A 72,089-nucleotide genomic window follows, 5' to 3' on the forward strand; every position below is an offset into this window, starting at 1 on the left:
AGACCCAGAAAATATTACATACAGGCTCCCAGGTAGATGCTATTTTTCTTGACTTCCGGAAGGCGTTCGATACAGTTCCGCACTGTCGCCTGATAAACAAAGTAAGAGCCTACGGAATATCAGACCAGCTGTGTGGCTGGATTGAAGAGTTTTTAGCAAACAGAACACAGCATGTTGTTATCAACGGAGAGACGTCTACAGACGTTAAAGTAACCTCTGGCGTGCCACAGGGGAGTGTTATGGGACCATTGCTTTTCACAATATATATAAATGACCTAGTAGATAGTGTCGGAAGTTCCATGCGGCTTTTCGCGGATGATACTGTAGTATACAGAGAAGTTGCAGCATTAGAAAATTGTAGCGAAATGCAGGAAGATCTGCAGTGGATAGGCACTTGGTGCAGGGAGTGGCGACTGACCCTTAACATAGACAAATGCAATGTATTGCGAATACATAGAAAGAAGGATCCTTTATTGTATGATTATATGATAGCGGAACAAACACTGGTAGCAGTTACTTCTGTAAAATATCTGGGAGTATGCGTGCGGAACGATTTGAAGTGGAATGATCATATAAAATTAATTGTTGGTAAGGCGGGTACCAGGTTGAGATTCATTGGGAGAGTCCTTAGAAAATGTAGTCCATCAACAAAGGAGGTGGCTTACAAAACACTCGTTCGACCTATACTTGAGTATTGCTCATCAGTGTGGGATCCGTACCAGATCGGGTTGACGGAGGAGATAGAGAAGATCCAAAGAAGAGCGGCGCGTTTCGTCACAGGGTTATTTGGTAACCGTGATATCGTTACGGAGATATTTAACAAACTCAAGTGGCAGACTCTGCAAGAGAGGCGCTCTGCATCGCGGTGTAGCTTGCTCGCCAGGTTTCGAGAGGGTGCGTTTCTGGATGAGGTATCGAATATATTGCTTCCCCCTACTTATACCTCCCGAGGAGATCACGAATGTAAAATTAGAGAGATTCGAGCGCGCACAGAGGCTTTCAGACAGTCGTTCTTCCCGCGAACCATACGCGACTGGAACAGCAAAGGGAGGTAATGACAGTGGCACGTAAAGTGCCCTCCGCCACACACCGTTGGGTGGCTTGCGGAGTATAAATGTAGATGTAGATGTAGAATTCGGGTGTTCATCTTGTTGGTCTTGTGCAATTTTTCCTAGACTGGAATTTTTTCTGGTATGGTCCACCTCCATAACTAAGCAGTCACCGCATTTGACTTCCATGTGGAGGACCGGTTTCAAATGGTTCCAATGGCTCTGAGCACTATGAGACTTAACATCTGAGGTCATCAGTCCCCTAGAACTTAGAACTACTTAAACCTAACTAACCTAAGGACATCACACACATCCATGCCCGAGGCAGGATTCGAACCTGCGACCGTAGCGGTCGCGCGGCTCCAGACTGAAGCGCCTAGAATCGCTCGGCCACCCCCGCCGCCTTGAACCGGTTTCAATTCCTGGTATAGTTATAGATTTTTCGTCGGCGGAAGCACTGAAACGGGAACAATGAGCCTCGTGAGTCCAGTTGAGGAGCTACTAGTTTTAGGAGAAGCGGCTCCAGTGTCTTGAAAGCTGACAATAGCTGCAAGAGCAGTGAGCCGTCCCTGTGTCATTTCTATACTGCATTCAAATGGCGCCATGTGGTAGAAAATGACGTGGTGGCCGATCAAAAAACAAACAAAAAAACCGTCCAATAGGCCTTGAAGGCCCAACGATACCGACTGGCCGCCGTGTCATCCTCAGCCCTTAGGTGTCACCGGATGCGGAGGGGCACGTGGTCAGCACACCGCATTCCCGGCTTTTGTCAGTTTTTGTGACCGGTGCCGCTACTTCTCAGTCAAGTAGTTCCTCAATAGGATTCACAAGGACTGAGTGCACGCCACTTGCCAAAAGCACTCGGCGGAGCCGGACGGTGAGACATACGGGTTCAAATGGTTCAAATGGCTCTGAGCACTATGGGTCTTAACTTCTGAGGTCATCACTCCCCTAGAACTTAGAACTACTTAAACCTAACTAACCTAAGGACATCACAAACATCCATGCCCGAGGCAGGATTCAAACCTGCGACGGTAGCGGTCTCGCGGTTCAAGACTGTAGCGCCTAGAACCGCTCGGCCAACCTGGCCGGCGACACATAAAGGTGTCAGCCAAACCTGACAGCAGTTAACTTCCGTGATCTGACGGGAACCGGAGTTACCATTGCGACAAGGCCGTTGGCATGGCAGCCAGTCAGCATCATGTTATTCTCTGAGCCAGATTGCAGATTTACTTTTTTCAACTATTAAAGAGCATATATATCGAATAGAGCTGTACAATATGCTCCCGCAGGTCAGCATGGTAATGTTCTAGTTGAAATGTCGCTTTCGTCCATTCTCATAACCTCAGTGTCGTCGCGCGGCTGCCGCCAGAATTCACCAACTCGTCATTGGTGAAGAGTCCTGAGTAACAGCTACGTTTTTCTTGCTGCAGTGCTAAAATCTGCTTCCTTTTTCAAAACACACCAGAGTTTAGTAAGATTCACCTTACCAGTACGCTAATGCAGTTGCAATTGCGACGGAATCCTAACCAGAGTATTATTGAGCAAGCTACTGAGTGCAAGACAGGTCCATAACTTCTGAAAAACCTCATTGTTAGTATATACTAAGATGGTATCTGTTCTTTCGGACATGTCCGAAAGAACAGATACCATCTGTGACCATGCAGCTCGTTAGAACGAAATTACAATGAAATGAACGCCCTTAGCTGCTTACAGGCGTTGTCATACGTCGACGGGGACAGATGAAAATGTGTGCCCCGACCGGGACTCGAACCCGGGATCACCGAGGTGGCTCAGATGTATAGAGCGTCTGCCATGTAAGCAGGAGATACCATCTTAGTATATATATAGTTAAGGCTCACCGGCCACTTGACCATCTTCTTCTTCTGTGCGAATGCACAAACAGTGACCGAACTCTTACGGGAATCGGCAACGAGCCGCGAGTAATGAGTGTAATGGGTTAGGGGCACTACAAATGTAGTGCGGGACAATACGTTGAGAATGTGGGTTTCGCGGGAGGCGTGCCAGAGATAAATCCCTGCAGTCGCGCTATCCTCTGTGTCCTCGGTGGCTCAGATGGATAGCCGGCACGGTAGCTCAGCGTGTTCGGTCAGAGAGCCTGTTTGCCTCTGTAATAAAAAACTCAGTGGAAGGATCAACCAGCGAACTTGAACAGGATGTCTTGCGACGTTCGCAACGACCAAACACAACGATAAAAAAAAAAAAAAATAGAGCTTCTGCCATGTAAGCAGGAGATCCCGGGTTCGAGTCCCGGCCGGGGCACACGTTTTTATCTGTCCCAGTTGACGTATGTCAACGCCTGTAAGCAGCTAAGGGTGTTCATTTCATTGTACTCTCATTATTAGTATAAAAATATACATGTACTATCTTCACTTTTGTTGTCCTAAACGCTCGCCAACTCTCATTTCCCAAGTTGCCGATGGCCTTAAAAATTTGCACTATTCTATTGAAAGAATTTTTAGTTACTTGTGTATTGCAATAGATGCAAACAATTTGGTAAAATGCTCCTTTGCATGCTGTAATTTGCCAACAACTCGTATCAATATCTTGAACTATTCATAGGACCGGATGGATATTATGAATAGTTAACTGTCGGTGTACTGTTTGCAAGTGCAGTTGAAGTGAATGTGCTACATACAACACATTTTTGCAACATCGGAGATAGACATTAAACTCCTCCTAAGTTTACAGAAATATATGTTACGTTAAATGCATTTCATACGCGCCATGGTATGACGCAATATGCACTAAATGTAAACTTTTACTTTTCATTGCAGTAATTTTGAAATATTACAGTAACTATGACCATTAACGAAAATATAGGCATTTACCGTAAAGCTGAACAATGAGGCTATTAGATGCGAAAGAATATTTTTTTTCCTGAGAAGTTTCTTCAGAATAGTTTGAGAAAGATCGGAAAACAGCCTGAGTACGCACGATGCATGGCCTGCAAAATCGTGTGATCTGAATCCATGTGACTTTTGGCTCAGGGGATATCCACAGCAACTCATTTATCAGGGAAACGTTAGGTGTCTGCCTGATCCGAAGGCCAGTATACAGGAACACGTTGTACAGATTGTATTGGAACTGTTGCGAGCAACTGTTGATCACAGCATTTTACGGACGCATCATCTCGTCAACGTCTCCAGTGCTCATGCTGACCTAACTGTGTAAGCTGCAGTTAATAATAAAATAAAAATTATGTCCGTCTCTTTTCTTTCACCTTTTCTACCCACGCCCCAGATTTGCATCTGGAACTAGTTTTTTTACACCGTAAACCTGCTCTGCATTAACGCGTTAGAGCGTCTGCATTATTTCGCTGCCATACGATAATTACAGACCACACTGAACCTCTGTGAGTAGCTGCACTTTAATTATAACCACCCTGTAATTTCATCCGTCTAGGCCATTCTCAAGTGATTTTACGATAATGTACGAAATAAAATGTGTTATATCACATCCACGACGGAAATGTAATGATGAGAAAGTAAGCTTACCGGAAATACATTTACCTGCAATAGAAAACTATGCAATACGACTGGAATGACAGTCTTTAAATTTGGGTCTTCTGTTTGGGTTGTTTCAAAAATTCTGTCTTTTTGTTTCGATGGCTTAACATTTACAAAGGTGTTAAACTAATCAAAGGGTAAAGCTAAGTATGCAGTAAATGGAACAATAATTTGAAATACTATGACTGTATATTTATATGTGTATTTGAGGAGAATGAAAAAATAATAACAAATAAAACAGTGTGGAAAATAAAATAAAAGACAAAAGCTATTGAAATACATGGTCAAGCGAGATAAGATTTTGAATTTATTTTGTTTTATAGACGATTTTTGATTGGTCATTAGCAGAATGTGACTGAAGTTATCGAGAAATTATTGTTCTATAAATCTAGTTCACTTTTTAAATGACTGTAAATTTCCATCATCATCATCATCATTTAAGACTGATTATGCCTTTCAGCATTCAGTCTGGAGCATAGTCCCCCTTATAAAATTCATCCATGATCCCCTATTCAGTGCTAACATTGGTGCCTCTTCTGACGTTAAGCCTATTACTTCAAAATCATTCTTAACCGAATCCACGTACCTTCTACCCCGACTCCTCCTACCCTCTACTGCTGAGCCCATGAGTCTCTTGGGTAACCTTGCTTCTCCCATGCGTGTAACATGACCCCACCATCTAAGCCTGTTCGCCCTGACTGCTACATCTATAGAGTTCATTCCCAGTTTTTCTTTGATTTCCTCATTGTAGACACCCTCCTGCCATTGTTCCCATCTACTAGTACCTGCAATCATCCTAGCTACTTTCATATCCGTAACCTCAACCTTGGTGATAAGGTAACCTGAATCTACCCAGCTTTCGCTCCCATACAACAAAGTTGGTCGAAAGATTGAACGGTGCACAGATAACTTAGTCTTGGTACTGACTTCCTTCTTGCAGAAAAGAGTAGATCCTAGCTGAGCGCTCACTGCATTAGCTTTGCTACACCTCGCTTCCAGTTCTTTCACTATGTTGCCACCCTGTGAGAATATGCATCCTAAGTACTTGAAACCGTCCACCTGTTCTAACTTTGTTCCTCCTATTTGGCACTCAATCCGTTTATATCTCTTTCCCACTGACATTACTTTCGTTTTGGAGATGCTAATCTTCATACCATAGTCCTTACATTTCTGATCTAGCTCTGAAATATTACTTTGCAAACTTTCAGTCGAATCTGCCATCACAACTAAGTCATCCGCATATGCAAGACTGCTTAGTTTGTGTTCACACATCTTAATCTCACCCAGCCAGTCTATTGTTTTTAACATATGATCCATAAATAATATGAACAACAGTGGAGACAGGTTGCAGCCTTGTCTTACCCCTGAAACTACTCTGAACCATGAACTCAATTTACCGTCAACTCTAACTGCTGCCTGACTATCCATGTAAAGACCTTTAATTGCTTGCAAAAGTTTGCCTCCTATTCCATAATCTCGTAGAACAGACAATAACTTCCTCCTAGGAACCCGGTAATATGCCTTTTCTAGATCTATAAAGCATAGATATAATTCCCTGTTCCACTCATAACACTTCTCCATTATTTGCCGTAAGCTAAAGATCTGGTCCTGACAACCTCTAAGAGGCCTAAACCCACACTGATTTTCATCTAATTGGTCCTCAACTAATACTCGCACTTTCCTTTCAACAATACCTGAGAAGATTCTACCCGCAACGCTGATTAAAGAGATACCTCTGTAGTTGTTACAATCTTTTCTGTTTCCATGTTTAAAGATTGGTGTGATTACTGCTTTTGTCCAGTCTGATGGAACCTGTCCTGACTCCCAGGCCATTTCAGTTATCCTGTGTAGCCATTTAAGACCTGACATTCCACTGTATGTGATGAGTTCCGACTTATTTTCATCCACCCCAGCTGCTTTATTGCACTGCAATTTTTGACCATTTTCTCCACTTCCTCAAATGTGATCCTATTTCCATCGTCATTCCTATCCCATTGTACCTCGAAATCTGAAACATTACCGATCGTATTTTTATCTACATTGAGCAACTCTTCAAAATATTCCCTCCATCTGCCCAAGGAATCCACAGGATTCACCAGCAGTTTTCCTGACCTGTCCAAAATACTTGTCATTTCCTTTCGAAGACTGCTAATTACAGTCCAGAATGGTTTTCCAGCAGCTTGATCCAAAGTCTCCAACCTGTTTCCAAAGTCTTCCCAAGATTTCTTCTTGGATGCTGCAATTATCTGTTTGGCTTTGTTTCTTTCTTCAATATAACTTTCTCTGTCTACCTGAGTTCTAGTATGTAGCCATTTTTGATACGCCTTCTTTTTCCTTTTAGAGGCTGCCTTGACTGTGTCATTCCACCAAGCTGTTTGCTTCATCCTACCTTTACACACTACTGTTCCAAGATATCCTTTAGCCACTTATAGTACTGTGTCCCTGTACCTTGTCCATTCCTTTTACAATGACTGTAACTGACTACATTCAACTAACTGGTACCTTTCTGAGATCACTGTTATGTACTTGTGCCTGATTTTCTTATCCTGAAGTTTCTCCACTCTTATCCTCCTACATATGGACCTGACCTCCTGCACTTTCGGCCTCACAATCCCAATTTCACTGCAGATTAAATAATGATCAGTGTCATCAAAGAATCCCCTGAATACACATGTGTCCCTCACAGCCTTCCTGAAATCCTGATCTGTTATTATATAGTCAATGACAGATCTGGTTCCCCTGCCTTCCCAAGTATACCGGTGAATGTTCTTATGTTTAAAAAAGGAGTTTGTGATTACTAAGCCCATACTGGCATAGAAATCCAAGAGTTGTTTCCCGTTCCTGTTGGCCTCCATATCCTCTCCAAATTTACCCATAACCTTTTTATACCTTTCTGTTCGATTTCCAATCCTGGCATTAAAATCACCCATGAGCAGAACACTGTCCTTGTCCTTTACTCTAACAACTACATCACTGAGTGCATCATAAAAACTATCCATCTTATCTTGATCTGTCCCTTCGCAATGCGAATATACTGACACAATCCTAATTTTCTTGCTAGACACTGCCAAATCTATCCACATCAGTCGTTCGTTTACATACCTTATTGCAACTACGCTGGGTTCCATTTCTTTCCTGATGTAAAGCCCTACACCCCATTGTGCTATTCCTGCTTTGACTCCTGACAGGTAGACCTTGTATTCTCGCACTTCCTCTTCTTTCTCACCCCTTACCCGAATGTCACTAACAGCTAACACGTCCAGCCCCATCTTACTTGCAGCCTCTGCCAGCTCTACCATCTTCCCAGAGTAGCCCCCATTGATATTAATAGCTCCCCATCTCATTACCATTTGTTTGCCAAGTCGTATCTTAGGAGTCCCTGGTTTGTCAGTTAGAGGTGGGACTCCGTCACCTCCAAAGGTCCGAGGCATTTTGCTCTGATTGTTGCCAGCATCATATTTAAAGTACCAGGGAAGCAGGTTGCTAGCCTTGCTTGCCCCGAGTCCCATTGAGTTTTACCCCTAACAGTTGGGGGACTAACCGGTGGATTTGATAGTCTTTGCCGTATGAGCCATTTCTTCTAAAATATAGAAATTTACATTCATTTAAGAAGTCAACCAGACCACTTTTTAATGAGAAAATAGATCTACAGAACAAGGAATTTCTCGATAACTTCAGAATTCTTACAATTTTTTATCTATTTTCAAATACTTGTGCACATAAATATACAGTCAGTGCTTAGCTTTATTCTCGGATCAATGTAATATCTTTGTAAATATCAAGCTGTCGGAACAAGACAACATTTGTGAACCAACACGAATAGAAGTCACAAATTTGAAGATGCCGCAATTTCAATGTATATGACATAATTTGTATCGCAGGTAAATGTATTTCCAATAAGTTTAGATTTACACCATTCCAATTCCATTTGTGGAGGTAATATTTTCGGTTCTGCACAGAATCACAGAGTGAGCTGATAATGTCCTAGAAGGCTGAAACTTCTCGTGAACCAATATACTTATTGCAGGAAAACCCGCCCGGCTAGCCTGTCACATTAATTCGATTACTTCCGTTACCGAGAGGTACGCCGGCTCTGAATCGATTCAGTGCCGCGGATTAAGAACGAGGGTTCGCTGTGCTGCCCAGCCTCACTTTGGTTTTTAAATGGTTTCCCACATCCTACTAGGTGAATGCCAGGCTGGTTTCCATGTTCAGCCTCAAATACACGCTACATGAACATTTAGAGCACTTTCTCTCACTTGTACACAGAATTTACTGTATATGCAGACAGACTGAATATAGTGCTTCTGTCCTGACTGATCACCTTAGCTGTTTGGTCTCCTTAAAGACTTACTCAACATTACAGCAAAAGTAAAAAATGCTACCTTTCTTTAGTGAAAAGCCTTTCTTATAGATTAAACATTAGAACTAACGCGAACAACAATACTTGGACGCTGTTGTCCACATTGTGTATCTACCTGCTGCATTCATTTTAAACATATGTCAACGTAATCAAAATTTTTATTAAAATTGATATTATACCAAAATTAAAATAATAAAGAAAAAGACAAAATAATTATTATCAGGACATGTGCCACTAAACATGTTACCTTACTGAGTCAGTTCGACTTTGCGTCGAATGCCAGTACATCTACAGGATGGAAGACATATTTGTGACCATTGGGTTATTAGTATTGTCACCTGTGTCACAGAAAAATGTACCAATCGGGATACTTACAAACCAAGGGTTATTAGCACACAACCGAGGACCAAACAGATCTAAAACATACGAAATTGTAATATTTATGATAGCTATATACACTGTCGGAAAAAAACATCACGACACCAAAAAATAATTAATGTAGAGTAATGAAATTTCTGTAATACATTTGTCTAGGTAACACATTTAAGTGATTAAATGCAAGAACATAGGTTAATGTAAGCGCGAGGTAAGCCACTGGAAATGTGAAACGCTGGTACATTAATAACCGATCTAACCGCTGTAATGTTGAATGCAAGCATGCGCCGTGCATCCATTGTATTATACCCCCAGAGGTGACATATGCCAGTTTGTGGGATTGAGTTCCATGCCTATTGCACTTGGTCGGTCAGTACAGGGATGGTTAATGCTGTCTGTGGATGACGCTTATGTTATCGTCCGATGATGGCCAGCATGTCCTTGATTGGAAACTGATTTGGTGATTTGGGGCATACAATATCGTCGTCGTAGCGTTGTGTTGCAAAGGTGCGGCGGATGGTAATCAGAGGAGTCCTGTTATGAAAAAAAGCGGCGCCCCACACCATCAATTCTGGATGTCGGGCCTGATAACCATATGGCCCTGATGACATGCGAAAACGTTTCTGTAGACGTCCAGGACAGCAGTTGGATACCAACCTGACTGTCACCATACGGCCCTACATACTTGGTATTCGACACTCTAATGTGCCAATTGGACAGGACTTGACGTGACATGCAGCATTGTCAACCAATGCCAAGCCATGTAGTTGGTTGCATAAGGACTAGAGATGGATCAACGCGTTATTGATTTGCTCAGTTTGTAAAGCTGTTTCTCTTGAATAAATCACCCGATTTTTCTGAATTATAGTCAGTTGTTCGTCTGCATATTGGCATCACATATTCCGATTTCCGTTACGTTGGGATAATTTCTTCGAGCTGCATAGTTTTTTTTTGTATTAGAGCGTAAATACTACGTCTATTCAGAAACCATTGTCAGAGACAGTTCTGAATTCGTGGAGCCACACAGATCGCACCCAGATTTCTCGGAAGTCTCAGTTAGTTGCACTGGCTTAGGCCCCCATTTCAGAACCAGACTGGGGCGGTCTCACATATCCAGAGGTGAAATGTTTCTCATCCTTAGGTCCTGACGACTTCGAAACATATGAGACTTTCCATTCTAAAGCCTGACCTCCATATCTTCCTGAAACAAATTGTTGGAAATCTTCGGTTACCAGTTGAATTACATCGTTAGTTTGCTAACTGTTCGATGCAGGAACTATCTTCGCTGTTGCTGTTGTCGATATCGTCACCGACGAACCATCTCAACATTCACTGTTGCCGCCCGCAGTGGCTGTGCGGTTCTAGGTGCTACAGTCTGGAGCCGAGCGACCGCTACGGTCGCAGGTTCGAATCCTGCCTCGGGCATGGATGTGTGTGATGTTCTTAGGTTAGTTACGTTTAATTAGTTCTAAGTTCTAGGCGACTGATGACCTCAGAAGTTAAGTCGCATAGTGCTCAGAGCCATTATGAACATTCACTGACACGAGATGAACTACATTTATTAATTACATCGGGACTTAACACGTCTTGCCTCAAGGCAGTCTCTCCTCCTCTCTCAGAATCACAGGCCCTGTGCTGTGGTGCAAGCTTTTGGTTTCTCGTAATATATTTTAGTAGTCGATGGTTGATGTAGATGTGTTACTAACAGTGTATGTTTACATTGACGAGAATGTCGTGTGGTTCACAATCGTATATGGCCTACATTCATAAAAGATGTTAAATTCGAATTTCCTCTTGAATACCATTAAATAATGGGGTTTCAAAAAAAGGTTCAAATGGCTCTGAGCACTATGGGACTCAACATCTTAGGTCATAAGTCCCCTAGAACTTAGAACTACTTAAACCTAACTAACCTAAGGACATCACACACACCCATGCCCGAGGCAGGATTCGAACCTGCGACCGTAGCAGTCCCGCGGTTCAATAATGGGGTTTATTGGGTTTCGAATGTTTAGAAGAGGAATATGGAATCTACATTTGTAACTGGAATCGATGAAACTGGAATTTAGGTAAGAGCTAGGTATTCTCCTGGGAATCTGCTGATACCATGTGAATTTTACTTTTTTCTTGGCTAGGATACATATTCTACTGAGACATCAGATTTTTAAGAACAAAATTGCCTTTAAGAGGTCAGAAACAAATCTGAGACGGAAGGAGGTACTAATTAACATCTCTTCATTCGCATCATAAAGGGATGCGTTTAATTTTCTGCTTGCCTCTTTCTAGAATGGTGTAACTCTGCTGTTGCAGTCATGTCGCGCGCGACTTCGATGCCTCCGCTGTCGCGCGATTACAGTCGCGCCATTGGAAACGTTAAAGCAGTGGTATTGGAGAGGCGCTCATCTACTGCAGCGCGGGTTGTGTTATCACGACCGCCGCATTGGAATCACACCTTGAAAGGTACCTTAATCGACCTGTTGGTAAGCACGGGTTACTTAGCCTTTCACGCACAGACACGCGTGTTTGCCGTTGTCGGATACAAGGTTGTATGGAACCGCCTGCGTGTCGGCAGTGTCTTAACAACCTCTGGTATGCGGGATCTCTCAGATAGCCTTTATTTCAATGACCGCAACCTCGACATGTATCGATGTGAAAGGTTACGCTAGCTGAGTAAGTCGATACGTTCGATCCGCTGCCGGTGAAAGGAACCGAACTCCAGATGTCGTAAGTACACAGTATTGCTGTAGAGAACATGTCGCAACCATTCTAAATCGGTATTTCACTCGAGATGAATATTTTTTTAATGATCTGCACCATATCGGGGCGGCTATAAGAGTGTGAAGGGTATTTTTTCAAGTATTATAATGAAGAAATTAAGGTGTTTAGTACATATTAAAATGCTGATAAACATTTGGTCACGAATACATTTACAGTTTCTTTCTTATCCGTCTTCGAAAAATGTGATTTATATTTACGTGACGGTTATTTCAAATATCCGTTATTTACTATCTATTGCAACGCGGACAATTTTTGCAGTTCAGTTAACAATATCTGGAAGAAATTAGAGTAATATACCTGATACATTAAAATGGACTCTTTTATTTTTGAGAAGGTTAATGTATTTGATGCACAGACAAAATTAAAACATATTTCATTGAAGGAGTCGTATTTCTGCTGCATAGAACCTACAATACGCTGTCGGCAGTGAAATTCAGTTTCGAACTCAGTCTGAAACAAAGACAGTTCAACATAGTGAGTGGCTGTTGTTTATTTAAATCTCGTTTTACAACACAGATTATGGCTGCATTCATGTCAGTTTATGTCACGCTGATTTAGCATCCAACTGAGTCATCTATACGGCAAATTGTACCTACCACAGCGTGTTTCGCATACCGACGGGAGCGAGAAAATACAAGCAGAATAGGTGAAATACTTCCAGAAACAAGTAACAGTAAAACGATCGGTAGGGACAACATCCGGAACACAGCCGCGTGGAAACAAAAATGTCGTCCAAAGCCAGCAGATACGACTATACAAGATCAATAACTGAAGTTATATTGAGATGTCGAATGGATGCAGGAAGAAAGTTTGCCAAGGTTAGCGAAAACCTTGAAGGAGAAAGGAAAGAAGAAACGGTGTGAAGAAATGGAATTGAGGAACTCTGGCAAAAGTGGAACGTGTACGTGACGAAGAGAGTGAACTTGATGACAGTTTAGAAGAGATGGAGGTATCTGCGATTCTCGACACCGTGGTAAACAGCGAGAAAGTATTTAAGTCTCTAGTCTAAGACATTAAGTTATGATACCCATTTCTCTCACGATTATTAGTTTTCTTTCACTCCGAAATAATAATTCGTAGCTTTTTTTTTTTTTTTTACTGTAGTCTGTCTTTAAAAAGGAAGAATGTAAATGCCTGTTGTTATCTGAAATCTCATTAGAAAATGATTCCACTTTTGTTGTTGTTGTTGTGGTCTTCAGTCCTGAGACTGGTTTGATGCAGCTCTCCATGCTACTCTATCCTGTGCAAGCTTCTTCATCTCCCAGTACCTACTGCAACCTACATCCTTCTGAATCTGCTTAGTGTATTCATCTCTTGGTCTCCCCCTACGATTTTTACCCTCCACGCTGCCCTCCAATACTAAATATGAGGTAAAATCTTTATATTGTGGTATCTGTGAATTACGTTCACTACATGACAGCTACATATTCCGATGACAACTGTTTTTTTCTAAAGGGCGTGGCCTGAAACGTCGTGTTTCCCAAGCGTGGACACATCCAAAGCTGCCAGTTGGCGGTCTGACGGCTGACCTTTTATAGCAGCCTGCGCTGTCGGCCGCTCCCTAGCCGGCCGAAGGCGCGAACTGGGTTCAGCGACCGGCCCCTGCGTCCTTGTGCGTTCTTGAACACTACGCTTATTTCCAGACCAGCAAGCCACCCTGCTATTCTCTGAAAGTCCCTTGCTTTAGTGACCACTGCTCCAGTTTTACGATTCCACACCGATAGAATTCAATTGTTTTTGTCGACATTTCATCAACAGAAATAGTGAGAATGAAACTCTTTTTCTTCGTTGAGGACAAGTGCTTTGTTCTTATGGAGCCAGTGAAAAGATCGCCTTAAATTTTTTTTTTTAAGTCATCAGTCTTTCGAATTGTACAGTGATGTACTTGTTCGGGAGCAGGCCTTTCCCTCATAATTTTTGTTGTCCGATACTTCGTTTCCATGTTTGGATGACGTCTTCACAGGTTACGGAGATAAACGTCCAAATTCTCCGAAATTAACTGCCTCACAGCACAAATACTTCGAACAGTTTCCTGTTATCAGAAGCACGAACAACTAAGATGTTGATTCATCTTTTATGTAGTGTGATACCGACTTTTGCCTCTTCTTCTCTTGTGCTAATATTTCTTATCGCTGCGTTTCTTCTGCACCCTACGTCGTCAATTCCCTGTTTTATATTTTCTAATCTCTGTTCGCCTCCACACATTTTACTCCTGTTCTGCTCCTCATGCTAACTGTTCCGGGTTCCATTCGTGCACCCTCCATCAATCGGTTCGTTGTGGTGACAAGAGCTTTACGTAGACTTCTTCTCTCAGTTTGCCTTATAGTGTATATTCATTTCATATTTCATCCGTTGTTGATGATTCATCTGTTGATGATGTTAATAGGCTTATGTACCGTCACATCACAAACCTTCCCAGTTTTACCTCTGGTTTTCCAGCGATCCATGTTTCCTCTTTGGTACAATGATGTCTTCTAGTTTTAGCAATATTTTCCTCACTACCATATCAATCTTTAAAAGCATTAGATGTCTTCTCTTGAATACAGCTTTCTTCCCGTTCGCCAGAATGTGTTTTATTCATAGCAATCCGCTCATCTCATTTCTATCCTTTTACGTAATACTTTAGGTATATGCTTTGAATAACTTACAAAAAAATTCAGAGCGTTCAGACACTTTCGACACGGTCAAATATACTTTAAGTTACACCCTTTACATAATTTTTGGATAAATGTTTTGGGCATGGTGGAAGAATTTCATACCATTCGCATACTTTTGAGCACCAGGGCGATTGCATTGTGACTGGCTGTTCCATTTAAATAGTCTATAAAATACTAGGCTTCATTGGAGGAGAGGAAAGGGAGGGCAGATGCAAGTGCCAAAAGGCATCACGAATTTGAAAAAAAATTATGTCTTTAATTTCTCAATTTCCCTCCATTTGCCATCTTTAATCTTTAAGTATATCGCCACCTGCCATCTTTAATTTTTAGATCTGCTATCATCCACCGTCTTTGATTTTTAAATTCTTGTCATTCCTCATTTTGATGACGTCATGCGTACAATGTCAGTGACTTCATGTGGCGTCTCCAGGGATCAAGGTCAAGTTCAAAGTTGTTGATGACTAAATAGAAAAAATGGCCTCACTGGGTCCTGATCGCTAAAACACAACCCTGGGCTAAAAGGTGCACTGGAATCCTCGCAGTACGCCTACTAACGTGCATGATGGTGATACCACGCTCTTGAAACCACTATGGCACGATCCTGGCCTTGTGACAAGGACAGTTATCCTGTAGTAAGATACCATCACTGATGGGGAAGACGTCATTGTTGAAGGGTTGCAGGTGGTTTGCAACAATGTTTACATAGTGCAGAGCTATCATGAGGGCTTTTCTTCCAACGGCTCGTCACATGAAAATCCAGGTGAATATCATACATGTTTATTATTATTCCGACCTCAATGGGCTGCATCCATGGCGTAGTGCATGTTTCGAGCAGCCGTTTGCCTAGATGACAGCATATCGAGATATGACCCTCGATCTGGTGTAACAAAAAGCGTAATCCATCCGACTAGGCGACACGTTTCCACTGATCCACGGCTCAAAGTTGATGATCCCATACCCACTGCAGTGTTAACTGACGATCTCGTTTTATCGACAAGAGAACACGTACGATTCGTCTGATGCGGAATGCCGGCCGTTGTGACCGAGCTGTTCTAGACGCTTTAGTTCGGAACCGGGATGCTGCTGTAATCGCAGGTTCGAATCCTGCCTCGGGCATGGATGTGTGTGGTGTCCTTAGGTTAGTTAGGTTTAAGTAGTTACAAGTCTAGCGAACTGATGACCTCAGATGTTAAATCCCTTAGTGCTTAGAGCAATTTGAACCATTTTTTGGTGCGGCATCCGATGGTCAACAGTGTGCGCTGAATGGTGTGCTCCGAAACAGTTGTGTCTGCACCAGCGTTGTACTCTGTCGTCAGATCTGCCTCAGATCGTCGTCTGTCCTACTTTAAGGAGTGGGAAAGCCTCCGATCTCCGTGATATTTGATGATATGTGGATGTCCTTCAGTCTCTTTTCTAAGGTTCTAGTGAGAGTAGTACGCGAACAGCCGACTACCTTTGCCGTTTTCGAATTGCTCGTTCCCAGACACTGGTCCATAAGAATCTGCCCTTTGTCAGAGTCATTTCTGGGAGAGGATTATCTCCTTTGCCCCACCAGGCGGCTTCACACTCGCGGCGAGCAGTAGTCATAATGGTTTCCCTCATCGTTGTATATACGCCAACGGAAAAAAATAGTTAATGTAGAGTAATGAAATTTCGGGAATACATTTATCTAGGTAACACATGTGAGTGAGCCGCCCGGGATTAGACGAGTGGTCTAAGGCGCTGCAGTCATGGACTGTGCGGCTGGTCCCGGCAGAGGTTCGAGTCCTCCCTCGGGCATGGGTGTGTGTGTTTGTCCTTAGTATAATTTAGGTTAAGTAGTGTGTAAGCTTAGGGACTGATGACCTTAGCAGTTAAGCCCCTTACGATTTCACACACATTTGAACTTTTTTTTTAACATCTTAAGATCACGTTAATATAAGTGCGAGATAAGCCACTGCAAATGTGAAATGCTGGTACATAACAACCGGTGTAACAGCCATAATGTTAAGTGCAAGCATGCAAAAGTGCATGCGTTGTGTTGTATACGTGCCGGATGTCACAGTTTGTGCGGTAGAGTTTCTTGCCTGATTGCACTTGGTCGGTCAATACCGGAACGGTTAATGCTGTTTATGGATGATTTTGGCTGGCTCTGAGCACTATGCGACTTAACTTCTGAGGTCATCAGTCGCCTATAACTTAGAACTAATTAAACCTAACTAACCTAAGTACATCACACACATCCACGCCCGAGGCAGGATTCGAACCTGCGACCGTAGCGGTCGCTTGGCTCCAGACTGTAGCGCCTAGAACCACACGGCCACTCTGGCCGGCGAGTGATTTTGAATAGACATCATGTGTACGATGTAGAAACATGCCTACCAACTTTCGTTTATGTTGCATAATTCCTTCTTGCAGTTATTTCCATAAGCGTATGTTTGAGTTTGCTGTCAACTCTTATTTAAGTAGAGTTCTGGTGTCTCCTCCTGTCCTCAATTTTAATCATACTTGGCCAACATTGCTGTGATCAAGTGTGAGGTCAAGTCGAATTAAGCTTGCATTAGAGAAAAGAGTCTGACGCCTTAGGCAACGATCAGGACTTCGAGAGACGATGACTCTTTTCAAGCCACAAAAGTTACGACGGCGTTACTATCACAGTCAGTTATATATTCTAATTCTACTCGTTTGTATTACTTCTCTTTTCATGTAACCTATGCTACTGATTTCCCATATCATATTTTGCAACTCACTACGTCATTTATTATTTGTGAACAAGTTATCGTTGAACTTCGATCGATTTGAGCGTATCATCATGCAGATGCCTTTCCTTAATCGCCTACCTGATAAGAAGCCGTTCGAAACAAGACCGCAAGATCCTGTGACTCTGGGCGTGAACAGAATTTCACTTTTTATCCAGACATGAAGCGGATTATCCCTTTCGAATCAAGAAGCCCAGAGCTGTTTTTGATCTCCTGGAATATAATTGGGAGAGTACCAAATCACATAGTAAAGATTACATCTTATAATGCCCTATGTATACATCACAATTATGAGACGATATATTCTGATAGGTATAAAAAGGTGATTGGCTGTTATGTGAATTACCTTGTTTCTGTCTTAAAAAACCTACTATCAGATGAATACTATCAAATGAGCCTATGACACTACGGTGCTTGTTTCTTCCGGTAGTGGACCATATGAAATGAGCTCGTCCTACGAAATTCCTCACCAGACCTTATTTTCAAGACATCTGTGGTATGTATTCCTTTATTCAGCTACACCCTCGCTAAGGAGGTGATACTCCGCTGGATACCAGGGCGTATGGGAATACAGGGCAATAAAGTGACAGATGCAAAAACGAAGGAATCCTACACAACTACAATGCCACAATATTTTAAGTAAATTAGAAATTTTGTGGTAAGGTCTTATGGGACCAAACTGCTGAGGTCATCGGTCCCTAAGCTTACGCACTACTTAATCTAACTTAAACTAACTTACGCTAAGGACAACACACACCCATGCCCGAGGGAGGAAGCCGCTCGGGGGAAGCCGCTCGGACCGGGACAAGACGCCTGAGACCGCGCGGCTACCCCGCGTAGCCCAATATTTTAAGTGGCGGACAAAAATGTTGCACTCGGTGAAGTGAACTGTCTGGACGTACTTTGCTCCTTCTAGCCACAAAGGCGAAATGAAACGCCTCTAACTTGCCACCGATCTGGACACTGTCTTTTGGCGCATGAATTTCTTGTCCGGTGTGAGGGAACGGTAGGTGTTTGAGGCGTATGACTATATCACTTCGTTTCGGAAGAATAAACGTCTTATTCAAAGCGTTGCGAAACAACTTTTAGTTCTTGTTATTTCGTATACAAATACTAGCAGCCGAAAATTTATAATCGGAATTTTTTATCTCTGTGTCTACTTTTGGTTATTTCCTTATGAAGTTTACTGTTTTTGCGGGAAAACAGATAGTTGTCTAAAGAGTGCTGTTTCCAGTTGTGAACTTTGGGAAAGGAGGAAGGCATATCGATGTTATCGGGGTCCGTCTGCTTTTGGCTGGCGCAGTAATTCCATTTTCTAGACGTGTACCTGTCCTGTGGTGTCAAGTGTTCACGCCTGGGTCATGGAGAACCTGTAGATTACGAGGTGGATTTTCAGCTCAGAATGGCGCTCGATGTCGTCTCAAACGCGTTAGACAGGGTTCATAAGTGGCGCGGTCGTGAACTAGGTCACCAAAAGGAGTACATTATCATACTCCTCTGACAACTGTGGTATAATTTTTAGGTCGGCGCCATGGTCATATACGCTACTAGAAGATGTAATGCTGGTGAGAAAGGCACTTACCGTGGTATGATAGTCTATAAGTATTGTAGGGCACAAAATATATTTTCGTTTCGCGGAAACCTAACAAAAAGTGCTCCACAGCGTGGTGCTGTCACCACCGTCCTTTGTAGCTGAACATATGTTTTTCTGGAAGGTGTGATATCATGATACGATCATAGAAGTGACGTAATAGGCAGTGTTATTCGTCTGATAACGGCGAGGTCAATTTTTCTCAGTCTACACTCATTTCCCTATGACGGCTGAAAAACTATTATTATTGTTATTGTTTTTTTCCTTAATTTATTTGTCTATTGTCTCTGTGCCTATGTTGGTAACTTTTTTGATAGCTCTGATACATCTTCGTGTGATACTCATTTACAACTGTGAATGCCAATCATTACTTAGGTTTAATTTTTAGTTTCACTTTTTATTAAATTTCTTCTCCTGCATAATTGACCCTACAAAGACTTCGCACTGGCCCTGATTACTTATGATATCGATCTTTTCTAGTGTGCAGGGCAGAGGGAATCTGTTTATCCAGCCAATAATGAAAGTCATTGACTGCACCTTGCAACTTCGAAGACTACATAACGGCTTCCATATTCTTTTGATATATTTACGGTAAATAGTATTCATATAGTTTTCTTTAAAACAACTCTAGTTAACCACCTTGTCTCGGCTACTTCTTGACGTCGTGGTTGTCGACACGCGGATTTCTCCCAGTTCCACAGCACCTCAAACTAATAACGTAAGAAAAAAAAATATAGCTGAGAAATAATCGGTGTACCCGCAGACGTAATCTACTCTGGTTTCCGAGAGCCCTGCCACATCTGGAAAACGTTAAACACACTGCATAGACAAAGCCGTGAATTTGCCAGGAATAAATGTGTGATGTGGGTTGTCTTACCGGGGCTTGATTGGGCCATTCTTCTTTGACGACACAGTTACCGGTGGGGTGTACCTTCAGAAACTTCAGACATCCATTTTACCTGCCATCCGAGACTTGGAGACGGAAGAGTTTACTTTCAACAAGATGGTGCCCCAGCCCACTACCAAAATCGTGTTAGGGCTTATCTCGACGAAAATCTACCAGGAAGATGGATAGGCCGTAGGTGCTGTGGAGTATCCACCACGTTCCCCAGATCTAACTCCTCTGGCCTTTTACCTGTGGGGAACACTAAAGGATGTCGTTTATCGACAAAAGCCACGCACATTGGATGAACTTCGAGAATCCATCGCACATTCATGTGCAAATATCAAACTGAACACGTTGCCGCCAGTAGTTCGTGCTGCAGTTCGGCGGCATCGTTTGTGTGTGGATATTAATGGTGACCATTTCGAACACCTACAGTGATATCTTTAAGTTAGACTTTAAGCTACACTTTCACCAAAAATGAGACAACTCCGTCAATTAGTTTGCAAGTTATGGACTTTTAAACAGCGGATACATTTTTTTGACCCCTCTGTATATAGGCGCAACGTCGCAAGCAATGTAAAATGGAACGAGCACGTAATAACGGTAGCAGGGAAGGCGAATGATCGACTTCGGTTTATTGAGAGACTTTTAGGGAAATGTGGAGATAGCGTATATACTAGTACGATCAGTTCTTGATTGCCGCTCGAGTGTTTGGGGTCCTCAACAGATCGGGTTAAAGGAAGACATCGAAGCAATCTAGAGGCGGGCTGCAAATTTGTTACTGATAGGTTCGATCAGCACTTGAGTATTACTGAGATGCTTCCTGAACTCAAAAGGGAATCCCTAGAGCGATGCCGACATTCTTTACGCGGAACACTACTGAGAGAATTCAGAGAACCTGCATTTAAGGTTGACTGTAGAACGATTCTGTTGTCGCCGAAGCACATCTCGCGTAAGGACCACGAAGATAAGATGAGAAATACGGGTCGTACGGAAGCATATAGATAATCGTTTCCCCCTTTCCTTGTTAACGACTGGGACAGGAAAGGAAGTGAGTGGTAGTTGCGTAAGATATCCTGCTTCACGCTGCATACGGTGGCTTGCGGAGTATGTATGTAGATCAGTGTTCTTGTGGCGCCGTTTTTAATGATGTCTTAACTTTATGGTCAGAAAGTACCTCTGCAACATGCAGCGAGGCTCTCCACATTATATTCTCTGATGGTTGAAGAACCACGTCAGAAAGTAAGGCTGGATTGCTTTCTTGTGTCCGAGCACGGGTGCTACGCACAGTATAAAATTTAATCGTCTCTTTCACCTCTTCTTATAGAGCAGAAGTAGTGGCAGTCATTAATGCAATCAAGTGCTCTTTTGTTAACAACGACGAAAATTGGTTACTTATTTCTGATTCAGAAAGCATCATCAGTACCAAAGAGTGTAGGAGCCAGGGAAGAGAAAATAGTAAACATTTTCGTGACATAGCCCACCGAGTAACGGAGTGCTTTCTGAGAAATAAACGTAATAATTTGGATAAAACTTACACAGGAATTTTGTACATGAAATGACAGAGCAGTCGCCCAAAGAATCAGGTATACCCGGAGCTTACCTTGCTATCCAGTTACCATTCACAGACTTCTTACATCAAGCAAAAATGGAACTCAGCTCCCAGTGGAAGAGGAATGGAAAATGTGAGACATATGTAAAGGAAAGTGTTATGGTTGGGTTAAACCCCTCATACAGCGCTTTTCTTGGTTTCGTAACATGTCAGTACACAGCAGATCTATCGCTTGCAATCACTCGGATGATATTCAAGCACAGCAGGTTTCTTGCTCTCTTGTGTCGCATATACTATGACATTCAGATGTTGGAGGTACTAATCATTTACTCTTTGCTTGTTTCAAGTTCAAGCAAAACGGAGAAGAATTTCACTCATAAGTGAGAAAAGTTGAGCTACCAATACCTACAGGTATTGTTAGTCTTCCAATAAAGAATGATGAGCCAGTTTTTAGGTGTCTGATGAAAATTGTTGTAGCTGACAATTTTAAAATCCGACCACAGACCTATAGAGAAAGTGCAAATCACCATTTTTAGTTATTTTTGTAGAGAAAAATTTAATTATCACTTCTGTGCTTATAAATCAAGACTCTTTGTACTAATAATGAAGGAATATTGCTTAACTGTTTTAAAGTAACATGTTCACTTGTATGACACAAATAAAAATATCCAATATTTTATAATTGCCGATGGCTCAATAGAGTAAATGATGAAGGCTTTAGAGGGGAACGTTTAATGGCTGCCGGCCGGAGTGGCCGAGCGGTTCTAGGCGCTTCAGTCTGGAACCGCGCGACCGCTACGGTCGCAGGTTCGAATCCTGCCTCGGGCATGGGTGTGTGTGATGTCCTTAGGTTAGTTAGGTTTAAGTAGTTCTAAGTTATAAGGGACTGATGACCAGCGCTGTTAAGTCCCACAGTGCTCAGAGCTATTTGAACCATTTGTTAATGGCTAAACGGTGCATTCCTGCTGAAGATCAAATAAAAAAAAGGTAATGTCCTACTAGGTGCACTGCTCTGTGTTTCTCGATACACCGCAGAGGAAAACCCCTTTTTGGGTCATCCAAACGCAACACAGCTAGACAAACACTTCAGATATACTGCGTGACTTCTATGATGCATACGGAAACGTATAGACAATTTGCAGACGAAAATGCCTCTTTTTTTTGATCTTACATTCCGTGATTAATGTCCATGTTTTTTGTTTTTGGGAACTACCTTCGGAAGACCCTTGATTCCGGAATAGGCAGCTACACTAGCATGCCAGAAAAGCGGCCACGAAGGAGACTTCCTGGTTCGCAGCTACTGACGATGCTTGGCGGATACGCACGAGGAAAGGTCTGCCGCATACACTCAGAGACGCTTGCCAGGTAGCTCTGCCAGAGAGGCCTGGACGAGGTACGGTGTTGGGACCCTTTCTCATTTTATTCACTGCAGAAATGCTTGTGTGATTTGTGACCAATGGGCTAAGAAACTCCGTGAAATCTTTACAATGTGGCCATTTTGTGTGTGAATAAGTTTGTATTATGTTTTCCATCTTGTCGTTTGTGAGCCATATAAAAGCAGTGACAGCTTCGTAAATGCTCGTTGGCGTGAAAAACAGTACATAACTTTTTGGTTCCTTTTCCATGCACTTCGAAACGTCACCCTGTATAAATTAATTATTTAATTAGTTTAATTAATCAATTATTTGCATGTTCAATCAATCATAACGGCTACCTCGCTATGATGTAGAACGTGTCTGTTTGTTTACAATTATAATATGTCCTGAAACTTCCTGGCAGATTAAAACTGTGTGCCGGACCGAGACTCGAACTCGGGACCTTTGCCTTCCGTTTGGAAGGTAGGAGGCGAGGTACTGACAGAAGTGGGGCTGTGAGGACGGGGCATGAGTCGTGCTTGGGTAGCTCAGTTGGTGCCGCCACGGTAGCTAAGCGTGTTCGGTCAGAGGGTTAGCTGCCCTCTGTAATAAAAAAAAAAAACTGAGTTCACCGATCAACAACAGTACATAACTTTTTGGTTCCTTTTCCGTGGACTTCGAAAAGTCACCCTGTATAAATTAGTTATTTCATTAGTTTAATTAATCAATTATTTGCATGTTCAATCAATCATAACGGGTACCTCGCTATGATGTGTCTTACGGCGTCCGCCCCGATCAGATACAGCGAACGAAAGCGAACAAAATGAGAGTAAAAAAAAGAAAAGGTTGGTAGAGCACTTGCCCGCGAAAGGCAAAGGTCCCGAGTTCGTCGAGTCTCCGTCCGGCACACAGTTTTAATCTGCCAGGGAGTTTCATATCAGCGCACACTCCGGTGCACAGTGAAAATCTCATCCTGGATAATATGTCCTCTCAGATGAAAAATGTGGCAACATAGTGATAGTATCATGACCGTTTTTATATTGATTTCATGTTGTATTCAACTGTTTTGTCAAATAGATATATTTTCATCTCCTGTTTGAAGTTAATTTTATTATCTATTAGATTCTTCACATCACTGGGGAAGAGTTCAGAGATTTTTCTGTGCCACATTGAGTTTGAGTAGTGGATAATGTAATTATTTCCTCATCATGGTACTATATTTATGAATTTACTGTTGTTTCAACTACGGTTGATGTGTTGTTATCACAGATTCAGAAACAGCAGAACCCCTTCTCAAGTCGGAGACTTGGTTGTGTATCTTCAAACAAGAGCACTTCCAGAAATTACCACCCAGAAGGTCATTCGATGTTGCCTCTGGCACGCTACACAGAAATATACTTTCAAGCTTTTAGTTGTACGTGCCAGCGTCAAGTTCTCAACCATTTCCTAAGCCGAGTTTCGCTTTCTCTTCCATCAGCCACTCTTACATGCGATTCGTCTCCGAGAGACATTGTTAAAGTTGCGTATTCTTTTCCATTCTGTTCAGCTCTCAGAATATACTTTCCATTAAGTTGATGCAGGAACGGTGTAATCTGTCCTAAACAAAAGTCAGGCATCCTGTAGGAAGAAAGGTGGCGCAACGGTATAAGCAGAAAACTCCGCCTTCAGAAGTAGTGGGGTTCATATCCAAATTTGGCCATCACGACTTGGGTTTGTAACGGATTCTATAGATCGTTTCACGCAAATGGCAAACTAATTCTCCAACAAGGTTCGTAAAATTTCATGCCAATCCTCGTCCAGCAGAGTGACTGCAGCGTCTCAGACGTGTTTCATATCTATGGGAGTTTACAGGCTAACCTTTCTTTACGTTACATCGGAAACTAACAGTTTATGCAAAGCGAAATAAATCTAAACAACCCAAACTTTTTTCACTGGAATGATGTATAAAACGGTTAAAATCGAGATACTTTTCAGTGATCCATTTACTAAGTAGTTGAGAGCAACTATAATAAGTAGATATGTTTAATTAATTATTATAATCATAATCTTGCTCATATTCACGGGTTTCCTCAGGTCTTATGGGACTAATGCAACAAGACGTCTCTCTCTTCCTCAGTCTAAAATGTAAGTTGTGCAGAATGTCGTGTAAATGTATCTTGTGCCATGTAATGTGATGTTTCGTGTCGTTGTTGGTGGCGTCTCAGTAACTAGAAGGAGTACTACACGCAATTAAAACAAAGTATCAAGAAGTGAAAAAATCATTTTTGTTAGGGAAAATTAGTAGTGATAGACATTCTGATCGAAAAATAGCTTCAACCTGAACAGGTATAGAAGAGCTGTGGTCGAAATTTAAATTAATCTTATCCTGCTCTTGGACAAATGTGTCGCAAAATAAATGATAAGAAATGGAAAATACCTGACCTAATTAAGAGTTTTCTTAATTATGTGATGGCTCCGTCATGTTCTAATATTAACAGCCACATACCCGACAGAAAAAAAGACTCAGAATGGACAGTGGTTGCGGAAGCTTACGTTCAAATATAAATCAGTAGTTGTTAAAAGGACAGCGATACATATGATACATACAAAGGTTAACTGCAGCCTGTGCGTGTATTAGAACAGCTACGTAGGTCGTCTATAAGACAACTTATAGTAACAAACAAACTTTCAGATAAACGTTTATTCTGACGTACGTAAAATGATTCAGCAGATCGGAAGTTCCGACACAAACAACTCGTGGCTGAGATTTCACTGCTGCGAGCGTCGGCTGCTCCTCTTCACAGACGATACACGGCAAATGAGGGATACTGAGCGAACGGTCATATTTTTCTGACTTAGATTCCCGAAAGCCACTCGAAAGCAAACCGACTGTCTATTATTTCAAACATAGGGTGTACATAATACCTCCAAAATTTTATGACTGGCTCGTTCACAACCGAAACAAAGGTCATCTTGAAAGTTACCGAAGGAATCAGTGTTGGACCGCTCTTAGTACGAGAATTACTATGATATAAACCGGACAATTGTACCACATGATTAATTTTTATTACTGAATGAGGTGAAGTGCTTATTCCTGTCATGAAAAGGTTTGACGTTAGGTTAAGTCAAATGCCGAAAATATGTGCGAAACTATGGAAAAAATGAACAGAGTAAACTTACCACATAATACAAGAAAAGCGTTTTAAAATTTTTAACATCATGATACTTTGGTTTCTCCATCCTGTTCACGCATATCACTTCACTCAAGAGGCACATTGGCACATATATTTTTGTAAAAACTTCACAGATGTTGTACATGGTGTGATCAAAGATGAATTTATTCGTTGTGCCACAGATCTAATTATTAAACAATTGACATAAGGGAATAACTTAAGAAGAGGTCTTTAAAATAAATAAAATAACTGCGGCTACCGAAATCTGTCTGTACATTTAACATAGATTACGGTGTTTTGGATTTCATGGAGGTATGTCCCCAACTGTTCTAACAGATTTAGAATCTTACCATTGTCTTCATTATGCAGTACTATCAAATTTTTTTCTAGACTGTTGATGATATGTTTCGTTCCCAACATACGTTGTGCAATAGCTGATATTTCGATGTGATTGAGCCTGAAAGCATGTATGTTTTCTTGAAAACGATTTTTGAAGTTTCTGCCTGTTTTCCCTTGGTAGTTATTTAATAAAACACGAAACATTTGAACCTGAAGACATTTTTTAATTCATACTTCCAGTGTATTGAATACAGCCACACTTGCAGCTGCAAAATATGGATACAACAGCATTATTTGTGATATATATACCAACACCAATGAATTGCTTTATTCTTCTACACAGTTTTCATCAACAAAAATACATTTTCTCTAACGAATAGGAAGCTTTCTGATCCCTTCATGGAAGAAAGAATTTGGCTGTCCCAGTAGCCAATTGCTCACGGACTGTTCGACTGCTGTGTCGTCTCTGAAGCGTCATCCTCATGATGTCTTCTTGATTGGAACAAACATGTGGAAGTCGCATGGCGATAAGTCGAGACTGTAAGGTGGATGTTCAAAGGTTACCAGTGTTGCTTGGTGAGCTTTTCTCGAGTCAGAGCTGCTGTATCTGCGGTGCGCTGTCGTGCAGAAAGACATCGCAAATCATCGCAAATCATTGTATGTTGCGAAAAGCATCTCAGCAGTTTGCAGGAGCAGACCGCATTCACTGTCCATCACAAATGCAGGCAGTCGATCAGTAATACACCTATCGAATACCAAACCATATTTTTTTCACAAAATATTTCAGGTTGACAGTCGAATCGCTGCCTTGATCCGTGCCCTCATTCCAGATTTCCTTCATTTCACACTCATCCTCTTATTGTCTGGGGTATAGCTCCAAGATACTACTCCAGTCGGGTGCAAAATGAATGTGCTCAACGGAAAATAATAAACGCTAAAATGATGATTTGGCCCTGTCTGACTACCCTCTGAAGGAGATCTTAGGATCTCTAAATTCTATAAATTACAATCTAAACATAAATGAATGATGAAGGCAACTAATCCTACTAGATGATAAACGTTGTTCCTGCTTATATTTTTATTGCAGACTGAAAAAACCTTTATATTGCAAAGTTTACATTTCCTAAGTAAAATTGCTAATCAATTGCCCAACTCTGCCCCTTATTATGACTGCGTGATCTAATATCAATAACGCGAAATGACTGACATTATCTACGTATCAAACACTAGAAGACACTACTTTCAAAGATGATCTATGGTGGTGTGGAATTTCAGTGGAAATAAACTAACGTGATCACAGCTGTTTAGTTTCTATAGCCCTAATAAGCCGAAGCAATTTGCGATATCACCGTATGTACTGCGTCCGGTGCATCAAAGTGATGGTTCTCGTACTCGTCTGCGACGATGGAAGAACTCCAGCCACAAATAAACTCTTTCAAACACTAGGAAGGCAGAAGGCGGTCCTCTGACTAATATACTCTAATACTGTCTTCTCCTCTTTGTGTTATACAGATGAGAAACGCGAACTCCCAGCCACAAGGACGGAGTTCAGTTAACGTCTCAACGTAAGCATAGGCAGAGGAGGTGCTCTCAGTTACTGAACGCTGCGTACTCAACGACGACTTCCAACCCGGATGTGAAGTGCAGAATCGTATAGGTTTGCAAAAGTACAGTGCCTAACTGTTCTAACTATAAACTCTCCTGAGAGCAAAGACAGCAAATCCGTCTGTATCAACAAAGCTGATACTGGGCGACCGCAACAAACGGGCGCTCACAATGGAAGACCTCGTCTCTCTACCGCTGGCCTCTCAGCAAGGCTCGGCTCCCCACCCTCGTAAGTCCGAAAACGAATCATATTCCCGAAACCACGGAATATTCTCCCTCTCTACAGATTCTTCCGAACGCCGACCAACCATATTTTAGTCTTTTGTCGTCCAATGCGGAAAATTTGCGAGGAAATACCTATACTCATACAATGGTACGCTTCTGAGTAATAATCCTTGAAATAACCCAGCCTGCTTGGTTTCCGAGGTGCCACCTCTTCGTTCCTCTCACCAGCGTCCAAGATTTGCAAAGATCGGAAGTATTATCCGGTTATCCTTCTGGCCCTACTACAATAGCGGCCGGCCGTCACCCTATTGTGGTCCAGAGCTCAGGTGCCACGAAGTCCGTCTAGCTACTTCCTATGTTTAAGCAGGACCAACACCTGTGCGGGCCTTCCACCCAGAGTATGAGTCGTGCCTGCCGTTTCATCTCCACTGGCTTTCCATCCTCTACTAGTACAGCCAATCATTCATTACGCCGTTCTGATAACAAACACAATCCGACACCTTTCATGCAATAAGTCTTAACAATTATTTACAAGGCGTACGTGACAATGTCAGTCTCTTTTATATATTCATAGATACGATGTACAATATATCACATGATACCTAATTGTGTTTGTAGATCACGGCAAAGTATGCGGATGAGTTCTTGTAAGGTGCGAAATTATAGCCACCTTACATAGCGATAACCTTTCATCGTAGATACGGCCCATCTTTTTTTTTTTTTTTGTGGCACAACTTGACTAGAAGAAGGGATCGGTTGGTAGGACATGTTTTGAGGCATCAAGGGATCACAAATTTAGCATTGGAGGGCAGTGTGGAGGGTAAAAATCGTAGAGGGAGACCAAGAGATGAATACACTAAGCAGATTCAGAAGGATGTAGGTTGCAGTAGATACTGGGAGATGAAGAAGCTTGCACAGGATAGAGTAGCATGGAGAGCTGCATCAAACCAGTCTCAGGACTGAAGACCACAACAACAACAACAACGGCCCATAAAAGCCTCTCTTACTTCTTCAAGGTCATTCAGAAGTCTTTGAGACATGTCTCTCTGCACATTTAGTCGTGCCTTGGTGAAATGATGTGGAACCACCTTGTCGACATTTTCCCATATACAAGTGTGTCTGATAAAATGGTATGGGCATCTACCATACTTACGCCCTTGTGTAGTGCGACCTCTGCAACAGTACTGTGGTAATTGCCTTCCACAAGCAGACGCAAAGTTTGAATGTTGTCTTCATTGACGCTGGACGCCGGACACAGTTTATTGCTATAGCTTTTCATTTTATCACGACCATATCCCTACTGAACACTTGGGTTTTAGTGTACCAACAACGAACCGTGCGTTGAGAAAAGGAATAACAACACGATGTTCAACAGTCAGCAACGAACACATGTTTTTCCTTCTCACTCCTAGCGATTCTGAGATGGTGATCCTGAGCATGTTAGCCGTGTACACACATGGCTATCGTCCCTCCATTTTCCCACAAGCGATTCCCTAGCGCATCATGCTACTGACGTCATTACGTGAGTCAGACGAACAATATTGTGTTATTGTGTTTTATATTTGACTGTTCTCACTCCCCCCCCCCCCCTGCCCTTGTCAATGCAACTAACAACCTGTAAGTGCGAAAAGATACTGACGACGCAGACGCTCATAGATGAACTTCATTATTAAGTAACTGCGAAGAAAAGATTTAGAATATTCACAAAGTGTAATGAATGGCAGTTCATTCCAAATGTGGATAAATGCGAGATAAAGTGTATGGCCAGGTTAATTAGCCTTTATTTTCTGGATGCTGTGATATGCCGCTGGACTCTTGACACACCGATAAAATATCTGTCGGTAACGTTACTTAGCGATATGAAATGAAACCCACATACAAAATCAGCGCTATAAAGGGAAAATAGGTTACTCAAATTTATGGAGAAAGAGAACAGAGCAGGTCCCAAAGAAATCACGCGAATATCTCTTGTGCAACCTTTTGCAGAGTATTTGTCGAGTTTTTGGAATTATTGTCAAATCGAGTTAGAGGAAGGTATGGGAGGAAATCAGACCGGTGCTGTGCATTTTTGTAACAAATCAGTTCAGCTCAAAAAAGATTGTTACAGAGGTGATCAAGCAAATTGCGCGAGAAACTTTGGAAGAATGACAACTTTTTGCGCGTATACCTATCGGAGAACTGTAGATGTGACACATTGTATAAAAATTCTCCGGTTCTTGTCATGCATGTCACGGGAAGACCGTGATATGAAGACTGCAGAGGCATATAAACACTTTTCTCGCGCTCCATTCGCAAGTCGAGTAGAACGAAATAAAGAGACACCTATATAAAGTCAACTACGCCATAAATTGTAAAATACCATGCAGAGCGTTTAGATAAATCTATAAAGCGTACCAGAGAGCCTGCTAAGCTGCGTCCATGTCCAATGACTGCTTCACAATTGCTACTGTCACGTCTTGTCTCTCCACAAGTCACTGTGACTACATTTGGAACTTAACGCAGAATCTGGCGTTTGGGATGTTTGCTAGAAGCTGTACGACTCTATCTTTCCTACCCTTACTGAAGGCGAAAACATTTTGTACCACCTGGGAGGGAACCTGCAAGTCTAATGTCATCGCAACAACGTCTGTACGATTTCTGCTGCGGAGACAGCGAAAATCCATCCTTGTTATCCAAGTTCCAACTTGTGCTCTTGTCAGTGACTGTAAATCACATGAAAGGCACCAACAAATGCTCACAAAGAAATATCCTTTGACAAACACAGTACGTTACTGTGAATGCAAGTAACAAGAGCGCCAACTCCGTTAGTCAAAGTATCAATTATAGGACTGTTGATCACTGACTACAAGTTATAAAGACCAAATAGCACAAAGAAACAGAAAGATGCGTAGCAAGATGAAGCAGGCAGTGCAAAGCTCAATGAAAGCCCTGCTGCTCAAGGCAGTGAAATGAGTTTCGGTGCTCGGGGTGTCGGTGAGACAAAGTCAGCAGCAGTATTTGAAGCCTACGCCGACAAACTCAATGTCTTTTATACAGCCCCAGACTGCCTTATCGCGAGAATAACTCATCACAGATCACAGTCTCTAGGTTGCGTTTCGAACGCTGATGTCTGCTGTATAAAGGCTATAACAGATAAAATATGAAGATGGAACGTGACAGTCTCTTCTGAAACGACCAGTTAAACCCGCCACCGCCCGATACATTAAAGAATCGATCTTTCCACGTACAAAACAGCTTCCAATGTTTGATTAGTTTACAAATGAGTCAAAGTGTTAAATACACTCCTGGAAATTGAAATAAGAACACCGTGAATTCATTGTCCCAGGAAGGGGAAACTTTATTGACACATTCCTGGGGTCAGATACATCACATGATCACACTGACAGAACCACAGGCACATAGACACAGGCAACAGAGCATGCACAATGTCGGCACTAGTACAGTGTATATCCACCTTTCGCAGCAATGCAGGCTGCTATTCTCCCATGGAGACGATCGTAGAGATGCTGGATGTAGTCCTGTGGAACGGCTTGCCATGCCATTTCCACCTGGCGCCTCAGTTGGACCAGCGTTCGTGCTGGACGTGCAGACCGCGTGAGACGACGCTTCATCCAGTCCCAAACATGCTCAATGGGTGACAGATCCGGAGATCTTGCTACAGATCCGGAGATCTTGCTGGCCAGGGTAGTTGACGTACACCTTCTAGAGCACGTTGGGTGGCACGGGATACATGCGGACGTGCATTGTCCTGTTGGAACAGCAAGTTCCCTTGCCGGTCTAGGAATGGTAGAACGATGGGTTCGATGACGGTTTGGATGTACCGTGCACTATTCAGTGTCCCCTCGACGATCACCAGTGGTGTACGGCCAGTGTAGGAGATCGCTCCCCACACCATGATGCCGGGTGTTGGCCCTGTGTGCCTCGGTCGTATGCAGCCCTGATTGTGGTGCTCACCTGCACGGCGCCAAACACGCATACGACCATCATTGGCACCAAGGCAGAAGCGACTCTCATCGCTGAAGACGACACATCTCCATTCGTCCCTCCATTCACGGCTGTCGCGACACCACTGGAGGCGGGCTGCACGATGTTGGGGCGTGAGTGGAAGACGGCCTAACGGTGTGCGGGACCGTAGCCCAGCTTCATGGAGACGGTTGCGAATGGTCCTCGCCGATACCCCAGGAGCAACAGTGTCCCTAATTTGCTGGGAAGTGGCGGTGCTGTCCCCTACGGCACTGCTTAGGATCCTACGGTCTTGGCGTGCATCCGTGCGTCGCTGCGGTCCGGTCCCAGGTCGACGGGCACGTGCACCTTCCGCCGACCACTGGCGACAACATCGATGTACTGTGGAGACCTCACGCCCCACGTGTTGAGCAATTCGGCGGTACGTCCACCCGGCCTCCTGCATGCCCACTCCACTATACGCCCTCGCTCGAAGTCCGTCAACTGCACATACGGTTCACGTCCACGCTGTCGCGGCATGCTACCAGTGTTAAAGACTGCGATGGAGCTCCGTATGCCACGGCAAACTGGCTGACATTGACGGCGGCGGTGCACAAATGCTGCGCAGCTAGCGCCATTCGACGGCCAACACCGCGGTTCCTGGTGTGTCCGCTGTGCCGTGCGTGTGATCATTGCTTGTACAGCCCTCTCGCAGTGTCCGGAGCAAGTATGGTGGGTCTGACACTCCGGTGTCAATGTGTTCTTTTTTCCATTTCCAGGAGTGTATTTGGTGGTATACGTGTTCGCAAGAAAAAGTTTTGAAAAGCTTTGAAAATATGCTTACAGTTTGTTGGAAAACGGTAAGTGCTCTCATCAAACACAATTGGGTAACCTGCGCTCCGTTTTAAGCAAAAGCTAGTTTTTTATGCATCTAAAGGTTTATTACGTCATAGCTCCTGAACTATGCGTCGTACAGTGATATAATTTTGCAGGTACGTTCAGTGGTATATGTGGACACTATCTGCAAAATTTGTTGCGAATAGAGTTATTAGCAAAGAAGTAGTAAATTAATACCAGACGCATGATGTTGCACTTTTACTGCATGAACAGAAAAAACGTAGTAACGGATACACATTTTTCCTTTCATCATTTTGTGGGGAATGTCAGTGAGAAAAAGTATCGGAAAGGTTTGCAATTGTGTGTTAATTTTATTCGAAGTCACTAAGAGCTGTCATTGTCAAATACTGAATGAACACTGCCTGCGTAATTTGCGCCCTTGATTTGCGCTGCCTCAAGACTTATATAGAGGTTCTAACTGTAATACTTGTCTTACTGTGTTAAAGGCTTATCATAACATTATACATCTTAATGTGTAGATCTGACAGCATTTGAAATTTTTAATCTCGGTCAGATATTATATGAAGCATTGAAAACCAAGTTTTGTTGCATCTGGAAGCCATTAGATGGCCAATTTACAACTGGGGCTGTGCACCGTGAAAAGGTTGCCCATTTCGTAACACAGGTAGCAAATTCCGGACTCATTATATGAATAATCAATAATAACGCAAAAATCGGAATAACTATACACTGAATTTATCTGGTGTATACAAGTTACGTAGTGTGGCGATGTACAGTACTCGCCATTAAAATTGCTACGCCACGAAGATGACGTGCTACAGACACGAAATTTAACCGACAGGAAGAAGATGCTGTGATATGCAAATGATTAGCTTTTCAGAGCATTCACACAAGGTTGGCGCCGGTGGCGACACCAACAACGTGCTGACATGAGGAAAGTTTCCAACCGATTTCTCATACACAAACAGCAGTTGACCGGCGTTGCCTGGTGAAACGTTGCTGTGATGCCTCGTGTAAGAAGAGGAAATGCGTACCATCACGTTTCCGACTTTGATAAAGGTCGGATTATTAGCCCATCGCGATTGCGGTTTATCGTATCGCGACATTGATGCTCGCGTTGGTCGAGATCCAATGACTGTTAGCAGAATATGGAAACGGTGGGTTCAGGAGGGTAACACGGAACGCCGTGCTGGATCCCAACGGCCTCGTATCACTAGCAGTCGAGATGACAGGCATCTTATCCGCATGGCTGTAACGGATCGTGCAGCCACGTTTCGATCATTGAGTCAACAGATGGGGACCTTTGCAAGACAACAACCATCTGCACGAACAGTTCGACGACGTTTGCAGCAGCATGGACTATCAGCTCGGAGACCATGGCTGCGGTTACCCTTGACGTTGCATCATAGATAGGAGCGCCTGCGATGGTGTACTCGACGACGAACGTGGGTGTACGAATGGCAAAACGTCATTTTTTCGGATGAATCCAGGTTCTGTTTACAGCATCATGATGGTCGCATCCGTGTTTGGCGACATCGCGGTGAACGCACATTGGAAGCGTGTATTCGTCATCGCCATACTGGCGTATCACCCGGCGTGATGGTATGATGTGACATTGGTTACGCGTCTCGGTCAACTCTTGTTTGTATTGACGGCGCTTTGAACAGTGTACACTACATTTCAGATGTGTTACGACCTGTGGCTCTACCCTTCATTCGATCCCTGCGGAACCCTACATTTCAGCAGGATAATGCACGACCGCATGTTAGAGGTCCTGTACGGGCCTTTCTGGATACAGAAAATGTTCGACTGCTGCCCTGGCCAGCACATTCTCCAGATCTCTCACCAATTGAAAACGTCTGTTCAATGATGGCCGAACAACTGGCTCGTCAGAATACGCGTCACTACTTTTGATGAACTGTGGTATCATGTTGAAGCTTCATGGGCAGCTGTACCTGTACACGCCATTCAAGCTCTGTTTGACTCAATGCCCAGGCGTATCAAGGCCGTTATTACGGCCAGAGGTGGTTGTTATGGGTACTAATTTCTCAGGATCTATGCACCCAAATTGCATGAAAATGTAATCACATGTAAGTTCTAGTATAATATATTTGTCCAATGAATATCCGTTTATCATCTGCATTTCTTCTTGGTGTAGCAATTTTAAGACCAGTAGTGTAGAATTTGAACAAATGAGAGGTAGGTTGAACCACGAACTTGCAAAAGATTTCTCTCTCCTCACATATTAACGTCTTTCCTGTACGCACATAACTATGATGACTGTGTGCACTGCATAGTGTGATATTTTTATCATTGATAGCAATGAGACAGAAAGGACATAGAAGGTATGCAATTCGCCAACTCTTCTCGATTAGCAGCTAGTGGAGCGCCGAGCTTAAAGTCTCCATACGATCAACGCATGATCATCATGTGTATCCCATGTCCTCACCATATGATACGCTACAGAGAAGACTGGCGTTTAACACGAAATGTTATTTAACGATGAGAAACTATGGCAGCATGTCTCCTTCCCTTCCTTGCCAGACACGAAGAGTTACAATTTGCTCCCCTAGTAAGTTTCTAAGCTGCTTCTTCCAGGACGAGAGTTAGGACACTAGAATCTGTTGACTACTACCTCTGTGAAGTCATATATCCCAACGAATGGAAACAAAAACCAACTTATTCTGAAGAGCCATAAAACAAAAAGCATCATGTGTATAGTGCCTAAATCGCATTTTACCCACAGGAAGTAAAGTTTTCGAGTGCAGTAGTAAATGTGGGCTCAAAGCTGTACGTGACCAGAATGACAATACCCATACATATATAGAAAAATTGTTTTCAACAGCAGTTGACTGTGCCGTATACTCTCTTCTGACTAGAGTGTGTCTTCTAACAAGGAGGGAAGGGAGAGTAGGGTTCAATATCCCGTCGACAAAATCGATCATAGTAGGACGTCATGTCTATGTCCTAACAGCTAATACGCAAACATCTACTGCAGATGGATCGTCAAGTAACATCCCAAATAGTGACTGCAACTTGGGAAGTTATTTGACGGTCTATCTACGGTACATGTTAGCCTGTTAGTTGTTAGAGCACGGACATGTCGTCCTGCTACTGCTACATTTCAGATACACGTGATGATGGGGTCAAGACCCCGAAATCATGGTAGTGTATAGTGACTTCTGTTGAGTCAGACTTCGGTCAATAAAGTATTTCACAGCTGTGACGGATTTGTTTACTGTGAACAAATACAAGTAAGTTACTGGTACTGGGGTGGAGCAGTGTCTTATTGATTGGTCGGCTTCTTCGCTCGGTGGCGGAGTGACTCATTTCGACCGGGTGCACTACATTTAGGAGATAAAACAACAGAGTTTCCTACAGTAGTTGAGCAGCATCTCGGTGTCTCGTCATGCTCAATTATTCTCTGGAGAAGGAAGCTGTAGCACAAAACCTTCCGCTCAGGGCTAGGAGGGGAACTGGCACTGCCAACAAAAGCACGAAGCAGGCTACAGCCTTACTTCCACCAAAGCTGTCCAGCTTCCAGAGGCCTTCATCCTTCCTAATTAGATTCACCGACTGCCTCCTCCCAACGAAGAAGACCTAGGGAGTACAGCTGGAGAACACCTTCCGAGTGAGAAAACGCAAAGCTTGCCTCGTAGCAAATGTGAGCAATATTAACCACAAAATGATGGCAAAGAGGAATCAATACTATATAGCGATATGTGACAGTAATGTCACAACGTAATTTTTTTAAGTGAGTGATCAGTGGTTAATTGTACAGAGTGAACTGATATTAAAGTATTCTCATTTTATTTTTAGTACTTTTGCTTAGCTTACTGTTCTTAAACCAATGCGATTAGCTACGATAAATCGTTGAATTATTACAATTATGATTTTGTGTTCCACGTAGCGACGTAACATTTTTGTAATGCATCCAGATGGTAAATTTAGGGCTCCAGATGCGGCTTTAATACTGGTAACTCACTTTCCCAAAGGACATTTATTTAGGCGGCTTATTTCTGTGGTTCATCCGAGAAAAGTTATAACACCAAATAAACTTAGAAGGAGCGGTAGCGCCCGGGATTGGAGGCATCTTAAATACATTTAAGTAAGCTCATCATCATCTTCATCATCATCATCATCAAATCGGCGATCGAGGACCCTGTAGATCATGCGCCAGCCAAACAATGCTCTTCCATAGATGGCGATCTAGTGCACTTTGGATCCAGTTGTCACGCACTCGTAGCTGGTTCAAATGGCTCTGAGCACTATGGGACTTAACATGTGAGGTCATCAGTCCCCTAGAACTTAGAATTACTTAAATCTAACCAAACTAAAGACATCATACACATCCATGCCCGAGGCAGGATTCGAACCTGCTACCGTAGCGGTCGCGCGGTTCCAGACTGAAGCACCTAGAACCGCTCGGCCACAGCGGTCGGCCTTCACAGCTGGCAAAGGTCTTTCTGTAGCTCATCCTCCCATTGCTTTCTGGGTCTTTCAATTGGACGGGTACCGTCAGGTCTTACCATAAGTACTGTTTTTGCCCGAGAGGTGCCCAGTCTCCTAGAAATGTGGCCTGCCAAGCTTATTCTCCGTGCTTTCAGGTTTTGAACGAAGTTCGGTTGCCACATCAACTCATACAGTTCTTGGTTTTTTCTACGTGAAGAAGGTGGCCAAGCGAACAACCAAAGGAACCTAGATCAGTGACGACAGGTTCACATCAACTATGAATGCAAGGCTTACCTCACGCCTGATGCCCGACGTACAAGAATGTTCAGGTAGCCAAGTACCAACACACGCCTCAGGCATGCATTTTCACAAGCCCAATAGAGATGTTCAATCAAGTTTGGGTCGGTAGCACGTAAATATATAGGGCGCCTCTGATCGTTGTTGAAGCTAATTTGAGGGCTGTGTAGTATCTGGACAAAATCTTTCAACCTTTTGTCGAGCTCAACAGGCAACAATTTTATGATGGGTCCGTCTTCTGAGACAATAATCCACCAACACACCGCGCCCGTCTTGCAAACGTCTGCCGCCAGTAGCCAAAAATAAACCGAACTGAGTGGTCTGCGTTACGTGCTGCCATGAATTTGATTGAGCATACTTGAAACCAGTTGAAAGTCCCATTGCTTCATTGGAGGAACCCTCTTCATACACAAAGAGCAAACCATTTTCTTGGAAACTTATCGATTACTAACCCTACAGTCGTTATCTCACATAAAACACACACACACACACACACACACACACACACACACACACACACAAACAAACAAACAAACACAAACACACATTGTATGACTGAGGTAAAATAAAATTTGTGTGGGATAAAAATTGTAGAGGCACCTCGCTGTTTAGTACCATAACCCCACTCAAACAATCAGTAAAATATTGTAGAGGGAGACCGAGACTTGAGTGCAGTAAGCAGGTCCAAATGCAAGTAGATTGCAGTAGTTATAGCTATACACAAATGACTTGGAGAATGCAGCCGGTTGACGTCTTAGACAACCGCCAATATTTCGACAGGTGCACACTCCGTCATTTTCAAAGCACAATAGCAACAAGATAACGCTGTGCAACGAAATTTAAAACCTCGGTATACAGAGCATATGTGGGAAGATACTCACTACCCATCAATCCACCCACACCCACACCCACCTACACACACACACACGCACACACACAAACACACACACACACACACACACACACACACACACACACACACACACACACACACAGGAAAGACTAGCCCCACAGCACAAGCAAAGATGACCAACGTCAGAAGTGTTAAGTGGATATAATCAACGGATGAGGTAGCTCTAACTCTGTCCCTCTTGTTTGACCAGAGAGAGAGCAGGATTGGTAATGTCTGTTAGAGGGACTGAGTTTGAGTGACTGATATTTATGTAAGTTTTTACGTGGTCTCTCTCTCTTTACTCGTGTTGTTCTGTCTCATTTGTTACAGTTAATTGAGATTAGGTTTTGCGTAGAAACAATGTACCTATTTCGACATGTGTTAAATGAAACATACTTTTTATCCAGTGACCTGTACTATGATCAGACACATGGAGTTTCAATGAGAAGCTGAGTGTCACCTTTTATTGCCAATTAGTGTATGAAAGATTTCGAGGAAGTGTGTTGGAGTTGGCGGCATTAAAACCTGCGTATTTTTTCCATATATTTAGACGATACTATTGTTGGTTGTTTTCATGGAAGTGGAGATTTAAACAGCTTTTCAGAACATCTGAATTCAGTTCACCCAAAAATTCCTTTCACGGTGGAGGTGCCCAAAAGGATGACTCGTTTCCTTCCTTAACGTGCAGATCAGAAGAAAGGTAGATGGTACGTTGGGACGTGGTTTATAGCAAACCAACTCACACTAATTTATTTGTATTGTAAATAAAACCGCCTACTTGTCACACTGATTTGTAGAAAATGGTTCAAATGGCTCTGAGCACTATGGGACTTAACTTCTAAGGTCATCAGTCCCCTAGAACTTAGAACTACTTAAACCTAACTAACCTAAGGACATCACACATCCATGCCCGAGGCAGGATTCGAACCGGCGATCGTAGCGGTCGCGCGGTTCCAGACTGTAGCGCCTAGAACCGCTCGGCCACCCCGGCCGGCCACTAATTTGTATCTACAGGCTGGCAGTGAAGGGGTACTTCGTATCTTGGTTCTCGGGCCCAGCGTCATCTCAGACCATTTAACTGTTTGGCAGCTGAGTTATCCCATCTCGAAGTCACCTTTCGTCATAATGGGTGCAGTGAAAGATAGACCAGACGGGCGTTACTCTATTGACCAGTCATGAGTGCGGTGAGGGATGGTAATAGCTAGGTGGAACCAATGTCTATGGCCTTTTGCATTACGCAGGAAGTATTTACAACAGGAATGAACCCATTCTGCGGAAATATGGCGTGAAATATGTTTTTCAGTCACCATCTAGAATTATGGCCCGTTTACGATTCGTAAAGGATGATCTTTATTTGCGTAACCTATGTTTCTGACGCACTCTTTGCAGTAGTGGCATCTTATACATTGGACAGATCATCAGGACCTTGAAGGAGCGGTACAGCGAACATAGGCGTCACACAGGCTTACAAGAGCCGAGCAAATTTATTATTGTACAACATTGCATTGCCACAGGTCATCCTATGGTCTATAACAACACGCAGACTCTGGCGTGCACTTCCATGTACTGGAATAGTTGTTGTGAAGGAAGCAGTTGAAATTAAATGAGGAAGTTACCTTATAAACAGAGATGGAGGTTTTAGCTTAAATTCTGCGCGGAATCCTGCTCTCGTTCTGGCCAGATAATAGAGGGGCAGAGTTAATGCTATCTCATTCGTTGATTGTTAATGTTCACTATCGATAACTTTGGCTGTGTTGTGTGGCTAGTGTTTGTGTGTGTGCGTGCGTGTGTTATCTTTACACATGTGCTCTGCATAACGAGGTTTTAAATTTCCTTGCACAATGCTGACTGTTTGCGACTGTGCATTGAAAATGACAGGTTCTGCGCCTTTAGAAATATCGGAGGTTGTCGAAGACGTCACACGGCTGCATTTCCGTAAATTATTTGAACATCTTATATGCCGGGAGAAACTGAAGTTTCACAGAAATGTAGAGAGTTGCACATAATAGGTCAGCATGAAGAACTGCATCAAATCTGTCTTCGTACAGAAGACCACAACACCAACAACATGTGTTTCAGAAAACTTAAATAACTTGCATCCTGTTTAAACTGTGAATTATACCCAATATGATTATCAGTACACCCCTGCGGTACCCAATAAATATGAATAGACATCGTTTTTACTTTTTCAAAATATGTTTTCACCACTCGTTCTCTCTCTCTCTCTTTAAAGATATATTTAATTTTGTTTTTACTTACGAACTGACGAGGCATGTTAAAACCGTAGGGCTACCTGGTCACAATATACACATACGTTGGGAAAAGCTTGAATTGGTGGGCTTAATTCCCCATAACCGTCCTTCACTTTGCCACATAATCACCGTGCAGTGCTATGAATATTTCGTAATGTTATAATGGCTCCTTCAACTCTTCGGCGTAGAAGTTGTTGTCTGGGAATTGAACCAGTTAACAACAGCTGTGGACATCTTCAGACCGTTATCTACTAAGACGTTGTATCAAGTGTAAAAAGAGGTAGTAGTCACTGGGTGCGAGATCGCGACGGCAGCGTGGTTGATTGTAAAGCTTACGACAAGAATGCTTTAATTTTCGTGCTGGTCGGTATTTCTTGTACCTCCTTTACACTCAGTTCGAGATTTTTAATCTTTTCTCGGACAACCGTTTAAGTTGTAGTGCGTCCGACAAAAGGAAATTCATCGGCCAGAGCGCCTGGCGCCACTCGTGGTACTGCCGTTCTGCTGTAGTTCCTGCAGCGCACGTTTTAGTTTGAAGAGCTCCAAATTTTCTCTCCTATGGTCGGTGGTTGGTGATTATAAAAATAATGCAAAACGCCATTCACAAGCCGCTACTTTCTTCAGTCGTATCTCTGTCTGATCGTGTAGCTTTGTGGAGCCATGCGTTACAGCAGACATGTACTGAGGCCTACAGTGTCCCACCACTTGAGAGCCATTATGCAAAGAGCTCAGATTTTCTCATTACAATTTTCAAGACATATCGAGGGCAATGGTTAGATACTGATTTGCGATTCAAACCGATATTGCAAGATACTTCTAAAACAATATTTTCTACATTCCGGTGTCTTCTGGGTGACACAATTATAGAAATTTGCAATGACTGTAATAATTATTACATTTGAGACCAAGGGACAGATAACCAACAGTGCTCAGTTTTGGAGTAATGACGAAACGTACAGTTTTCTTGCTGCATATTGTGCACTCTGTGTGTCTTCTCTCACTGACGGTCCACATTACCTTCCCTTTCTTCAAAAGCAGTTACTTAATTTAGGCTTCTCTGCCTTTCGACGGGAGATGTTTTACGTGACCTAAGACATCCAGTGATATTGTGCTTATGGCATGTAGGGTAGAATCATTGATTTTCATTATAGACACTTCTTCAGACGGAGGGCAGCTGGCTTGCATTTTTGTATCGCCGGTGTGTTTAATTACGTGAGTCTTTCTAGAAGCCAACTGTCAGAGAATCCTGACAGGAATGAAGGAAAATATGTCAGACAGACGATCAGAGCTATAAAAATCGAATTAATCGTCCTCAGGGCGTTAGAAGATTTACCATAGCAGTGCAAAGAAAATCACAGACATAAAACACATTAGACAAATTCAGAATAATTTGATGTAAACAGAACGTACGACAGGAAACGGTCGCGAGCTAAGCTAAGCTGACGAATACGTCTGTATGAGGTAACTCTATATTTTAGTGCCAAGTCGGACGGGGAAGGCGAGCTGGGCACTGAACTGGGTTTCGAACGCAGTAAAAGTATACCAATAGGCATTCCTGTCTGGCGAGATTCTCGGCGCTATATAAGCCGCTGTCGGCGGCGTCTGAGGCAGATCACCGGCGACGGCGGCAGCAGTAGCAGTAGCACCAGCAGTAGCACCATGGCAAGCAAGGTGAGCCACGCCACGGGGAGTCCCCCATAAGGACGCGGGTGCGCCAGCATTAAGTGAAATTCACTCGCATTAGCAGCCCAGGAGTCGTGCGGGGATACCAGTAGTAGGTCAGCGAGAGCACAAGCAATCGGCTACCTCAGGCAGGTCGTAAGGCAGCGTTACAGCCGGATTATTCTCAAGTATCTTCCAGGTTTCCCCGCAAAGCATTTACCGAAATTATGCTCCACCGTGTGCCGGTGAGGCCAGTCGTCCTCCTTAGGAGATCGGCCTCCGGGGATGTAGAAAGCGGAGCAAAGACTCGAACTCCAAAGCCCGCCATTCGTTGACTTTAATGACTAGGTAAAAATATTCTGTGGTGTCAATTTATACCTCAGCCATATTGTTGAACGATGGTTCCCATAGACGCATGAGCTAAAGTGTGTTGCAACTCATTCCAGTAAGTCACAATTCGCCTATGACTTCGAGTAGTCAATCGATGCCTTCAGAGCGCATAATAAATGTCAAGAACATGAACGCGAAATTTATTCTCATCAACGTTCATCATAGAAGTGAATGCTAAAGGAACACAAGTTTCCAACTGAATTGATATCAGAGACGGTTCTAGGCACTTCAGTCTGGAACCGCGCGACCGCTACGGTCGCAGGTTCGAATCCCGCCTCGGGCATGGTTGTGTGTGATGTCCTTAGGTTAGTTAGGTTTAAGTAGTTCTGAGTTCTAGGGGACTGATGACCTCAGATGTTAAGTCCCATAGTGCTCAGAGCCATTTGAACCATTTGATATCAGAGACATTAGGGACAAAAGTGAGGAAAAAAGGGCACTAACCTTACCGAAGAATTCATCCTGCTATTTTTTTCATTTCATTTAGTGGGGCTGTGGGTAGCTGAAATCTCAATAATCGGACGGGGATTTGAACCTCACTTCTCCGAAAGGAAGAAGGAAGAAGAAAGATCAGATTTCCACGTCCTATCGATGACGAGGTTTGAGATGGAGAGCAGCCGCGAACTGGACGACAGTAAATAATGAAATCAGCAGCTGCCTTGTTGAAGGAACTATCGCGGCAGTTGCTCCATGCGATTTAGAAAACCGCAGACCATCAGTATCTGGACGAACTGTCGGGCTTGAGAAACCCACACAACCCGACTTCGAGTCAGACGTTCCCACTGTTACCACTGTTCCCCCTCCCCTTGCCTGTTCTGTATGCTAGTATTCAGACACTGGGGCCTTCTGGCATGTGAAGAAATCCACCGTTATCGGGCGTCAGTAGTAGAATACTTATCTGAAAGCTTTTAGATGGCTATGCAACAATGAACTGTTCACATATACACAGTAAGGTACCAGGAAATGAAAAAAAGGTGGGTCACTAGTAACTATAGTGACAATTGCAGCTGATTCTTTCTCGCAGGAGAAGGAGTGAAATTAGGTATGTTCAGAAGCGGGCGGTGAGTTTGCAGTTAGATATTTGTTACAGCGATATTACATTCCATACCACTGCAGTAATTATTTCGATTACTTTGAAATAGGTGTGCTCCCCGAGTCATATAAAGCACGAACCTGCTTGTCATGTCTCGAATTGAATCGCTCGTTTGGGTATGTCAGCCTCTCTGTCAACGCAGTTACGGCTGGTACCTCTGTATGTCAGGAACTGGCTCAACGATTGTTGTGTTCATTTTCTTCTGACGTGAGCCAACGGTAGTTACCGGTAAAAACAGTATCAATGTTTAAGCATTCAACGACGCTGTAATATGTTTCACTTTATAACCTCCAGTTATCACATTCCATACGGTAACGAATAAGAGAAAAACAAGACTGGGCAATTGTTGATAACTTTTCAGGAGTGCAGCCATGTGGCTTCGCCTCGCTGGTAGAAGTTGATGTCATTGACAGCTGACGTGTCATTGGTACCTAGGCCCTCGTATCACTTGATAATGATGGTTATGTACTTCCCTGGAAAACTGTGCAAGCACAGTGAAACGAAAATGTAAATAGAGTATCTGTACGTTGTTTAATGTTTGTTTGTCTTACCTGTTCGCTTTTTGTTTACAGCTGATAGTTTTCGTAGCGGCTCTGGCCGTTGCGCGCGCCGGTTACCTGGGCGCTCCTGCCGTTTTGGCACCCGGTGCGCCCCTGGCTGCCCGTGCCTACGCCGCCCCCGCCTACGCCGCAGCCCCCGCCTACGCCGCCGCCCCCGTGGCTATCGCCGCGGCTCCCGCCATCCGTGCTGCCCCCGTGGCTATCGCTGCCGCCCCCGCCATCCGCGCCGCCCCCGTCGCCGTCGCTGCCCCTGCCGTCGCCGCCGCCCCTGCTGCCGTCGCCGCTGAGTACGACCCCCACCCCCAGTACAGCTTCAGCTACAGTGTGAACGACGCCATCACCGGAGACTCTAAGTCCCAGCACGAGACCCGTGACGGAGACGTCGTCCAGGGCAGCTACAGCCTGGCAGAGCCCGACGGCTCCATCCGCACCGTCGACTACGCTGCCGACCCCGTGAACGGCTTCAACGCCGTCGTGCACAAGGAGGCCGGCGCCCACCCCGCCGCACCCGCCCGTGTGGCCGTCGCCGCTGCTCCCGTGGCCGTCGCTGCCCCCGCCCCCGTAGCTGTCGCCGCCCCCGCTCGTGTGGCTGTCGCTGCCGCCCCCGCTCGTGTGGCTGTCGCCGCACCTATCGCCAGAGCTGCGTACGCCGCCCCTGCCCTGAGCTACGCCGCCCCCGCCATCGCAGCCGCCCCCATCGCCAGGGCTGCCTACGCCGCCCCTGCTCTCGCTTACGCCGCGGCCGCTCCCATCGCTAGGGCTGCCTACGCTGCCCCTGCCCTCACCTACGCCGCGGCCGCCCCCGCCATCGCTGCTGCCCCTGCCCTGAGCTACGCCGCCGCCCCCGCCATCGCTGCCGCCCCCATCGCTAGGGCTGCCTACGCCGCCCCCGCCCTCGCCTACGGCGCTGGTCTCGGCTACGGATACGCCGCCGCCCCCATCGCTAGAGCTGCGTACGCTGCCCCCGCCCTCGCCTACGGCAAGGCCCTCATCCACTAAGTCACTTCCTCCTGCCCTGGCCTACCGAAAGGTCCACCTTGGTTAGACGCATCTGACAGACACGCCTCTGTGAACAACTGAGCTATCAAACTTCATGTTCAATGTACCTATAATGTATAAATAAATTATTTTACTATACGTTTAATGTTATGTTTTTCGCGGTGTATCTTACTCGCACAAATTAGTTAAGTTACGCCTACATTATGCAGTCAGCAAGAAGCCTTATACAACCGAGCACTACTTTTTTACGATTTCGAGAGAATTTCAATTTCTGTGCAGCAATCTAGTCCAAGGTAAACAGAACGAAAATTGATTTCTGTAAGATTCTAGAATCGCGCTATTTAATATACTTCTGGACTAATTAAGCACGATCAATTTCAAAGAATCACATTAAACTAGAGTTGCACTCTACCAGGACTACAGTTCGGTGGTTTTGTTACACTACATAAATGCGATAGCAAATGGTAGGATTACCGGTAGTATCTGAAGAATTAGTAAGGAAAGAAATATAGAAAAGGTGTAAAACAGAAAATGGGATCCAAAGACTTCTCTTTTTTTGTATGATTGGCTGTTTGTTTTGCACGTAATAAGAGCCCCGCATCATTCAGTGTTAGTCCACCGTGTATTTTATATCCTTAAAGGATATAAATTACATTTAATAAGTAATAAAAATTAGTAGAGGGCGTAACTTCTGCGCTCTTATGTAACCAAAGCAATTACTTTTGATCAAAGTACAGTTTACATGCTCAAACATAACAAAATGTATATAATTTTGTTATTTTTTACTTAATAGAATGTTCATCATGGTCCAAGACAAGAGTTACCTGTTGTTACTGATAAATGGAAGCGTTGTTTATGAATAACAGAAAAACGCTTTAGACAGTTCGACGAAGTACTGAAGCGATGTCTGATATACTTTTGTTCTGCGTTTTTTAATTTTGCCTTTTTGAGGAAATTGCGTTTTATCTTGCTTTATGATAAATCTGTATTATTTTCTTAAATTTTATTACAACTTATCGCTGTTTCAAGTTAGAAATAAAAATTTTTCGAATAAAACCTGCATTAAACATCGTCGAGTTCAATTTTGCTATAAATAATGTTTATTTTTATATAAAAGACAGGAGAATTACTGTGTAGAACAAAAGTATTGAATAGGTCACGTGGCTCTTTATATATCCTCACTCCGTTTCCAGACAGTTTTCAGAGGAATCTCTTAAGATACTGATCGTATACGGAAAGATAGCGACAGTTATGAGGTAACGTCCGATAGATACGCACTACGCCTGATGTACAGGTAACGCGGGTACGATCTTAACTGACCAAAGTTATTAGGAAAACTACCATAGTCTTCACTTACTTGTGGTAGTCTACGGTAGCTTACAGTAGTTTTACAACTCCACATTCAACTGATGTAATACTTTTCACTTCTAAAAGCTAAGATATCATCTTTAATTAGTAGTACGATAACTTCCTCATACATCGTGCTAATGTTTCACGAAAGGAATGCCGACAATAGATTTAAGTTCTCTGGTAACGTTGAAAATATGGCTGCGCTTCCTTTAAAACTGATACGACTGACTTTTTCACGTCTTTATCATGTATCAGAAGGATGAAGGCTGTAGAAGGTACTGGGAGATGAAGAGGCTTGCACAGGATAGAGTAGCATGGAGAGCTGCATCAAACCAGTCTCAGGACTGAAAACCACAACAACAACAACATCATGTATCAGCTTCTTCTCTGCCCCTGATGCCGTTTTCGTTCACAGGACAGCAATAATTAATCTTCCTTCCTTGACAAACAAAAACGTCTCCCACTCTATGTCCTCGTTCACGAAAAGAACAGAGAGAATACAACTGGAGCTAACAGCAGACACTTAAACTGCACGCTCTTAATAGGCGTCGCAAATTATTAATGTTACAGTTAATGTGTGTGTTACAAAAATACAAAAAAAGCGTGAAGGAACCGTTGGTTTCACATCTCGACGACAGCGAGGTGCTTCGGAGCAGACATTAGATGAGTTGGAGAGGATCAGGGGAAGAAATTGGATGCGGTCTTACTATAGGAAACATCCGCGTATTCATTATCAGTAGTTTAGAATGCTCTAAACCAACATGGTCAAACGAGTGCAGCACGGTCAGACAAATTCAGTGTTTTAATCGTTGAAAATTATACACTCTTTCAGAATATAAGCAGTTTAGACCGATCTTGCGCTAGTTGCGGTACTTTTCAAGAGAATTTACAATATATAGTTTCGAATTCCGTTATGAAACAGAATTTTGGCCTGCACAGGGTTTTGAATTTAACAAATAAGTACGTTTAAACGTCTCTAGTTATTTACAAGTTTTTCATAATATTGATGTCAGCAGCGGGGCTGGTTATGAGTACTGTCCTGCTATAAAAATGTATGTTATAATTAAATAACACTTATCAGTCTTGCATGGGAGAGAACGTAGTTTAAGAGCTCTGAACACGGAATGACGAGGACACCATTTGGAGGCTCACCAGAGCACGCCACTATCCATGCATGGATTTGCTGCGCCAAGCCAGTAAATTCTACATATTCCTAGCGAATGCTAGTTTTTGCAATAGTGTAAAGATATTAAGAAGCTATTTGTGACAGTTTAAACGTAGTAGTTACCATTCGAATCCAAGACCATGGAAAAACGTGCAAACACTTTAAGAGAGTCGTTGGGATGGTATTAGTTTATTTCTGATCCACCCGAGTAATATTGCTTCACGTTAGATTAAGAGATATAAGTTCGGTAATGACGTCAGTCAAAAACCTTAAGATATCATGCAACGCCACAAAGAAATTGTAATAATTAATTTACCCTACCAAACACCCAGGCAGATAAACCAGCGGGAACATCGTCAGCTGCCGGCCGAACTGGCCGTGCGGTTCTAGGCGCTGCAGTCTGGAACCGCGAGACCGCTACGGTCGCAGGTTCGAATCCTGCCTCGGGCATGGATGTGTGTGATGTCCTTAGGTTAGTTAGGTTTAACTAGTTCTACGTTCTAGGGGACTAATGACCTCAGAAGTTGAGTCCCATAGTGCTCAGAGCCATTTGAACCATTTTGAGCCATATCGTCAGCTCATTCAACAGAGTCTAATTAGATCAGTAATGAGTGGATAAGTATATCGAGTGGAGGAGAAGGAATTATTGTGATCCCTTTCCCCGAGATATTGTGCTACCAGAAGGGTTACAAAACGCCTGCGACGTGGTTCTTCACTAAGTAATTGAAAGGGGTCATTTGAGATTTTGGTGAATGATTATTTTCTGATCCACTTTGGCGCTTGCAACAAAGGCAAATTTTAGCGGTATAAAATGTTATCAAACGCTGGCAGTTTATAAAATGTCCTACTACTGAAGTGTCGTAAATGCTTACATTGTTATTCAAACGCTTTCGGGCATGGAGATGAAACGAGAACACTTTTGTTAGTCGAGTGTTAGTTTGAGTGCTAATCAGATCTTTGAGCGAATTTATTTTGCATTTGGAGATTTCTCTGCTTTTGTAGCCATCATTCTTCGCTGGTTTAACGAAATGAGAACAATCAGAAATTTTCTTTAAAATTAATGTCGGTCTCGGAACTTGCCCGGTACAGAGGAAAACCTGATTACAGCACCCACTGCCATAGTTACATTCCAAACCGCCATGTTTGTTTTTATTTAAAAGAGTTTCGGAGGCATTGCTTTCAGCACGCCCTTGTAGTAATATACAAATTAGAAAGCCACCATAAAAGCAAAGCCTTATCATTTGGTTCTAACGATGTCGAAGTCTTATTAAAAAAACAAAAACAAAATAAACGTTAGGACAGTTACACGAGAAACGTTCGTCAATGCGAAAATAATGTTTACATAAATTTGTGGAACGAATCTAACATCAGTTTATTGCATGTCTCTGGAGTTACGGAAAGTCTAGTGTGGCTGAAAAAGTGCACAGGTTGTTCCAGTTTTCAACAAGAGTCAGAGACTAGAAGAAGAGAACTATAGACCAATAATATTATCAGACTGTTGTAATATTATGTAACATGTAATGGGATTATGTATGATGACATTTTGTCGATTATACAATAGTTCGGTAAGAAAAAACACAAATTCAACAAACAGCTACTGTCTGAACCTCAGGTTTCATCCTTGATTTACCTATCCCAGAAGGTTGTTCGTAACATGACCTAAATTTGTGTAGTTTCTCTTGACTTCTAGTAAACCTTTCAAGATGTATTTGTCGCCTAGTAGACAAAATACTTTTTTACGGCATGTTGTACAAAGAATGTGGTGGCTGAGACTGAAACGTGGACGTGCTGTATTATTTGGCTCTTCAAGCTCGATTCAGAAAGTACTTTTATATAATCTAGTTTCTAGAGGAAGACACTAATTTATGGTGAAACATATCCTAAATATAGTGTTTGTTTATTTTGCAGTTGTTGGTGCAGATCGCATCAATATCCGTGAAATGGATCATGAGTTTTTTGAATTTTAATTGATTATAGCATCGGGAACGCAAGCCCTCCAGCTGGGGCGGAAGCGGGGGCGTCGGGAATGTTCTCGATGCTTGGCACAGGAATGCTTCGGTCAAAAACTAAGAATAACCTCTCAGTAACAGTAGTTGGATTCGTCCCCTGTCCTGAAGGCTAAGAGAAGAAAAAGAAATCTGTTCAGAAAAATAGTTTTACCACAGAGCGACCGAAAAAATATTGTAAGAAGCTTTTGCAGTGAGTTTACACGGGAGGAACAAGTGTGGAGCATCATAATATCAAAATGGTGTACAGTCGGAAAATTGACATGTCTGACGTCACAGTTGGCTAAAAACTTATAAATAGGAGTCAGACACCTTTGTTCGAGGAAGGTCATGACAATTGACTGAGGATGAACCTGTAGCTGATGTTCACTTAAACCTCAGTGACGCAATAATATTTCTCGTAGTTCACCTGATCTTTGCAGAGTTGATATATGAACAGTCACTTAGGAAGTGACTTTAACTGGTGTTCTAAAATCATACTTTTTGACTGTGACAGTAACTGCAGATTTAGACGTTATTAGATCAGGTGAATAAAGCTTGTGTCGTATTCCATCATCTCTCACATCGACGCTGGTGTGTAGTGCAATGCCTCTTATCTTTAACTTTTTCAGTGTTGTGTTAAATAATCGCAGGTGACCTGCTCACCATTATTGATGTCAGCTGTTGTCGTCTGTGAGAACACTGCGTGATTTGGCGCCAAGCAGTTTCAGAACTACCCTGGCGTTTCATTTATAATGTCCGGCGTGGCAGTAGTGTTAGTGTTTCATATCAGACAGTGGTTGCTGGATAGGCAAATTTGCTAGAGAATAGTACAGTATTACTGTGAAATACCGGCTATAGGCAGCCTCCATGAATTCTGGCCGGCTGGAATGGCCGAGCGGTTCTAGGCGCTACAGCCTGGAACCGCGCGACCGCTACTGTCGCAGGTTCGAATCCTGCCTCGGGCGTGGATGTGTGTGCTGTCCTTAGGTTAGTTAGATTTAAGTAGTTATAAGTTCTAGGCGACTGATGACCTCAGAAGTTAAGTCCCATAGTGCTCAGAGCCATTTGAACCTTTTTTTTTTTTAAATTCTGGCGCATGGCGCTTTTATCTGTGCGTTTGGATTGTTGTTAACGTACAGCAACCTAATAAGAGGGCATAGGGCTTCGACAATATCGTGTGTTACTTATTTCAATGCTGTACAAACCTCACAACGAGTGGTGTTTGGTAATTAGGAATAGGCATACCACCACATTTGGAAAGCATCGACGAAAGGAGACGAGGTAGGTTTTAACAGGTGGAACCAATGCTGATAGTCAACGAGCGAACGGGCCAGGAGTAGGTCTCCGACACCACAAGATATAGACCTATCTAACAGCTTTCAATATTTCTAGTGATTATTGACCGAAATTAAAAAGTTAAAATGATGTTACAATTTACTCATTAACAGATATACACTTATGTTGGAAGTTTAACGCAGTTAAAGGAAGAATTACATACTGTTTTGTACATAGATCAGTCACAGCTAAGAAAGTACATTGTTAATAATTACGAATTTTCTGAACCGTTTTTACTAATAAAGATCTTATGAAGTGATGGGATTCGCAGTGAATGAACGCTCTTCAAGCCGCTTTGGCTCATTTGTAGTCATTAATTGGGAACACGGAGTTTTCACTCACTGTGAATCCCATTTTTTAAGTGAGAAACGGTTTTCAAGGTTCTTAAATACGAACAAGTATTACAGACAGAAACTGTGTATTTGTCTTGAGGGAGCATAATTGACGGTCTGCAAATACCCGGAGTTTATTCGTTCAGTATTTGAGAATGAGAGCACCTAGCGACTTCCAACAAACTTTACACATAGTTTCGAACCTTTATGAAACTTTTCCTTGCTGCCATCTTCCCTCCTAATCCTCCCCCCTCCCCCGCCACCTCCCCTCCACTCTCGATCCGCCCCCCCCCCACCACACACACAAAATGATGAATGAAAAAAGTTCATTTACTGCGTTTTCACAGTTCTTGCAGCAAGACGTCAACATCATGCACGACGTTTTTATTTATTATTTGGTCCCTACAGACTTCACTCGCAACGCAGTTTTCGAACAGTATCTACATGTATCACTGGGTATACCTCCAAAATTACACCATTGCACAGGAGGTAGTTCAGAAGATATGACGTTATAAACATTGAGATTGTACGTCACATAGTTGAGGAGACTATCTTTTGTTTAGAATCGAGTGCACATTACCTAGACTACATCCATGCAGTGTTTCATAACGACAACGCCAAGCGAACCCCACCAAACTTTAAGCATAATTTCAAACCTTTTCGAAACTTTTTCTCTCTTACACGCTTAACTTCAAGTATTTACCGCATTACATTGTAAAGTAATCACACGTTTGAAGCCGTTTTATACATGGAAGTTCGATTCTTTGAATAATCGGGAGTTTACTGGTCGTTCTAAATCGATGGCCTAATTATTAATGGATGTGAAGGAGTGACGTTACAAGACGACGTATCGAACGCAGGTAGGACGTCGCTGTTAACAGAAGCAATAATAGACAGTTAATTTACGCAGTTATTTATTATTAAATAGAATATCGATTAATCCTATCTGAAAGGCATCTGTGTGAATCCATTTCAGTTAGCAAATGAGATTGTTATTTTAGATTTGACACGAATGCTTGACAATGTTTAAATGAAATAAGTCGCCTGCCTGAACTCCATATACGGTTCGGTTAACGGACTTACTCAACTTCTACTCTGCTGGCCCAAAAGCTGTGTGCTCAAGAATCAAGAGACTGTGCGTATTGGGCCTCGTGTGAGATACTTCATTGTTTGTTGCAAAAGTCGCTCAAGAGGCTGGTGCTGAGGATAATAAACAATAACTATCGGTGACAGTCACTGCCAGTGGGGGCTCGACTCAATTTGACGCAGCTACAACAGCGCAAGCAAGAGCTAGTATTTGTGAGATGCCGCCTTAGGAGACACTTGACTCCGCACACTGCTCTCGTTCCACCTGATGATGAAATGTGCTTCACTACACCTCCAGAAGTCCGCCTGTCAGTGTTCCACCTGTGTAAAAGTAATAATTAACAACCAGAAAATGGCTCAGAGATAATTATTAATATTCAGATGTTGACGATTTTCTCGGGTTTCCTGCGGGATCCTAAAATCAACAAGACTCGGTATTTCGGCGATGCATCTGCCCATCATCTTCGTGAGAATTCCGCAGCTGCTGAGTCCCGCTGAAAACTGATGCCAAGACTACTGATCGTAGTCGTATAGAGGCCTCTGCACCATACGCGGCGCAAGCACCCGCTTTCACAGCTGCTGCCCCCCAGTCTGGGCTGGTAGCGCCGCCCTTAGTAGGACACCAGGGCCAACGATTTCCAATTTGACGAAATTCCGATAGCTGTCAGTACGTCAGGCTTTTATTACAGTGTTTACAAAGAGCCAATTGAAATTAGGTTGGCGAACTATTTGATTAGCAAAGACGAGGATCTTCCTCTTAGCAGGACGTGGAACCCTGTACTATCTGAAATCAGAACATAACGTTCTTTCGGGCGGCCTTCTCGATTGATTATAAACGGTGTCTGAATATGATGTATCGGTGGCGCCACTTTTCTACGAGGGACGTTCAATAAGCAGAGCAACACATTTTTACAGGTCGATTTCGGTTGAAAAAATGCATAATTTGTTGTGGAACACCATGGAGTATTCCTGCTTGTGCCCCTATAGTTCCAAGAAGTTCAGATAGGATGCAGCGCTATACGTATATTTCAAAATGGCGTCTGCAACGAAGGTACGTTCCAAGCAGAGAGTTGTCATTGTGTCACTGTTGACTGAAAATCAGAGCATCGCTGATATTCATATGCGCTTGCACAAAGTATACGGAGACCTGAAAGTGAACAAAAGCACGGTGAGTCGTTGGGAGAGGCGTCTATCATCATCGCAACAAGGTCGCGCAAACCTGTCCTATCTACCGCGTGGCGGCCGACCGCGCACAGCTGTGACCCCTGCACTGTCGGAACGTGCGGACACTCTCATTCGAGATCATCAAAAGATCAAAATGTAATACCACGCTGCACAACTGTGCTTCTCTGTTAGTAGTGTTGACACGCTCATCCTCGAGCTGGGGTACTCGAAAATGTGTGCCTGATGGGTTCCTCTCCGGCTTCTGTGGCCGAGCGGTTCTAGGCGTTTGAGTCCGGAACTATGCTGCTGCGACGGTCGCAAGTTCGAATCATGCCTCGGGAATGGATGTGTGTGATGTCCTTAGGTTAGCTGGGTTTAAGTAGTTCTAAGTCTAGGGGTCTGATGACCTCAGATGTTAAGTCCCATAGTGCTCAGAGCCATTTCAACCATATTGATAGTTTCCTCGCCCCCTAACAGAAGACCAATAACGGCAACGAAGGACTATCTGTGCATAATTGCTTACTCTTTACGAGGCTGGTCTTGACAGTTTTTAGTCGATTATCGTCACAGGCGATGAAACATAGGTTCATCACTTCGGACCCGAGACAAAACGGCAATCCACGGCGTGGCCGCGGCCTCACCCAGTAATGTCATGGTGACAGTCTTCCTGGACTCTGAAGGTGTTATTCTGTCTGATGACCTCCTTCATAAAGCAACAATAAACTCTAAAGCGTACCGTGATACACTCAAGAAATTGAAGCAAGGACTTCAGCATATTCGTCGCCACAAAAATGTAAACGAATTTTCCTTGTCAATGACAATCCAAAGCCTCACACAAGTCTGCGCAGCCGAGAGGAGCTCAAAAACTTCATTAGACTGTTCCTCCTTATCCACCATACAGTTCGGACCTCGCACCTTTCGAAATCCGCCTTTTTGGCACAATGACGGACGCACTCCGCCGGAAGCAGAACCTGGATGATGGGGAGATTGAAACTTCCTGGCAGATTAACACTGTGTGCGGGACCGAGACTCGAACTCGGGACCTTTGCCTTTCGCGAGCAAGTGCTCTACCATCTGTGCTACCCAAGCACGACTCACGGCCCGTCCTCATAGCTTTACTTCTGCCAGTACCTCGTCTCCTACCTTCCAAACTTTACACGAGCTCTCCTGCGAACCTTGCAGAACTAACACTGCTGTAAGAAAGGATATTGCGAAGACATAGCTTAGCCACAGCCTAGGGGATGTTTCCAGAATGAGATTTTCACTCTGCAGCGGAGTGTGCGCTGATATGAAACTTCCTGGCAGATTAAACCTGTGTGCCGGACCGAAACTCGAACTCGGGACCTTTGCCTTTCGCGGGCAAGTGCTCTTCCCTTGGCAGAAGTAAAGCTATGAGGACGGGTCGTGAGTCGTGCTTGGGTAGCTCAGATGGTAGAGCACTTGCCCGCGAAAGGTAAAAGTCCCGAGTTCGAGTTTCGGTCCGGCACACACTTTTAATCTGCCAAGAAGTTTCATATCAGCGCACACTCCACTACAGAGTGAAAATCTCATTCTGGAGATGGGGAGATTGTTTATGCAGCAATATGTTGGCTCTAACATCGACCAGTGGAGTGGTATCATGCGGACATACAGTGCCTCCCAGTAAGGTGGCGTAAGGCTGTCCCACTGAACGGAGATTATGTAAAAAAAATAGGGTTTTGTAGCTAAAAGAATGCGGAGAATTACGGTGTATTGGAATCCTGGATAAAACCGACTGGCTTGCACAGTAATTTTTTGCATTACTTATTGATCGTCCCTCATACTACGGCGGCGCATTCAGTCCAGTCTTGCTGGCAGCAACCGTGATGACCGGCGTATGTGACGCGTTCGGTATGGAGGCCTTCATACGACGACGATGTGCAACCGTAGCATCAGTTTCCAGAGAGACTCAGCAACAGCAGTAGCAGCAGCATTCTCCTGAAGATCGCGGACAGATGGAACGCTGAAACATCTATCCATGTTGATTTCAGGATCCGGCAGCAAAACCGTAGAAATTACCAAGAGTTATTATAACGGAAAAGCCTACGAAGTCACATTAGGCAGTTCTTTTGTTTTTAGAAACTTCAGTCCAAAGACTGTTTTGGTGCAGATCACCATACGAGTCTATGCTGTTGAAGACTCTTCATCTCTTCAGAATTACTGTAATGCATTTGCATTTGAACCTGCTTACTGTATCCATTCCTAGGTCTTCCTCTACAAGTGACGAGCGCCGGAACAAAAACCGATAAATCCGCATTGCTGTTAATACAGAAAGTAACAAATAGTGATCTCTAAATGGCTCCACAAGCTATAAAAGGAAGAAACACACCATAAAACAATTGATGTCGCGTTGTGCCGAAAATTACTTTGTGGCAGCGTGTGTTATTACTCCCGTATCTCCCCCCTACAGCTCAAACACGCGAACACGGCAAAAGTGTATATATCGGGTTTTGTTCCGACGCTTTTCTTGTCTTCACACTCCTCCTGATTAGCGATTCCTGTATGCCTCAGAGTATGCCCAATCAACCGACCCCTTCTTTTACACAAAGGTTGCCATAAATTTCTTTGTTTACCAATTCGATTGAGTACCTCCACCTTAGTTATTCGATTTACCCAACTAATCTTCAACATTCTTCTGCAGCACCAAATTTCAAAGCTTTTATTACCCTCTTGTCAGATATCGAACACCTTTCATTTCCGTACAAAGCCATATTGCAGGCAATTGCCTTCAGAAAAGAGTTCCTAGCACTTTATATTCGATTAGCGACTCGCTACAACTTCACACGTGTGTCACTAAACATCCATGGCCGGACGACTTGCCTGTCGTAGCGCTAATAGATTATATACATAAGCCTTCCTCGTGAATAAGTATATTTATTACTGAAAATCTTATCAAACCCCCTGCAGCAGTTTCTGAGATTAACCTTCACGTAGAGACAGAAAAACGTGGCAGGAGACTTTAATTTACGCTGAAGAGCCAAAGAAACTGGTACATGTGCCAAATATCGTGGAGGGCCCCCGTGCGCAAGCAGAAGTGCCACTGAACGACGTGGCATGGACTCAACTAATGTTTGAAGTGATGCTGGAGGGAACTGACACCATGAATCCTATGGGTCTGTCCGTAAATCCATAAGACTACGAGGGGATGGTGATCTCTTCTGAACACCACGTTGCAAGACATCACAGATATGCTCAGTAATGTTCGTGTCTGGAGAGTTTGCTGGCCAGGGGATGTGTTTAAACTCAGAAGAGTGTTCCTGGACGTGTGGGGTGTCGCATTGCCCTGCTGGAATTTCCCAAGTCCGTCGGAATGCACAATGAACATGAATGGATGCAGGTGATCAAACAGCATGATTACGTAAGTGTCACCTGTCAGAGTCATATCTAGACGTATCAGGAATTCCATATCACTCCAACTGCACACGCCCCACACCATTACATGGCCTTGTTGTCTTAAATAGGCGTTGCCGGCCGCAGTGCGGTATTCTGCCTGTTTACATATTGTACCTCTGTATTTGAATACGCATGCCTATACCAGTGTACAACAGATATGCATAAAGAGTGGTCCATTGATCGTGACCGGGCCAAATATCTCACGAAATAAACATCAAACAAAAAAACTAAAAAGAACGAAACTCGTCTAGCTTGAAGGGGGGAACCAGATGGCTCTACGGTTGGCCCGCTAGATGGCGCTGCCATAGGTCAAACGGATATCAACTGCGGTATTTAAAAAAATAGGAACCCTATTTTTTATTACATATTCGTGTAGTACGTAAAGAAATATGAATATTTTAGTTGGACCACTTTTTTCGCCTTGTGATAGATGGCGCTGTAACAGTCACAAACGTATAAGTACGTGGTATCACGTAACATTCCGCCAGTGCAGGCGGTATTCACTTTGTGATACATTACCCGTGTTAAAATGGACCGTTTACCAATTGCGGAAAAGGTCGGTGTCGTGTTGATGTATGGCTATTGCGATCAAAATGCCCAACAGGCGTGTGCTATGTATGCTGCTCGGTATCCTGGACGACTTCATCCAAGTGACCGGACCGTTCGCGGGATAGTTACGTTCTTTAAGGAAACAGGAAGTGTTCAGCCACATGTGAAACATCAACCACGACCTGCAACAAATTATGATTCCCAAGTAGGTGTTTTAGCCACTGTCGCGGCTAATCCGCACATCAGTAGCAGACAAATTGCGCGAGAATCGGGAATCTCGAAAACGTCGGTGTTGAAAATGTTACATGAACATCGATTGCACCCGTACCATATTTCAATGCACCAGGAATTCTATGGCGACGACTTTGAACTTCGTGTACAGTTCTGCCACTGGGTACAAGAGAAATTACGGGACGATGACAGATTTTTTGCACGCGTTCTATTTAGTGACGAAGTGTCATTCATCAACAGCGGTAACGCAAACCGGCATAATATGCACTACTGGGCAACGGAAAATCCACGAAGGCTGCGACAAGTGGAACATCAGCGACCTTGGCGGGTTAGTGGATGGTGCGGCATTATAGTAGGAAGGATAATTGGCCCCCATTTTATTGATGGCAATCTAAACGGTGCAATGCATGCTGATTTCCTACGTAATGTTCTACCGATGTTACTAAGAGATGTTTCACTGCATGACAGAATGGCGATGTACTTCCAACATGATGGATGTCCGGCACATAGCTCGCGTGCGGTTGAAGCGGTATTGAATAGCATATTTCATGACAGGTGGATTGGTCGTCGAAGCACCATACCATGGCCCGCACGTTCACCGGATCTGACGTCTCCGGATTTATTTCTGTGGGGAAAGTTGAAGGATATTTGCTATCGTGAGCCACCGACAACACTTGACAACATGCGTCAGCGCTTTGTCATTGCATGCGCGAACATTACGGAAGGTGAACTACTCGCCGTTGAGAGGAATGTCGTTACACGTATTGCCAAATGCATTGAGGTTGACGGACATCATTTTGAGCATTTATTGCATTAATGTGGTATTTACAGGTAATCACGCAGTAACAGCATGCGTTCTCAGAAATGATAAGTTCACAAAGGTACATGTATCACATTGTTGGAACCGAAATAAAATGTTCAAACTTACCTACGTTCTGTATTTTAATTTAAAAAAACCTACCTGTTACCAACTGTTCGTCCAAAATTGTGAGCTATGTTTGTGACTATTGCAGCGCCATCTATCACAAAGCGTAAAAAATAGTCCATCTAAATTATTCATATTTCTTACGTACTATACGAATATGTAATAAAAAATGGGGGTTCCTATTTAAAAAAACGCAGTTGATATCCGTTTGACCTATGGCAGTGCCATCTAGCGGACCAAATGCCATAGCGCCATCTGGTTTCCCCCTTCAAGCTAGACAAGTTTCGTTCTTCGCAGTTTTTTCGTTTGACGCTTATTTCGTGAGATATTTGGCCCGGTCACGATCAATGGACCACTCTGTATATGTAGGTTAGGTTAGTGTTGTTTAACGTCCCGTCGACAACGAGGTCATTAGAGACGGAGTGCTAGCTCGGGTTAGGGAGGGATGGGGAAGGAAATCGGCCGTGCCCTTTGAAAGGAAGCATCCCGGCATTTGCCTGAAACGATTTAGGGAAATCACGGAAAACCTAAATCAGGATGGCTGGAGACGGGATTGAACCGTCGTCCTCCCGAATGCGAGTCCATCTGTATATGTATGGATGCCGGTGAAGCTCCTCTACTCTTTGAGTGTCGGAGTCTGTTAACTGCTTTTCCCACGAGATACCGCCTTTTCTGCAGCTGATCAACTCGTAGCTCCCATTGTTGCCACGAGATGTCACGCGAAATGCCAATTAAATATGGGGCAGATGACAACGCAAACGTGACACGCTTTCCATTACTATAATTATAAATTATATATACAAACCTTCTTCATTTTATTTGCGAAAATCGTATTAAAACAGCTATAGTTTTCCTGAGATTAACCTACACATAGTGACAGAAAATGGCAGTGGGGAACTTTAAATTATAAATGTTAGCAAGTTTCTCCTCCTGAGAATTTCTTTTCTTGCTATTGCCAGTTTACATTTTATATCATCTCTACTTCTGCCAACATTATTTATTTTGCTACCTAAATAGCATAACGCAACTACTTTCAGTGTCTTACTTCTTAATGTAGTTCTCTCGACATCGACTAATCTAATTTGACTACATTACACTGCCGTGGTTTTACTTTCGATGTTCATCTTATAACCTTTCTTTAGACACTGTATATTCCGTTCAGCTACTCTTCCATGTCATTTTCCGTCTGTGACACAATTCCAATATCATTATGAAACCTTGAAGTTTTTACTTCTTCTCTCTTAAGGTTAATTCGCTTTCCGAGTTTCTCGGTATGCGGGTTATTTGATCAAAATAGGCTCACAGAAAAAATATTCCCCTACATATTATAAAAATGTATGTATTTATGTTCCATATATCCTCCGAAACCACTGGACCGATTCCAACTAAACTTGGTGTCTGGGAAGAATCGCAGTTGGGATAAGAACCATCTTCCTATAAAACGTTTGTGGGTAAAAAATATGTGTAGCCGACGACACGGAATGCCCAAATTTTATTCGTCCGGTATTTGAGAACGAGAGTACTTAGTGATTTGCAATAAACTTTATTCGTAATTTCAAATATTTACGAAGCTTTTCTCACTTACAACGCCCACAAAATGATGACAGGAAAAAAATTGTTGTTTTCGCTGTTCAAACAGTAAAACTGTTGCATCTGGCATGACGTCATGACGTTTAAATCCATTACTTCTTTGCCACTAACTCTATTCGCAACACATTTAGCACACAATATCCACATATACCGCTGAATATATTTACAAAATTATATCGTTGCATGATACAGAGAGAGGGTGAGCAGGACATGGACAGGAAAAGGGCAGAGGAAGAGATGGATAGGGAGAGGGGGAAGAGGAGATGGACATAGAAAGGAAAGAGGAGGAGATCGGTAGAGAGTGGAGAGGAGGAGATGGATGAAGAGAGAGGAGAGTAGGAGTTAGGCAGAGAGAGGGACCGGAGGAGATGAACGGTGAGGGGGGGTGGGGTGGAAGGCGTGGTCAGAAAGAAGTGGGAGAAGATGAAAAGAGGGGGGCCAGATGAGATGGAGAGAGGGGGAGGGGGAAGGAGGAGATCGACTGATTGAATTGAAATATATACATATACGGGAAATTCAGATGTTATAAAGAAATTTCCCAATGTGAGGATTAATAAATTGAACATTACACTCCGCGCTCATACGGTGGTTAACTATAGAGGGTGCTAATTGGCTTACACCAACAAATGCTGCTGTTCTGCCATCAAGTTTATCATTCTAAAAGTCACTGTAATTTTGGAACACCACAAATGGAAACATGAATCTACTCAGTGGTATAAAGACGGCAACATGTTAGCGTCTGAGTCAAGATCCAGTTAAATTTTACTACAATGGAAACAGAACACTAATTAGGTGACTGGTATTTGTTTACTTAGGTATGTTATGTAGTGCCACACGAGTAGAATGGGAGACGTGATAGTACACGGTGCAATGGATATAATCGTCGATCTTGGTTTATGTGAGTTACAGTTCTTCCCAAAATTATTATTACGTCTGCATTGCTACAGAATTCAAAGGGAAAGCCTTCTGTCAACTAATGAATCGCTATAACTTTGTGCACAGGTTACTGAAAACATCACTATGCAGGGTCGATACGCAAGTATCCTCGCTAGTCTCCACTGCTAACAACTTGTCGAGCGGAAATAAGTGACCTTTATCTTTTCCGATGTAAGAGAGGGCCTGAAGACCCTAGTACATAAATAGATAAAAGAAAAGTGTCATGCACAGGGAGGAAAATGACGGAGTGCTGGAATTTAACTTTCCATCGACATCAAGAAACTCTGCTCAAGTTGCGTTGAAGATTGGCAATGGAGAAACTCGATTGTGGTCTTAGTAAAAGATCCATCAAGGTTATCGTTACAAATGGTTTACGAAAACCATGGAACACCAAAATCACTTTGGTAGTCTCCAGCCGTATTAATGGCTGGAGCCTCTTATTTACAGCCTCTCATCGCTTTTAGACCTGATATACACTGAGGTTATTAAAGTCGCGGGATTGCGATATACACATTATAGATGGCGGTAGTATCGCGTATACGACATGGAAAAGGGCAGTGCGTTGGCGAACGTGTCATTTTCATTCAGGTGATTCATATGAAGTGATCATGGCTGCACGACGGGAACTAACAAATTTTCAATACGGTATTGTAGTCGGAGTTAGACGCATATGATATTCCATTTCGTAAATTGTTAGGAAATTCAATATTCCGAGATCCACAGTGTCAAAAGTGTGCTGAGAATACAAAATTTCAAGTACTACCCCTCACCACGGACAACGCAGTGGTAGACGGCCTTCACTTAACGACCGAGAGCAGAGCTGTTTGCATAGAGTTGTCAGTGCTAACAGACAAGCAACACTGCGTGAAATAACTGCAGAAAACAATGTGGAACATGACACGAACCTATCTCTTAGGACAGTATGGCGAAATTTGGCTTTAATGGGCTGTGGCAGCAGACGACTGACAGCTATGCCTTTGCTAATAGTACAACATTCTGTGCAGCGCCTTTCTTGGGCTCATGATCATATCGGTTGGAGCCTAGACAACTGAAAAATCGTTGCCTGGTCAGATGAGTCTCGATTTTAGTTGGTAACAGCTGACGGTCGGGTTCGAGTGAGTTGCAGACCCAATGAAGCCAGGTTCCAACTTGTCGACAACGCGCTGTGTAAGCTGGTGATGGCTTCATAACTGTAGTAGTAGAGAAAAGTATGTACCACCCCACTCTCCACTGTTGCCAGAGTTATTGAAGATGGCGGATCCAAGATGGTGGCTATAGATATGGCAACATTGCAATGATATCATGGGGAGAAGTTCAAATTTTGGTGGGAAAATAGGTCAATCAGGCTACCTCCACCAAACAAACCCCCTTCCCTCCACCTTCCCTCAGAAAATGGTGTGAAGTTCAAATTCCACCAGGACAATGCAACACACCACGTCTACCTCCACTAATATAAGGAAATGGCGCGGAAAATAGGTCACTTGGGCTACCTCCACTAACCTAAGCCATCTGACCGCTACCTCTTCCTAGGAATAATAGAGTTCACTGATGTGCAGACACTAAAACAACTAGTAAATTGTCTAAATAATGCATGTAAAACGCTCTGCAGACGAAATTGCTAACTATAAACTGTCAAAATAATGCATTGCACAGCATACAGACCTGCAAACTACTTGTTAATCACAGAAATAACGTAGTACACTGATGTACATGCAGAAAAACAACTCGTAAACCGTCAAAATAATGCATTGCACAGCCTGCATACCTGATCACAAAATAATGCAACAGATACGAAAACAACTCGTAAGTTGTCAAAAAATAATGCATATGTAACGCTATGCAAATGCTCACAATGCTCACAACGCTTAAACAACCGAAAATAATGCAGTGCACAAACGCTCATTGCCCCTAAAATCAGTTTAGAACTTTTGTCAACAGGAACGTATCAGTGAACTGGCCCTGTACAGAAGTCTAAGGCACGCACGCCAAACAGCACACTGACGCTGGTCCCATATGCGAGATGCCTCTGGCCCGTGCATGCCTGTTTACTGTTGCTAGCACAATACCACTCTACCTGTGAGTACTGATGTCTCAGGTACCGATGCAGAAATCTGTTCCATTGCTTCCTAGAATAGCCCAGGATGCATTGTTCCTAGCGATCCAAAAAGGGGCATTCGATCTGCGTCTAGCTGTGCACACGTGCTTACCTGCACAGAATAACACTGATTGCATTCTTTCAAATGGTCCTAACTAGACATCACGAGTTCCCATCCTGGAAATTGTATGTCCTGCTGTCACTGCTAAAAGCCTTCCTTATGTCTGTGCATGCTCGCGAAAATACCGTTAATCTTAACATCTTTCTTGTTGTTTGGAAAGAGAGCACTGTCTAAGCACAGACAGGGACATGGGGGGGGATCAGAAAAATTTATGCAAACAGAATTCTAAGCTCTGTCCTACAGAAGAGAATCCTTTATGTTTGGTATCCTACAGCTACTGGTCTGGAGATGTCCTAATGGCACAATGGCAGATGAGTGATGGCATCCCTGCCAGAGATCGCTTTCTCAGAACTTCCATAGATATCTTGCCTCCATCTTGTTCGAATCAGTTTGTAGATGCTCCTATGCCCCAGCACGAAGGACGTCTTGTGAATGAATGGAGCATTCCATGACACATGCACATACACAGACACACAGAAAACAGAGCACACGCTCTGCAAATGTGGAATATGTGGGGTGGAGGCGACTGCATACAATCGAGTACAGTGCTATACTATGCCTCCCGATCAGTGCATTTGAGCTAGGTGTTGTCAGCTGTACTACATTTACAAGCAATTTTAGAATACGGAACGAGATGTTTTGTCATGATCGCATGGGTAGAACTGACACAAAATCGATAGAATTGCGGAAAATATGTATAAATTGAGGGAAAATACACCGAAATGTGGGTAAAACATTTGGAAATTTGTGGTATGTTCCCATGGGACCAAACTGCTGAGATCATCGGTCCCTAGGCTTACACACTACTTAATCTAACTTAAACTAACTTACGCTAAGGACAACACACACACCCATGCCCGAGGGAGGACTCGAACCTATGACGGGGGCAGCCATGCAGACCATGGCAAGATGCCTTAGACTGTGCGGCTACCAAGCGAGGCGAAATGTGGGGAAATGAGGAAGCACTTGCATATGTTCTGGCTGGTGCAGAACAAATTGTCCATGGGAATAAGTATGTGATAGCAAGAGGAATCTGTGAAAAAGTCGACAAGGGAGCAAAGGGAACCAGGGAAACAGTTACTTTTTTTCAGTCGAGGCAACACTCTACTGTACTCTATTGAGGTAACAGTGATATACGTGAGTTGATTACTGTATTTGACGCTTTTCAGGAAGACTGAGAACCATCTGCCTCTAAACTTATTTGCATCTGTATTAAAGGATGACATAGAGTGGATTGAGTGGTCGGTTGAGATGGAGTTGTAACGAAGTGCAATTTAATGGTAGACTGATGATTCATTCTAGAGAGAGAGAGGGAGAGAGAAGTTTCTGCAGGTCATTTGACCATTTTTTCCTGATGTTATGTCAGGATGCATCAGTTGCGTGACATAGCCTGCGTTTGACTCGTATACAACTGCGTGTTCTGTTTGGGTCTTGGAGCAGTGTCTATTTGCGATCGTTAACAGTAAACCTCTTGGTCATCAGAGGACTTCCATCTCATATTAGATGAAACGTGACACATTCTTCTAAATGAACGATGATTTATGTGATGTACTTCATTCCCCTGTTGCATCTTGGGTGTAAAGTCTATACTTCAGTTTCATAACTAAATTAGCGATAGGTGTTTGTGAGACACTGCAATCCTCGTGTATACATATGCTTCACAGATGTGCTGTTTACAGAGTTAGTGGCGGCATGACTTGTAATTTCACATGTCGGACGCTGCTGCTATGCATTTATCTGTTTCCTTGTAAGAGGTATTCTCTGTAACTAACAATAATTTTATATAGGACTGATGTGTTCATAGTGTAATTTCTGAATCGTGATCGGATGTGAACAGTGGCCACTATACATCTCTGGAAAGTTATATTGTGCATGTAGCACACAGAGCCGCTGTTTTAAGGAAGTAGTTTGTTCGATTTAGAGTTTCCTACATTGGAATATTAACAGTGCTGCATTCCACACAACTGATAAGTCAGAAACTCAAGGAATCCAACATTATAGCCTGTTTTAAGCGCAGAACTCTGAAGCCTTAGGAGTGTGTGTTTTTATGTTCTCTCTTACCAGTACCCCCTTGGCACTGATCCCAGACACTAGAACAATACTTTAAAATTGATAGCATAGTTGATTCACATAAATGTGCGAACTCCATCCATCTGGAGCTCCATCATGCATAAAAATCAACCATTTCTTGTTCTTCTTAACCGTCTGCTATTACAACACAACACTTTCAAATCTGTTACTATACATCGATAAGGAGTGCTAATCTCCGCCACATGGGCGCATCTGGCGAAATCATGTGCACTTGGATAGGTGAGGACTCGGCAAGCTATATTCATTCACAAGACGGAGAATGTAGCGGTCTACTTCTGGTCAGCTGCGGATTAAATTGGTAACAGTGCTGCAGGGCGGGTTGGCCAAAGACAGTGCAAGGGAGTCTTTCAGTCTCTAATTTTATCCTAAGACAGTGAGAATGCTCTGTGACTCCGGTACACATAGAGATAGATTGTAAATTAAGCATTGTGCTCGAGGTGCTAGAAATATGTAGAGCACTCTCTGGTACACTTTGTGGATGTAAGTGTTCGAGAATTAACAATGAATGAACGTCCTACACAGTCATCTATCTACATTCGCAATGATACTCGCAAAGTAGAGAAGGGGCGGTTGAGCTATGATACTGAAATTGGAAAACATGCTCTCACATCATTGGTCAGTGTTGAAATTACTGTAAAATTGCTCAAATTGTTCACACTATTAACTGTGATGCTTATTATTACAGTACAGCGATGGTATCTTTTCCATCCTATCCGTCCACTGGTATGCTGTTGGTTATCACATAATGATTGACTGACATCGCTTCTGTGAGTTTGAGAAAGAGTTTTGGTGGAGGGGCAAACCTTCTGGGGATGGCTAGCACCAAAACAGTGATTGTGTACATGATTGCAGTATGAGGAATCAGTCGAAATGGAATGCAGAGACTGTGACGGATGAGTTTAAATATAGAGGTCGTCAGTCACCTTTGGACAGCAGTTTGGAAAATCTCCACAGCGCCGCCAAACCCTTCCAGTTTCCTTATGTTGTAACTGTCTTTTATTTAAAATCATCCAATGTGTGTGGTGTGTTATGGTATCAGCAGTAACAACATGACTTATACCATCTGGCATATAGTTTTCTGTGAGAAGCAATGGATCAGAATGTGCTAATGTCAGTTTAGAACCTGACATGGACCTCGAAGTCGTGGTGGAAAAAACAAAATGTATGGCAGTCTACAAAGTGTGTCTCTTCGACTTATAGTATAGTTTGTGCGATACAGACATCCTCCTACAGTACAGGCTACGCAACTGTACAATGATCTGTGCAATGGATCAATAGTTGTATATTTAATAGGATCGTCAAATGTGCTCGGGTCCGGCATGCAGACTGTATTTGTTTTTGATGTATGGGAGGAGAGAGGTGCAGTAAAAATCTTATTGAGTTCTCTATTGGATGAAGTTAGTGTAGCTTTTATAGTTCGTAAGTTTTCTCTGCTGGATGGTACAGAATAAGGAAGATAGATTGTTGGGCTGATAGACATGAATTGGCCCTGAGGGACGCGGATCTGCTTCATACAGCAGTAGTGGTATGTAGTTTGGGGGCATGCCACAATGCAGTAGGAAAATACTCGTCCTTCCCCCAATTCCCATATTGTCTTTTATACTACTTCGTGTTGCAGGAGCAGACTTCGTTTGGCACTGACCTTACACATTGAACACTGTTGGCAGAGCTATGACAACATGCTCCCATATCCACCGAATGGTGGAAACATGGCCCTGTCACACTAACTCAGGTCACTCTGTTTCTACACGGGTTGCAGAAAGTGATGGATATAGCTCTCTCTGAGTTCTGCTCAGCTCTGACTTAAACTGGAACAATCACATACGCAAAGCTGCAGAAACGGTAGCAATTGTAGGAGGCATAGGGACTATCTAAAATTTTACTGTAGCTGATAGGTTCGAAAAAGGTGACTCGTTTCACGTGAGTGCCAGATTCACTAGTGACAGTAATCATTGAAGGACTTCTCCATAGGATCCAAAGCAGGTATGTGGTTGAATGGAAAGACTTGATTCCTAATCCCAGACAGTATTTCTACCGGAGAGTATAACACTAGAGATCTGAAAAGCCTGTATACATTTCTTACGACCTCAATCAGCACACCATCTACAGTTTGTGATCCTTCTCAATCAACCTTCACCTGTAACCCACTGGATATATCGCAGAACCTCTGACATGGCATCGAGACAGAATACGTTACAAATACTGTAGAAATATCTAGTGGCGGCATGAGGGAGTTGCACTTACTGGTTTCATACCACTTTCCTTAGTTGTATCACTTTCAAAATTCCCTGATTTTGTCATGACGTTGCATCGTGGGCTACGTGTAACCGCATTGTTGGTCTGATAATATACACTCCAGCGATCATCGTCTATATTCAGTGTTGAGGTATTTGTCTGGAAAAACCAATTAATTCAGAGATAATGCCATAAGTCGATTTATAAAGCTGGTATAGATTTTAACACGGATACTTGTATGTACCTGTAGAATCAAGACTGCTCGTGATAGTTATATGGTCGTTGCGATCGTGTTTTTTAACGCCTGTCGGTTTGTAAGGTGGTTATGTCTCTCTTTCTAAGACACAGTGGTTACACTCGCAGTAAAAACTTACGAGAGATGTCCACCCATCGCTGATTTTCGTACCGCCAGCAATCAGTTATTGGCAGTGTATTATATTTAGTAGTAGGGGATGCGTGATAGGTTCGCCTTGAGCATCAGGCTTATAAAGTATGTGTTTGTGTTCTGACACGTGCAAAGGAAATGACTATGTCCAGTCGTAAGGAAGGTATGGATTTGACGTGGAATACTGTGACAGCAAAGGGAAGAGTATGTCAAGTTACAAGAATGGTACTGATATTTCTATTTCCAGAGCCATAGCCATCGGCAGGGTGTATTTCCGATACTTCGCTCATTGTCGAATGTCAGCCAATTGAGACCGCGATCGTAATATTTAAGTGTAAGTACAAGGGTAAAATATATATGTGGCCGGTTTTCCTAGAATGAGACTCCTTAAGCGTGCTTGGCGTGCAGCGCCGGTGACCTGTGGCGGGTATGATTCACGTTTTCGGCTAACGGTAGGAGCTGTCTGAATGGAGAGACCTGTTGGGGTGTAGAAATGTAGCTGACTTAACCGTGTCATCCTCTAGACGGCCGAATAGCTAACTAATACTTAGTATGTGTTGAACAGCTTTTGTGATCGCGTGGAAATTTGAGAAGATTCAATATGGACGTGTGTGTGTTATTCCTTCCCATGTAAATTGTCCAGTTGACTGTTTCTGCACATTTCGCCCCTTCATTTAGTTGAGGAAACATCGATTGCGATGTGTGCATCTAGCAGGTGAAAGACAGGTCGAAGACGTGTCTGCTGGTTATCTAGACATGAAAAACACCTTAGTTGACTTTCTAAATTATTGGGTTGATTTGGAATCTGTTACATCACTGACATCGGAATTCGCGAATGGAAATATCAGTTACCTCTATTTTTTTTTTCGAGTTCTCACGTAAAGGTCTTCACAGCCAGGATAAGTTTCTAGTTACTCAGTGGTTTATAGCACACCCCTCCTCGCTAAAGTTTTGGGTTTCTAGAGAAATAATTTACAGTCTATATCTTTGGAATAATGTTGCGCGAGTGGTACTGCTATGCAAGCGATATTGCTATGTGCTTGATACCAAGAAGTACCGCGTAAATGGTATAATATTCAGGCAAACCATGTGAAAATACTTGTGTTCTTGTAATCCTAAGGTCTGGAGATTGGTGTAGAAAGCAAACAAGCAAGCAGGTTGGGACCAGAAACGGTGACGTCTTTGTGCCGAGGGGAACCGACCCAGCTTTTGTAAAACAGTTCTGAGGGTGACTTCAGTCTGCTGAGTGCACACTCTGGTCACATGACGGGGGAACGGATGACCACCCGATCTCTAGTGCAGTGAGCAGTGCACCTACAGTGCGTGTGCTTATGCTGTCTGTCTTTGCGGTATAGGTACGAGTGTCTGGCGGACGATAGCTGTATGCATGATGCAAAAGGGGCGATATTGTAGGCGCAGGATACCAGTTGTATGTTTACTACATCGACACGGTATGCGGTGATATTTTGTCGGGTTAGAGATCGGTTTCACACTCTAAGATTCAGGTTCCCATCCTCAGTGGCAGAACAGTGTGTAATGCCGGAAATGCATATCCTCCTATTTCCATCTATTGTGCTATTATTTTCTTTCCTTGCTTTGTTACCTCAAGATATGACATTTCTGTCTCTTTGTATATTGTAATTGTTTTACTATTTGTATATTTATGCATTTATGTCGATGTATAATTGGTTTGTTTCGTAAATATTATTTGTATTTTTACGCTGGGTCTTGCCTAGGGAAAACTGCTATCGAACGATTACGTCGATAGGTCGTGTGAAGAATCAAAGTGTGTAGGATCTTTGGTAGTGTGAACTCTGCCGCGTGGAGCGCGGGCTGAGGAGAAGGAGTGTGGCTGGAGTAGCGAGTGGAGCAGGTGTGTTGTGTGACGCTCCCGCGAGTTGCCGCGCTTTCGGGGTTTGGCGGCATGTAATTGCGATCGACTTGCGATGATAGTTTCTGACATGGTGTCGCGGACGGGAAACATTAACTAGCGCACATCAAGAGCCCATTTCGTCTGGTGACCGTGTCGAGAAGAAGGCGCGCCAACATCCAGCTTCTGCAACAGCGACGACCGACAATGAGTGACTGTCGCCACCTCCTCGACCGACGGCTTCAAACCTTCAATCAACCGACGAGGAAGACTGGACGCACGTAAAGTTTTAGAACTGTATGGCAGACCTCAGTTTTTCAAACTGTACCATTTTCGTAACTATAATTACAGCAACTTAGCATGAACCTTTGTTGCTCATTGTCCCAATTGCATTGCCAAGCAGGGTCCCTTCCTTTTCCAGAATGAACCCGAGTGTCGTTGAAATTCAGACGCCAGCATTAAAGTAAGATCATTTCAATGCTTTAATTTCAAAGTTAGATTACACAAGCACAAATTAAGAGTGCGAGTTTTGTTACCGTATTTTAGCTTACCTGTGACCGCAGCTCAGCTTGGTACGTACTAAATTTTGCTATTGTTAATTGTTCAGAATCATTTAATTCAAGTTCAAAGTTAAATCTCTTATTTCTAAATTGCGTAGATTCAAGTAGCTTTTGAAATGATTGTTGAGGTAGTCCAAGACTAACCGTATTTTACTGAATTTCGATGTGCTTCAGAAAGGAAGCTCACTATTGCCTTCAGTCACTAAATTAACTTTCGATTTTCCGGTTTTATTAATTCTTTTGCTAAATTAAGTCAGGGTGTAGCGAAATTTATTACTTCTGACAAACTTTCAGTTTTCACACTACACGTGTCAACCTTCAGTTGCCACGCTTCTAGTGCTAATTATATGTGTAATAACCTTTCTTTTTCAGTTACTATAGTAATTGTCCTTAGGACTGGCGACCGTGATTTCCCCCAAATCTCAAATACCTAATTACCGCTAGTTAATTGTTAACGTAACGGCTGCACATTTACTTTCTTTATTAACTTTACCCCTTTTCAAAATTAATTTCCACCAGTTTCATTAGCACATTTCCTTTCATTTAGATGTAACCCTTTCCTCCCTCTTTACCGACAGGTTAACTTCGGTGACGATTGCTTTTCCAAAACTCCCATTAGGTACACGCGGTTTCATTTTTCACTGTCATTAAGGTCGGTAAGTGAGGGGGAGGTTACACGTGGCGACCTGGTGACAGGACAATCTTCAATTTTGAGGTTGTTCTGGACACGAATTTTGCATTGTGCAAATCTCGTAACAAAGTACTGGTTACGTACAGGCCGTTACGTCAGCGAGAATAAGTAGTGTAAGTAATCCTAATTTTATTTGAGATTTGTCATTTATATTGAAAATTATTAAAATGAGTGAAGGCAACAATTACCAAAATTTGGTAGACTTGGATACGGAACAATCGGTCGAACAGTGGGAAACGCGCACGGCGGTTCCCATTGTTCAGGGGCAGGCGGCTAGGATGAAAGACGCGACCGCCGAAACGCAACAAAGAGCAGAAATGGAATTCCAAACTTTAGAAAATGTTTCGGAATCGGAAGCGAAAATCAAATCTGTACCCCTTGATGATGAAT

General features: G+C 43.1%; 1 protein-coding gene across 1 annotated transcript; it reads left to right on the plus strand.

The window, feature by feature from the left end:
• The first annotated feature begins 12,036 nt into the window (after positions 1-12,036).
• LOC126158458 (cuticle protein 19.8-like) lies at positions 12,037-45,687 on the plus strand. The gene is made up of 3 exons (XM_049916444.1): positions 12,037-12,041; positions 42,367-42,559; positions 44,603-45,687. Exons 1-3 carry the CDS (start codon positions 12,037-12,039, stop codon positions 45,587-45,589), a joined length of 1,185 nt encoding a protein of 394 aa, XP_049772401.1. The 3' UTR covers positions 45,590-45,687.
• Positions 45,688-72,089: the final 26,402 nt, after the last annotated feature.

The sequence above is a fragment of the Schistocerca cancellata genome, chromosome 2, assembly GCF_023864275.1.
Source record: "Schistocerca cancellata isolate TAMUIC-IGC-003103 chromosome 2, iqSchCanc2.1, whole genome shotgun sequence".
NCBI classification, from domain to species: Eukaryota; Metazoa; Arthropoda; class Insecta; order Orthoptera; family Acrididae; genus Schistocerca; species Schistocerca cancellata.

What these genes read in the sequence shown, in the direction of transcription:
- LOC126158458 (XM_049916444.1), top strand. An exon ending in GTAGCACCATGGCAAGCAAG is followed by an intron (nt 42,560 to 44,602) that starts GTGAGCCACGCC and finishes TTTTGTTTACAG; the next exon opens with CTGATAGTTTTCGTAGCGGC.